This window comes from Sciurus carolinensis, chromosome 5 (assembly GCF_902686445.1).
Source record: "Sciurus carolinensis chromosome 5, mSciCar1.2, whole genome shotgun sequence".
Classification (NCBI taxonomy): Eukaryota; Metazoa; Chordata; class Mammalia; order Rodentia; family Sciuridae; genus Sciurus; species Sciurus carolinensis.
The window spans coordinates 23,812,021-23,884,109 of record NC_062217.1 but is presented as its reverse complement, the minus strand read 5'-3'; positions in this window follow the sequence as shown (position 1 = coordinate 23,884,109).

Here is a 72,089-nt window from a genome sequence, read left to right as displayed (position 1 = left end):
TACTTTCAGTGAGCAAGGCAATTATTTCATCTGAGAGTAAGGATGGGAATCTCTTTGCATCCCTTTTTGTGCTTTGGGCTAGTAGGTGCTTAATAAATACTGTTGACTCAACCTAAGCTGAAGTTGTGATAGGAGCCAAGATGTTTACTGGAAGAAATTAAGAACTGCCAGGACCCAAAGATATCAGAAATGGGCCAAAGAAGTAAGGCTCCCTGATGTCTGATGAGCAGCAGAGAAGAGCAGAGACTGTGTCAGATAGGTTAGATGTTGGTTGAAAGGTCATAAGTGGTTGGTCTTACACTGTTCCAAGTTCTTTACAAATACGAATTCATTCTTTAGTCCTCATTAAAACTCTATCATCAGCATCATCAGAATTTTTCCCATTTTACAGATGACAAAGCTGATGTTCAGAGAGGTTGAGTGACATGTCCAAATCCACACAGCAGTAAGTGGCAGAACTGGGCAGGGGAGCTCAAGGAGCTCATTCTGGCTTTGGAGTCCCTACCCATAATTGCAATACTTTCACAGAGAGACAGTCTATCTTCCGAATTTGTACTTTCCTTTTTATTGTAGCTGATAATGAAATGTGAACTCAAAGCCTTTGAGGTCTCCATAGCTCCACAGAGAGTAGTCTTTTGTGAACAAATTTCCAGGATCAGATGGCACAGGGAGAGGGGGAGATGACCCACTGGTGCCCCTGGACTCTCAGACCCTGCAGTGCATTGTGGGCACGTGTAAAGATGCTGGCTCCTGGGTCTGGTGTCATTTCTGGGCATTGGGTATCATGAGTTCTCAGAAAAGAGAGGGTGGGCTCTGTCACTGACCCTGCCAGGGACTTGCTCAGTATATTTTCTCTGAAGAGGCAAGGCGTGAAGGAAGAGAGGAAAACAGGCTGAGCCCAGACACGTAATATGAAGAGGAAAATGGGAGAGAAAAACCTGCATTTCAAAGGTCTCTTCAGAATATTTCAGTGTTGAGCTAAAGCGATCTTAAAATCTAAGCATTTCGTTTGATCAGCATTTGGTTGAATAATATCCTTTTCCCTAATCCTTTCTGGAATTCTCGAGGTCACATCAGGGCACGATGGAGCCATGGCAACAGGAAGCCACTCATCTGGGACACGCCCTATAAGATGCAGTATGTTTTCGTCAGTCAGTGCACTTGCCAAGCCACACAGGGATCTTCATCCAAAGCACAGAGAAGCTGTGATGTTGGGAGGGGCTCAGCCACCAACCATGGGGTCCCTTTGTGCTTTTGCTCCCTGCTGGGCCTCCCTGTTGCCACCACCTTTGCCACCAGATGAACTCAACAGGTCTGTGATTGTGAGCAAATTGAACTTCTTTAATCCTCATTTAAAATGGCAATAACTGTACTGCCTGCCCTCCCTGAGTTGGGAAAATTGAGAAGACACAATGTACTTCTCACAGGGCCAGCTGCTAGCCATGACCAGTACAGGTGGTGACAATAGTGACAATAAATACAATCATGAGGTCCTGGTGCTTGCTGTACCAGGAGCCTGAAAAATGGGAAAACAAAATTCAGCAGGTGTCTGAACTTCACAATGTAGTGGTTAACTGTGTATTCTTGGATTTGGGCCATGGACCTACAGGTTAGCTGCTGTCACATGTGGAACAGAACAGAAGCAGTGGAGTTTGCTGAAATCCTTTGATGTACTCAGCACAGTCCTTCGAGTAGGAGACCCGGCTGAATAAGGGTCGAATTTGGTGCTCAAGCCAATGACAGGTGAAGCATTCATAGCTAGAAGGCAGACACTGTGTATCTGGGGAACTTGAACTTTCCCAGCAGCAAGCACAGCCCTGAGTGTACAGGAGACCTTCAAGAGATACTTGCTGATGATACAGTGAGGCTGGGCATCCCTGGTTGCAAAAGGCAGTCTCCCACAATTTAATTTTCTTGGCTTTTTAAGTCTCAAAAACCCTACCTATCAAACCATATGGTTTTTCTAACTTAGCAATTTTTTTTTTTTCTGATTTCTAGTATAGTCTAGGTTTAAGAGAGGAAAAGGGAAAAGGTTGAGAAGAGAAGGTATAATTCCTACAGGACTTTAGGCCCATTAGACCGTTGGTGTACCAATGGGGATTGGCTTCTTCCACATCGGAGCCACACCTTCTCTGAGTGCCCTGAGCTTTCCTGAATTTTGGCTCAGGGAAGCTATTAATCAGCCAGGTGTGTGTAGAGGTAGGACCGGGAAGGGCGCGCATACACACACACACACACACACACACACACACACACACACACACAAACCTTGCTTCCCAGAGAATAGGTTGTCTTAACCTGCCATCTGCTGGCTAACTTGGTAGTTACATGTGTGTTATACGTTTGTATCCTAACTTGCAGATACACAGTGTCCACAATGGTTTTGAATGTCAAAATCATTTCCCACTTTCATGTCTAGTCATTCCCTTCCCTAGATCCTGAAGACTAGAAGGACTTGCCTTTTCCTTGAAGCCTGTGACAGGGAACATCTTCGCACTTTTTCCTTTTTATTTTTTTTGGCACTTCAATACTTGTTATTCAGTTTCCAACTCATTTCCTGGCCAACATTCAGCTGTGCCACTTCTCTCTACTGGTTGCCACCCTCCGGAACAGGGCACAGTATTTCAATGATCTAAGACCTAAATATAACGCTCCCTGCAGACCCTAGAGCCAACTTGGTTTCTTGCCAGTGATTAGACTCCTTCAGGGACGGCATTTACAGAAAGGCTTCCTGGAACCTCATGCTGTCTTCCACATTCTTGGAGTTGTGGCTACGTCCTTGTTTGAAACGGATCCTAGCAGAACCTTTGAAGATGGTGGAAGGGTCATATCCCGTGTGTAGGGAGGTGGGTCCATTGATTTCCTGTGTAGTCGCATGGATGCCTGAACATCCCCATCTTTACAGTCATTTAGTGGGACAAGTTCACATAATCATTTAAAAAGAGGAGGAGAGAAGTATGAGATCCATCCAAGTACTAGTCCTCATTTACTTAAATGAAAAGAATAAACCCAGCCTCTTACACTGATATGGATGAACATCATACAAATAAGATTGGGTGAAAAAGCCTCAGACCCATAAGGGCCCCTGCTGTGTGAATCCCTCTGTATAAAGTTCAAAACCAGACAACATGGATCTGCAGTTCTAGAAGGAGTTTGGACAGTACTACTTTTTCTGGTTGAGTGGTGGGGTGCAGTGGCCTGGGCCCAGGAAATAGTGTGAGGGATGGTAGGGAACTAGAAATTCTGTGTATTGTCCTCTGGATGTTGGTTACATGGATGTCTGTAAATATCAAAGTTCTCTTAACATTTATGTACACTAGTATCCAAATCACACCAAAACTTTAAAAAAGAAAGAAAGAAACAAAACAGTCATCATGATCATGAAGAAGCACCATGGATGGATGGTTTGCCAGGGACAAAGGACAGATTGACAGCAGGGTCAGTTCCATAGTCCATACTTCTATTGGGAAGGACACTGGGCAAATCCCACATGCTCAAGTGCTGGGGCTTGAGGTTGGGTGGTTGGGAGGAGGGGAGGAGGTAGGAGTTATCCAGAGATCTCATTCTAGTCTTTTAATTTTAAAATTAATTATAATTCCCCCACTGCACAGATGCAGATGACCACAATCTGCAGTGGCAGCATATGGCTGCCTTCCTGGCTCTAAGGGATTCTGTGTCCATGGTAGTCAGATTTGCTGGAGGGCTCTCACTGCCCGGAAATACCTTGATCCTCATTCTGAGTGGGGCCACTCAGATCCGGAGGTCCTCTGAGACTGACAACTTAGCTTCTGACTGATTGAATATGGATTGAGCTCAGCTTGGAGAAAACTGACTCCAGGAATTTTTGGTTCTCAGATTTCCATTTTCCAGGAAGCAGAGGACCTTGCAGCTGCTATGAAGCTGAGCTGGCTGGAGGGCCAAACAGGCCAAGTTAGGTAAGGAGGACGCTGATTACAAAGTCATTTGTCACCCGCAGATGGGTAATGTAAACGTTCGTTCATCAGCATGCTGGCCACAGAACTCTGCCGGTGCAGAAGTTATGAGCTTTTTATTGGTGCTTCAGGGTGACATTCGGAACGGCCGCGGGGCTTACTCATTTCTGGTTATCAGCAAGCTGTAATGTTTCACCTGCCAGTGGACGATCAGAGATAAACTTGGGCTAGCTTCAGACTGAGTGGCGCCTGTGACATATTTCATATGTTGTAGATTTTCTTTTCTTTCTTTCTTTCTTTTTTTTTTTCATTGTAGGATGGTACATTATTTTTTGACCTGGGAATATTCGTACAAGACTGAAAAAAGTATCCCCCAAACCTAAGGGTGTGAGAATCCTACAGACATGTTGCTCTTCTCCTCTCTGTATTTGAGGATAAGAAGTGGCAAAAATGCAAGATGGACAGTCCAGTATTTGGGGGAACATGTATCCTGGGAGAATAGAACAAGAAGGGCTTTCCTACTACCATCAGTTTCTCAGATATGTTATGGGGGCATCTCCGCAAAATCTTCTGGTCCTTAGTATGTTTGGAATGGAGGTAAAGAACCCCAAAGACTGTTCACCTGTAGAATTCTCCCATTTGATTTCAATAGTCAACTCTGTCTCTTGAACACCTACTATTAAATTTGTTGTTGTGAGGAGTGTGCCTGGGGTGACCTCAAAGGGGAGGAGTGCTGCCTTCAAGTAGGACTTTGAAGTCAGGTTACTGACAGATCTGTGGGAACCTCAACTTTCCGATGCCATTAACAATACCATTTAGAACTCTGTAGACAGTCAACATCCCTTTCTCTTTGCCCTCCCTAAAAAATTTGTCTGAAAATCTTCATTCCCTTTCCCCACCAGATGCCAGGCAGTATCTGGGTGGCCCCCATGGAGTGCAGACTTTCTCCAGGTATTGGCATGTCTGGGAGGTGTGGGGAAAAACCACCTACTCGCATTTCCTTTGTGTCAACAGCACCAGACCATTTCCTGATGGTATTTCTGCTGCTTTGGTGACTTAAAAACCAGATTCCACAGCAGTCTTTCTGCATTGTAGAAGATCTCAGTACTTGGAGAGTTTTGGGTTCCACCATTTTATTCAAGATGGCAGGAGGTACCACCATCCAAGGCTCAGATTGACATTGTATAATGGTGCTTCAGATGTGAGCAGAACCATTTAACTCTTTCAAAAAATGGATGTAGAACAAATGTGTGAACACGAAATGCCATTTGTTAGGTTGAAAGATTCAATAAAATATGTTTTGTGAAAACCAGCAGATTAAAAAGGGTAAAAAGTGCACCTTATTCTGCTGGAACATGGCTGTGCATCATTCTGCCAGTCAGGGACAAGAGCTGCTTGTGACATGACCACCTGCTAGCCCCAGAGTCCTTTTGTCACCCTTGAAGGGTTTTGACTCTCAGAAGCACAGGTAACACGGTCACGCGATGCCCAGGTAGATGTGGGAACAGATGGCCGAACTGCTTTTTACCTCTGCAGTTCTAGCTAAATCCTGGAGGCTGAGTTATGCAGAGAAACATCTTTGGGAAAAACACCCAGGAGGTGCAATAAAACACTTCTGGGTCTATGTGTATTCTGTTTATTTAGCAGTTTGCGAGGTGAAAAGCACATCAGAGTAAATCACTTTTGTTTCAGATTTTTGTCTTGCTCAATTTTATTACTATCGTTGGGCTTTAGAACACACAGATCTTATTCCTTGAACACAATTTAGGTGATAAATTGAGTGGAGATCTTGCCAGAAAACAATGATTCTTATGAATTGATTGCCGATCACCAACCACTGTTACTGGATTTGCCATTCCTATCACCAAAACCCCTTCCTAGAAAGGACTCTGTTGTATGCCACCCTGCAAAACAACGGCAGGTGTTGGCAGCAATGACCAGGGCAGCCCCACCAGATGACACCCACTGGAGGGAGAATTGCCATTGACTCAGTGGGTGACAGGCCTCACCCAGGAACCGGAACTCAGGACACTTGAGTTCTGATCCTTTCTTTCTTAGAGCCCACCTGGTCTGCCCTTCTCAGTTCACCAATTGCTCCCATTTCCAAAATCTCTACAAGAAATTATAGCTTAGGTGACTTCTAGGGAGAAGACAAGAAGACGGGTTAGGGGGCTGGAGTCGCCCACCTTTGTGTTTGTTTTGTCCTCTTCCCAAGTTCCTGGGTTGAAATGTGGGAGCAGGGACTAGGACTGGGGTGGTGAGGAGTTAACCAGGAAAGTTCTAGAAATCTGTCTTCCTAACTGGATGGTTGACTGCAGAGATGAAAAATTGACAAACCAAGTTTGGGAAATGGGCTAATGGGTCATAACTTTCTCCATGGAGTACACTCAGAGGCTGCTCCCTGCCTTGCTCATGGCTCTGCAGGGGACAGCTGGATGATTGGCTTCTGAGCACTGGCTGGGAGAGGAACCCTGAGTTTCTGAGCTCATTCATCCCAGGGTGAGCAAATGCCCACTGCTTTGGGTCAGGAAGAGATTATCTCCAAGCCTTGCTGAGCTCTGCTTCCTTACTCCCTGCCACCTCTTGGAACGAGTACTGGATCACAGTTACTGTATTCTGAAAGGGGCTTTAGGACTAGCGTGGTTTATCAGTGAGTAGTGTTTGACCATCAGTGCCAGGTCAGCAGGTGGAGCAGTGGCTGAGACTCACCCTCCCTGGAGAAGAACATGTCACTTGAGTTCTTTCGCTCAATTGTGCTTTATTACAGTCCCCACTGCTGATGTGGATATTGACCCCACCTGTAGCCAAGAGACTGGGAGGAACTTCCACTGGCAGGAGGGTGGGGCAGTCAGGCATGCCACATCATGGCCACACTGGGACATAGCCCTGGCCATTGGTAAGAACTGCAGGCTTCCTGTGCCAGGGCTGGGCCACCAAGCCCTGTGTGTAAAAGCTGGCACTTGTGCTGGGTAAAGAAAGACCTTGAAATTTCACTTCAAACAAAGGCAGATTTGAATCTGTTTTTTCAAACTCATTGAAGGAGGAGAAACACCCTGTCATAAAGCTCTGTTCCTTGCTTTCTCTGCAGATCTAGCATCAAAATCCAACCCTTTGGAAGCAGTAGAGACCCATACACAATTTTTGAATTTTAAATCTCTATTGCTAGGATATTCAAGCATGAATAAGCATATTCAAATCTGGCACTGCAGCCTCAAGGGTTTTTCACCATTGTGTACATAGAAGGCTAAAACATCTTTCCTGAGCCCTCTGAGCTCAGAAATCTTCCAGGGAGAGTAGTGACTGTCCCCACTGATTGTCACACCCTGTTTAATGAACATCCTTTTAATGTGATCATCCAGCTGCTTCCTACCCCTGGCAAGCTAAAGGTCATAAAGATGCAGGTTCTCTTTGAGTTATTCAAGTGTCAAGCATAATTTAGATGAAACATAATAACATGAAAATTAAAGTCGCCTGTTAACTCATCCTCTAGAGTTAGCCACTGCTCCCAGTTTGATCATTTATCTTCCCTCTCACTCTCTCTCTTTTTGGGGGGAGGGGATGCCAGGGATTGAACCCAGGGGTGCTTAACCACTGAGCCACACCCCCATTCTTATTTTGCACTTTATTTAGAAACAGGATCTCACTGAGTTGCTTAGCGGCTCCCTTTTTGCTGAGGCTGGCTTTGAACTCATGATCCTCCTGCCTCAGCCTCCGGAGCCGCTGAGATTAGAGGTGTGTGCCACCACAAATGGCCTCTCTCTTTTTCCTGTGCACACACTTTAATGTTTTGACAGCCAGCAAAGACCCAGAGAGAGATGACATGCCAGGCCATTCAGAAGGGCAATTTAAACAACTATGGCATGATTTGCAAACTTTAGTGCTCATAAGAATCACCTGGAGAGAGCTTGTAAAACACATTCCTAGACCTGATGCTCAGGAATTCTACATTCCACACGTGTTAAGACTGGCCTGGAAGCACAGGCTGGGCCCCAACACCCTCTCCAGCCTCCTGGACTGCAGCTTCTGGAGGAAGAGGCTTATGTGAGACTCCATGTGAACCTTCAATGACGAGTACATCTAGACAGGAGGAAGGGAAGGGGGTCCTAGCTAATCGTGTGAAGCCAGCAAACCCTCCGAGGTCATGGTCTCCCCAGGAAGGTGCAGTGAATGGGTGGCTGTGGGTGCTGGCACTGCCCTGTGCTGGCTACCTGGCCTTGATGGAGCTGCTTCCTTGAGAGCCAGGTTCCTCAGGTGAGTGGTGGGCAACATGACAGCCCCTTCTCCACAGGCTCATGGTGGGGATCATGACAAGATGAGTGCTCGCGGTAACCTGACTTGACTCGGCCCACAGTAAGTCCTCTGGGAGTCAAATGCTCAGTGAAGAGTCGTGTGTGGTGTGGACACTGAAAGCAGGCGGCCTGTGATGTTCTGTTCACCACTTGAAGAGTTCCAGAAAGTACCGAATGGTCCCTCTCTCAGGGATCTGTGGTGATAATGACATGAAGTAAGCCACATAAAATGTCTAGTACAGAATGAGTATCCATTATCCAAAATGCTCGGTACCAGAAGTATTTCCGATTTGGGATATTTTTTGAATTTGGGGATATTTGCACACACAAAACGAGATGTCTTGAGATAGAATCCAAGTCTAAATCAGACCTCCATTTATGTTTCATAGACACCTTGTTCACATAGTTGGAAGGTAATTTTATACAACATTTTAAATAGTTTTGTGCATGAAATTAAGTTTCCTGGTGTGGGATTCCTACTTGTGGTATCTTGTTGATGCTCAATATGTTTTGAATTTTGGAGTATTTCAGATTTTTGGATTACAGATACTTAACCTATGTAAATTTAGTTCAGATTGATTATGTGATCAGTAAACACAAATCACTCTTTTAACTCTTTAATGGCTTTTCTCTATTCCCCAACAGCTGCAGAATCTGATAATGATCTTTTGATTTTTTGCGTTTATTATTTTTTGTTAAAAATTCCAGCATGCACAAATGCAGGGAGAGTTGTCCAAGGAGTGCTCATACACCCATGGCCCTGATTCAGCAAGTCACAAGTCTCTGCCACCAACCACCTTTCTGTGGCTACAGCTGGGCTCAGGTCTGGCTTGGAGATGTCAGGGGAGGTGGGTAGCTCTTAGCAGTAGTTGTTAGAAAGTTGAAGCATACATAATGGAGGTAGCAGGGCCTGAGGACAGTGTGAACTATAGGGGGACTTTGGGAGGCTCCCAGGGATCAAAACATGAACCTGAGCTCAAAGCAAACCAACCCAGAAGGACTTTTCAATATACATTAGACTGAGCAATAACCACACACTGAGTGAGAAATGTTTTCTCTCCCTATCAACTTTAGTTCTCAATCAAATGATAACAGCCAGGATGATCCTTGGCCCCACCTCCTCCCTGTTTACCTTCCCCTGGGCTTGGCAGGTATCCCCAGGCCCAGGCGGAAAGGGGGCGATTTGTCATCTCTAGGTACACGATCTCTGTGAGATCCAGCCCTGCCTACTTCTGGGTCTTTTCTGCTTCCTTAGGGGCAGGACCAGTAAAGACTGCCATTGGGACCTGATTTTGCCAGTTATTGACCCAACAAAACAAGGTTTTTCAAGTGATGGCATGTCACTGGGTCTTCTTATTTGAACCATGATGTGGGTGAGGTGAGGAGTGGAGGGGCTTAGCCTGATTTCTCAAAACCAAGAAAGAAGGATGCTGCAGTTGATGGGCACATTCCTGGATTCACCATGTCCTGACAAGTTGGAGGAAGTGAGACAGTGGGTACAGCGGTGCCCAGAGCCGGGTTTGGGGGTCTCAGCCAATTTGTCATGGTGTGATTCATTTCTCCACCTACGAAAAAGGATGTACTAATCCTGCCTAGCTGGTCAGATAAGCTGAATCTATACTTTTATCCAAAGAAACCAGAAGCAGGCACCGACCTACTGAAGGAGATATTTCCCCTTTCCAGTCCCACAACCACCAGCAAAAGGAAATTCCCAGGTAATTCATAAGCTTTCACATTTTCTATGCTATACCATGACATCCAGTGAAAATGAAGTGAGTATTAAATATTATTTAGTACTTCATTTATAGATGAGAGAGAGAGAGAGAGAGAGAGAGAGAGAGAGAGAGAGAGAGAGAGAGAATATTAGAAACATAGAGAATGGTTGGCCAAAGTGACCAGTATCTGGGGCCTCCTTCTTGGAGGGCAGCAGAACTGTCAGAAAAACTCAGGGCTACTCATCTCCTCCAGGCCATCAGGGTGGGAACTGAATTCATTTCCGTCCTGCCCTCCTTGCCAGAGCCTCTAGATTCTTGTGTCACATAGCACACATTATTAGTAATGAACACTCCCCCCTCCCCAGATGTCCTTGGCAGGAGGAAGAGCTTGGGCGATATCTTTAAATAAGCATAAGAATCATGTTACCTGCAGCATCTTAGGACTTTACATAAACTCACAATATGCAGGACAACCCTGTAAAATGGGAACTATTGTCATCCCCATTTTATAGAGAAGGAAACTGAGGCCCAGCAAGTCTCATGCCTGCCTGGGATCACACATCTAGTGGCCACCTTGCCCTCACATCTGAATCCCCTTTCTCCTACCCTCCATGGCTGCTGTGGGGCTCTGTGGACTGCAGTCTACATGGAGATTTCTCACTCTTCCCGAAGCTACTGATGATAGTAATTCTAGTAGACTTGCCAGTACTCTCCCTCCTGTCCTTTCTGTCCCCTGGGTGTTGCTGTCCTAGGCTCTTATCACCCTGTGACACTTGATCCTGTCTGGCAGACAGGCTCAGGGCTCCAGGAGGAAGCAGATGCCACACCTGCCTTTGCAGGGGCCAGTGATACAGGGCTTGGAGTCCCCAAGCCCAATAAAGAGCTAAGGACCAGAAATCTGGAGTTGCTAATAAGGTTCAGGAGAGACAACCTCATCCCCTGAACTTCAGAAAGGATTTCTTGAGGGATGATAAGAAACAATCAGGGAAATGATGAGCAACAGTAGTCTAAGGAGGGTGGGGACCTTTCTAGATTTGAACAGCTGCTCCCTGGCAGCCCCAACCAAAGCAAACGGTGAGTTCCTGCTGTCCCATGGGATGATTACCTGGGTGGAAAACTGTTCTCGCACTGGGCACTGATTAGAGAGGTCTTCCTGGGAACCCAGGCTCCCCCATGTTGACCAATTGTGCAGAACATGCAGCCGAAGACGGGGCCCACATGTGGAGGCTGAGGCATGACTACACGCCCCTGCAAAGGCTGGGAGGGTCTGGTTCATTCCTCAGCTTCTGGCCTGATCCCTGACTTGCTCCTGTTATTCTGGCCCAGGCAGTAGGTGGGTTCCGAGGGACAGTTAACATGACTGGGGACTGAGAGCTTGTGGACCCCACCAAGTGAGAATAGACCGTGAAGTGTGTGGGCGCATTGATGGTTAGGGTGAGTAAGCTTAACAGGTACATACTGAGCATCTGTCGTAGCAAAGAGCAGTACTAGGCACGGGCTAGGAACCTGGACAGGAGCTTCCACAGGGAGGAGGAGGCCATTCTGCAGACTCCTTGTGTGAGGAGGCTGGAGGTGGACTGGGTGATCCGAGGGGCTGGAGCCCCTGTATACAGGGTTTTGATCATCTGTCTTCTCCAGCTCTTGCTGCCTGGGAGCCCTGGTGACACACGGAGTAGAGTGGGAAAGCCAATGGGCAGTGACATCACCCCCTAGGGCACGCAGCCTCTTCCTGTGGGACCACATCCCTGCAGTGACTCCAATTTCCTGTCATGGCTGAAGAGGGGGGCAAGGCAGTGGCCTGCCCTGTTCCTGAAAGGCATTTACAACAGGTATCACGTAGTTTGGATAGGTCAGTTCCTCTACAGAAAGAATGTTTTTGTTGTTGTTGTTTTGTTGTATTTTCAACAGCAGCAAAACCACTTGAGCTTTGAAAAACCTGTGATTTTGGTAACTGGGGAAGAGGCCTTACTATTCTTTTGTTGTTCTAAGAATTCTTTTGCAGAGCCCGTACTGAAGGGCAGACCAGAGCCCTTAGACCTTGGCTAGTGAGTGGTTGTGGGTGCACCTCCCTAGTAGATACACCCCCATATGTCACTGCCTCCTTGTCACCAGGAGGGTGAGCCAGGCCCAGGCTCCCTCCCTGGAATCACAGGCCTGTGGGGAGCAGAAGATCACAGGGTTGCAGGTGTTTCCACAAAAGCGGTGTGCAGTTTCCTGGACGAGAGTCCTGGTCACCTTCGGCCCAGAGTTTGCACAGCAGGTCAGAAGAGCCCCCAACTCCCTCTTGAGAGGAGAGTGTGCTGATGCACACAGATCCAGGGCATCTGAAGAGCCGTGAAACCTGGGCAAGGGGAAGCGTCTACTCGTCTCTACCGTAAATGGTTCATGGACAGGTTGAGTGGTCTTTTCTTTCCAGAATGTAAGTAGGATCAAGTTATTCTGCCCAATCCATCCTCTGTAATAGTTCCCCTCACCTGCCCCGGCACTGGGGATTGAACCTAGGGCTGCTTTACCACTGAGATACATGCCAAGCTCTTTGTATTTTTTGTTTTGAGACAGGGTCTCACTGAGTCGCTTAGGCCTCATGAAGTTGCTGAGACTGGCCTTGATTTGTGATCCTTCTACCTCAGCCTCCTGAGTTATCAGGATTACAGGCATGTACCACCACAGCTGGCGTCCTCTATAATAATCTTAAATAAAAACAACAACAACAAAAACCTTCTTCCCCAAAGTCTCCAAATGACTCCTTATTGTCTTCCATGTAAAGTCCCAACGCACTGTGTGGACCATTCTTGGTCCCGCAGCTTCCTGAACCATCCACCCTACATGCCTTCCTTCTTACACTCTGGGCTCCAACAAAATGCAGAACCTGCTCCACACTCAGCCCTCCCTCTGCAGGCATGCCCTCTCTTTCCATGTACAAAATGATGGGTCAGGGTCCAGTTCAAACGACATCTGCTCCAAGGAGTCTTCCCTGTCAACTAAAAGAAGGGATTCTCTTTAACTCAGACCCCGTGGTGGCACTGCCTGGTCCCACCCAGCCTTATGTAATAATATTCCCTGTGCACAGCTCATGCTCCTTGAGTGCAGGGGTACTTGTCTGCTTCATTGTTAAATCCAAGGTGGTTTGGGAAGAATGGCTCCTTTTTTACAGAGGACAACACTGGTGCAGCAGTTTGCCCAGTCACTCAGCTGGTCAGATCTAGAACTCAGGTCTGAGAACTCAGACTGGCTTCTCCCCGACACCCATTTGCAGGGTTCCCTGGAGCCATGTGACTGACACTCTTTGACTTAGAGTCAGTACAAAGATGCCATGAGCCTTTGCATGTTCTGTACTCGGCACGCTCAGAAACTCTGCTGTTCACGACCTTCAGGGAAAGGGGGCTCCAAGGGCACTTTAACTAGTTCATCTGAGTGAGCTCAGATGAGGGACATGAGGAACAAGAAAGAGCGAGATGGAGGTGTTAGTCCTTTCTCCAGATTTTTACCATCATTATCTCCCATTTCAATGGGTTATGGAGAGGTCTCGATGTTATTAGGATTTACATACATGCAATGTGCAAAACACTTGTATGCATTTTAATCCTTATTATGCTGATTTTCACAAAACAGAGGAAATAATACCATGAGTCCCATGTAACCATCACCCAGCTATGACAGGCACCAGATGACTTGTAGTTTCCCATAGTTTGGGTTCTGCTAATTGCAGCACTGGATGACATTGGATATTTTGTTCCTAGTCTTGTACATCCTATAAAGTACTAGTTATACGTAGAATCTTGATTTGAGTTGATTTTTTTTTTCTTGTCACAAGTACTTACTTTATAGGTAGTGGTGTAATTACCCTCAGGGCATGCAATACTGTGGATCTAAAGTATGACATATTTAAAAGTAGACCAGTGTCACCATCCAGTCCAGATTGTACTTATCTGTATGAATTATCCATCAACTTTGAAGTGAAAAAAAAGGTAGATCAGTTTTTAACAATCAATTGAATATTTCAATATAGCTAGTAGAGAGGATGATAAAAGTCTGAAGTGAGAGATACGCCAATCTCTTTGATCTTATCATTACATAGTGTTTACATGTATTGAAATGTCTCTCTGCACCCTACAAGTAGGTACAATTACTATGTGTCAATCTAGTACACACACACCAGTGCATCAATGTTGTCCTACACATTTGAAAAACATGAAAACCAATTTACCCCATAGACACTTACTGGAAGTGGAAGTGGTTTACTCTAAGTGTTGTCTTGATAGAATTTGGGAGATGAATTAGATAACAAAAGAATAGAAGCACATTGCCTGGTGATGGGCCTACTGGAGTAAGAAATTCTAGGACTGGGTACTTGTCTAAGCTCAACACTGCTACCTGCTCACTCAGTACAGGATGTCAATATCTGGTAACATCCTGTTTAAGTATCATGTGATGGATATGCTATAAGAATCAGGACCAGTTTTTTTTTTTTTTTTTTCTTAAGGAATCATGCTTAAATCCTCTTCTATAAGAATTTGGAAAGTGGTGGTAGCTTCCACAGTAGGTAGAAATGATACTTCAGTTGAGAGGGGGTGGCAAGGTTGAGGATATGGAATGACAGATTGAAAATGTGAGTTGGAACTTTGTTGGTGGATGAGAAGACATTGTGTAGCCAAATGGAAGGTGAAGGAAACAGGGTTGGATTAGCAGCTCATGGCACCATCTTGACTGTAGACAGCCATGTGACCATGGATGAATCACTCTTTGTTCCTTCCTATCTGTGAGTTGAGGTCATTCCTTTGGTCCCCAGCTGACATGGGACTTCCTAGAACACGGAAAGGCTTTAGAGATCCTTCATCTTGTAATCTTTATTATCATTATTATTTCCTCTATGTTGGCCTTGCCACCCTTTGAGAGAATTCTTTTAAACTCTGTGCTAAGACCACAAGAGACACAAAGCAGGGGCTTGGCAACCTCGTGTGTACAAACTGAGGCAGGAGTTCTGAGTTGGAAGTTGTTTCGAAATTTCAGAAGAAAGTTGCTGGAGAATTTCATTGCAAGAGACAAAAGTCCAAAAAGAATCAGAAAGCCGATCGTCCAGCTGGAAATCCTTTTCCTAGTTTTCCTGGAGCACAGCGGCCCTCGGTGTCTCAGGGCCTGCCAGGCGATAAAGATAAGCACTCTGCCTTGTCTTCTTGGAAAGACTTATCTCAGGTTTGGGGAAGACACCCCCTTTGTATTTTCACCTCAAGTTTTACCAGGTCTCTCTCTCTCTGGGGTTGTGATGTCAAACGGCCTGTTACCATGAGGGAGGCCCAGGCTGTTTGGTCCCTGAAAAGCGTGTACCCCACTGGGGCCAGAAGTGTTTGCCAGGAGTCGGTGCCAGGCAGGGCCCCTCCCCAGGCCCTCTGCACTTGAGATAGGTTCAGGGGAACTTTCTCATTATCACTCTGACCTCCAGGGTCCCCTCGCTGCCTGTTAATCATTACCCAGACAGGGCCCTATCCCTCAGTTCTCTGGCTTGTTTTTGCCGCTGCTGGGTTTATTACTGGCCAAGGGGCCTTGGCTGTGTTTGGATTGCTGCTGACAGGCGGCCAACTGGCTCCAGTTCAGCCCTCGCTGATGCAGGAGTCTTAGGACACCGGAGCTTCCGGCTTGTTTCTGCTCCCTTCCCCAGATTGCTGAGAAGCTCTAGCACCGAGCACCCCACGTCTCCACCAGGAGAACGTCCTGAAGGGAATCTGGGGCACAGGAGGCCCAGAGCCCAAGCAAAATAACCTCATAGTTGGAAGGACAAAAGAGGCCAGCATGAGTGATGGCCTCACTACTTGAGGACTCTTTCCCTAGACCTGACAACTGGGCTGGCTGTACATCCTGCTCTGAGGTCATCTCTGCTTCATGATTTCCTCCTCCTCCTCTCTCTAGTGCCCACATAGGAGCTGAAATAAACCAGAGATGTCCAACGCATACCTTGGAAAAGCCAGATGTCTTACCCCAGAAGCATCCCCTATCTTTTTCTTGAGGGGTGTTGACAGGGTGTACTGGGGAATTGAACTCAGGGGCACTTTACTACTGAGCTACATCCCCAGTTCTTTTTATTTTAAATTTTGAGACAGAGTTTTGCTAAGTTGCTGAGACTGGCCTCGATCTTGGGATTCTCTTGCCTTAGCCTCTCAAATTCCTGGGATTACAGGCATGTACTACCATGCCTACCTTACTTTGCTTTTTTGATAACTGTAGAAAAGTTCTTAGTAATTAAATAAGATTAAGGAAGGTTGTAGGTCATTGAACCAAATGATACCCCTTGAAGTACTCAGGTTTCTCAAGAAAGCCCTGGCCCTGACAAGTCCCTGTGCAGAATGTGCAGTGTCCACTTGCCCAGCTGCTTCTCCAGCCCTCTGAGCCTCATCTCATCTCATGTCTGTTTCCACAGGGACCCTGTCCCAGGGTCCACTTTCCCACCTTCTCCCCTGATGGACCAAGTTCTAGACCCTGCCTTTCCAGTCTTCTTATCCAGATTGCTCCTCCTCTTCCTCTGGACTGGGCTACAGAGGATCATTGTGTGCTGAGGGTCCCTTAATGCCCTGCACCCCTCCACATGAACACCCACAGCTCAGGGCTGGGGGCTGCCCTGTACCAGTCTGACATTTGTTTTGTTCTGAATTAATTCTGTGTTCTCCTTGAAGTTACCTCTTCCAGGTTGGGGCTTGGTTTCCCTTTCCTTTATGAGACTTGGGATAGTGCAGGTTCTTTTCCAAAGACAGGGATGACATTGAATTCGAAGTAGTGTCTCACCCTATTTGTGTCTCTAGGAAAGTCAGGGTTGGATAGGGGTTACTGTTTGCAGAAGATAAGAGAATAGTGATTCTCCTCTCCAGCCTGACCTGAGGAGAGGTTGGTGGGAAGGAAGGGTGGGTGGGTGAGAATGTTTAGATATAGAATACATCAAAAGAACTTTCCCCATCTCTACTCCCAAGTTCCTTTGGAGCGCAGGTCTCTGGTGTATGTAGGGAAGAGAATACCCCCGAGAGATGGATCCCCAGAACTTGTGTGTGGGCTGCTCATCTGAAGCCCTCTCCTCTGCCTTTCTTCCTGGGTTTGCTTTCTGAGCTTCTGAGACAAGGGGAATCTGTCCTCACAAATGCTGCTGCTTCCTTCCTTTTATTACATAGCAGACAGCATCAGTTTCCTCTGTGATTTCTTTTTATTACCCTCCATTTTTATTAATCCTGTAGCTATCGGTGATAACGATCTCATAAAAAAATAACTGGGTGAAATATTGCTGGGAGGCTCATCTGGTTGCATTAAATGAGGTCTCTTTGCTCCCGAGAGTAAGGGAGTGCTGGGTACAAGTGCAGGGGCTCATTAATACGTCGGCATAGCCTCAGATATTTATGGTCCATGTCCTGTGACAGTGCTTCATGGCAGTGCAAGTTCAGATAAAGTCTATCTGTGACCCATACACTTTGACAGTGGGAGGGCTCAGATTTAGCTATGGCCGATGGGGAGGAACCAGAGGAGATGCATCTGCAGAGATGCTGTGAATCCTGTTTTCAGAGAAATCCGAGCAAATTAGGCTGAGAAATTCATCAGGCCAACCACACCTGAGACAGCCTAGAAAAGGGGAAATAGCACCTCCCTAGCCACTAGGAGTCTGCCTGGGAAGCCCCAATTTTTCCTTGGAACCCGCCAGAACATACCTTTCCTTTTACAGATACTGAATGGTCTTTCTTTGTTGTCAGCTTCCCTCCCTCTGGCAACCAGTATCTCTGCTGCCTGCCTCAGCCACACTGCATAGACCTTCAAGAGAGGAGAGGGTTTCCTGACTCCAGGAGTGTGGCAGTCTTCACCACCAGTCAGAGCATAGGTCTGAAGCTTCCTTGGTCCTATGGCAGCTGAAAATGAGGGACAGTTTGGCTTTGGCTTCCTCCATGTTTGTGTCTACTGCCTGCTCCATTGACTGGTTTGAATCTGATATGGGACTCAAGAATACAAACTGTATTAAAGTGGCCTTAGTTGGGCACAGTGGCACATGCCTGTGATCCCTGTGATGTGGGAGGCAGAGACAGGAGGATTACAAGTTTGAGACCAGCCTCAACAACTTAGTGAGACTCACAGTAACTTAGTGAGACCCTGTCTTAACTAAAAAAACCAAAAGGGATGGGGATGTAGCTCAATGGTAGAGAATCTCTGGTTCAATCCCCAGTAACTGAAAAGTAAATGAATAAACAATTGAACGAATGAATAAAGTGGCCTTAACTGCTTTGACTTTGCTTGCAGGCTACTGTCACAGGGCATCAAAATGAAAGTCCACAGAATGCCACAACCTGATCGCTTGTCTTTTGAAGTTTTATTTCATTGTTTGGCGGTGCTGCAGATGGGGCCCAGAGCCTTGCGCGTGCTAGGCAAGTGCTCCTCCCCTGAACTGCATCCCTGACCTCACTTTTCTTAATGCTGAATTCTGAAGTATTAAGGGATCCCAGGTAGAAAGCTCTGTTAAATTGTTTCTTTTTCTCTTTCTTCCATTACCCCCTTTTTCTTGTCCTCAGTTTACGGTCATATATTTTTCTACAGAGGCACCCTTTCTGTTGGACATTTCCTCATTTTTCATTTAACAAGTAGGGAGGCCTTTGCAATTTCTCTTGGAGTGAGGAAGTCTTGAATTAGAACACAGTTGGACATTCACATATCATATTGGGAATTGGCTGGTCTCTTGGTCTCTGGTCTGATGGATGCTCAGTGATTGGATGTGACAGGAAGAGCCAGCCCAATATGAATGTAATGGGGAATGTGTTCTGCTTGCTGCCTGGGGAGCTGAGGAGGCTCCCTGAGACAGAGACATGGAGGTGCAGATGAATCCCCCCAGCCTCCAGTAGCACCCACTGGGGAAGAAGGAGCTGGAGCTGGAGTTGGTGATTGTTCTCATGCACTTGTTGAATGCATTACCTGGCAGTTCTTGCTCGTGGGCTTGGAAGCTGAGGACAGTGAGTGACCAGCCCCAGGCTAGTGACCCCAAACCCTCCAGCCTCCAGTCAACCCTGCCCAGGGCCAGACACTTGCCCCACACCATTGCATTCCATGTGCTTTTGCAAACAGTCCCTGCTGGCAAGCCACATCACATTTATGACCCTCTCGCTGGGAGCTGTGATATTTTTAAGAGCCATTGGCCTGCAATTTAGTAACATGTTATTGTTTTCTCTCTCCGCATTTATCTCCCCCTTTCTCAAGTAAAAGTCAATACAAACATCCCATTTTCAGACTCTTGGCTTGCCTAACTCAGAGAGAAAAAGAAATTTGCTGACCCCACCCTAGTCCAGTCCATCTCCCAACCCATTATGACCCCACAGAAATTCTTACACTGTAGCTTCTCCATGATGCTGTGCTGTGTCCTGATGGCTCTTCCTGGGCAGCCTGACTACTGAGCATCAGACCAGGGAACATGAACCACTATTCCCAATGTGAGTGTGTGAATCAGGCTGTGCTATAATTCAAGTCCTGTTCACCCCATGAAAAGTTCCATAAAGACTCTCCCACTTTTCGTTAAACAGAATCTGAGCATGTGCCGCCATTCCTCTATATCTGCAGGGGATTGGCTCTCAGGACCCACACAGAACCCACAACCAGTGAATGTTACAGTTCCCTCTGTAGGGTGGCGTAGTATTTGCCAACTCCTGAACACACTAGAATCATCTCTAGGTGACTTAGGACACCTAGCGCAATAGTCGATATACTGTGTTTTTTTTAGGGAATAATGACAAGAAAAAAGTGTACATATTCCACACAGATGCCTTTTTTTTGTGATTATTTTCAATCCTTGGCTGATTGAATCAGCCAATGAAGAACTTTGAATACAGAGGGGAAAAACCGTACTAAAACTACAGGTGCATGTATGTGACTTATAATGGCTAAAGCTGTAAACAAACTGCATGCACATTAGTAGTAGAATGGGCAAATAGATTGTAATATACAGTCACACAGGGGCACACTATTCAGCAACAGGAAGGAAAGGACTAAAACCACGTGTAACCCCATGCATTGTGTCGAAGGAGAGAAGCCACACACAGAAGAGGGCTTGCTCTATGATCCTCTTTATACGAACTTCAAAAACTGGCAAAACTCATCTGTGGCTTTTGGTGGTTACTACTTGGGCAAGAAGGGGTGTCTGGGGTGCTGGCCATGCTTTGTTTTTCATGTGGATTCAGGTTACATAGGCAGGTTCACTTGATGGGAATTTTTCAAGCTGTATGCTTGTGATTCTTGTATTTTTCTATATGTATTATATGCTCCCCTGCGCAAAAAAAAAAAAAAAAAAAAAAAAAAAGTTTTTCTGGAAATAACTATCCTTTCAGCCTCCAAGTTTGCTCTGGTTTTGATGCCATGTAGGAATTTGTCACTTCAAGCAATTATGTGTCACCTAAACAACCTATTTCTTCAACTGTTTCCTGGGACTTTTCTCTTGCCTGCCCACTGAGGACTTCCGGGACTCTGTCTTGGTTTTTCACAGCATCTTCCAAAGCACTTCGCAGCAGCAATTGGCATGATGAACCTGAAAGACAAGGTTATTTCTTTTCTTCCTTTATTGTTTGGAGCCAAGGGGCAGGAAATAGACAGCAGGGTGCTCATCCTGATGGTGTGCTGGGCTCTTTCCTACAAAGGGTGCCCTCTCACTCATCCTGCATCAGACTGGTTGTTCTGATGGTGGGGGAAATGGAGGCTTAGGAGAATCACGGCTTGTCCCACTCTCAGGAAGAGTGACCCCGAGTCTCTGTTCATGACATTACTTTGTAAAGTTGGAACTTTTCCAGGGAGACAGGAGTTGTCTATGAGGTGATGTCTGAGCACAAACATTTTAGGGATCTGGTTTTGACCTTGACAGCACAACTTTGAGGGAAGACAGGCACAAAGGGAACAAGGAAGAGAGGAAAAGGATGGAGAGGGTGGGCCATCTATGAGAAGATGTCCGGGAGGAAAGAGTACAGATGGAGTCCACCGCATGGAGCCAAGAGCACCTCCCCCGCAGTCGCCACTGCCCTCTGGGCTCTCTCCTGTGCCCTGTCTCACTCCCTAAGCTGATGCCCCAGGAGGAGTTCTCAGCCTGAGCACCCTGGCTGCATGGGGCAGCCCACTCCCCTTTCCTGCGGCTTCTCTGCCGCCACCCCTGCAGAGCACAGCATCCTCAGCATCCAGACATCTGTCTGTCACTGCTTCCTCAGGCTCCTGACTGCATAGCCCCTACTTCTAAGAAATTGTCTCTAAAAGCTGCCTTCTTATACAACCAACCCTCCCGTACACATCAGCCATGGATCCAGTTTTCACGAGTGCGAATGCATGGCTTCTCCTCTCCCCTGGGAAGTGTATTTTGGTTGTATGAGGAGGTGCTGCAAGTAGCGCTCAGACGTCACCCCTTGACCTTCAAGCTGCACTTTCATCTCAGCAACATGAGTCAACACACCTGACCCTGGTGTCCTGTCCTCCCCCAGGGTCAGGGGCCAGGTGTGGAGTCCTGCTCCATCCCTGTGACCACTCCCAGCCATGGTTAGAGGACAGAGGTCTGGCACATCAGGCCCTTGCGGGGCAGGCTCTGGTCAAGGCTGCAGTGTGGGGACCCTCCCCTGAACTTCAGCTCCCTGTCACTCACTTTGCACCAGATTTGTGCCTGGGAAGAGGATGATATGGCTTCGTCACAGGGAGTGGAAGTAAAGATCTGGGGTACAACCCACACCCGCCCCAAGATGGGTTCCCCTGGTTATGCATTAACAGGGGATCAGCCTTGTGGCAGGCCAGGGCTGCAATCGAAAACCAAACAGGCAAGTTTATAGCCAGCAGCCTCCCAATAAATTACTTCTCCTGCCAAAAATGTGCCCTCTCCCCTTTTTAATGTCACCTTGTCACAAAGCTGAAATGACAGGTGAGCAAACAGCAAGGATGACAAGTGAGAAACCCTGCTCTTTAGCAGGTCTACCAAGCTCCCCTCCACCAACCTGACCTGGGCTGCATTATCGCCTGGGAACAGTCCGTGCAGATAACCGGGAACCACCAAGGTGGACTGGTCCAGGGCCGAGGGAGACAAGAGACTCAGGACCAGGAGAGAGGAAGAGGTGTCCAGGTGGCCATGGGCAATATGGAAATATGCCTCATTGGCCTCAACCTCCATGGTGATTGGTCTTCTGAGTTTCTTGCTTTATGATGTTGAGAAGCAATGGCAGGAGTAGTTGTCTTTATGGGCTCCAGTGGACTCCGGGGGTGCCAAGGGTATTTGGACAGTTTAAGCCTCCCAAGACACATGGGCTATAGCCACGAACACTGAACACAAGGTGCGAGCTGAGTCCCAAGACCACTCACATCAGGACAGGTACCTGAGGCTATGGGCCCTCCTCTAGCTTACCACTGCTTTCAGAATTCTGGGTAGTGAGATGAGGGAAAAATATATCAAGACCTAAAATAAAACCCAGTAGGCCATGCCAATCCATTCTCAGGCAGAATGCACGCACATGGAGACCAATACCTGTCGGTACCTCTCCCCTCCCCGTCTACTGGACTCATCGCTTTGTTCTCCTCTCTCTCCCTCTCTCATTCCCTACTTTCCTTTTCTCCTTCTTTGTATGTAAGTATCTGTTAAGCACAAACCATGAGCAAGACTCTGCAGGAGCAGCAGACAATACAGAGAAAGGCAAGCATGGTCCCTGCTCCGGGCAGCTCCCAGCTGAATTGGGAAGGAAACAGGTGTAAAGGGCTGCCCCTGACCCACAGCCTCTGTGGGAACTGGGGAAGGCCACCCTCCGGGCAGACATAGCTCAAGGACCCAAGGTTGGGGAAACAAAAGTCATTTTTGCAACAAGTAGGAAGGGGTGCCCTTGCTCAGAGGAGAAGGAGCTTCTGTTCTGAGACAGAAGCTGAGTTTGAGCAGCGGCACGTGGGCAGTTGACTGGGTGTCCCCTTAGGACACAGGGAGGGGAACTGCTGCCCTTTTTCCTAGAGGGCAGATGGTGGCAGCCTAGTGTGTCTGAAGGAATCAGGATAGCACATCTAAACTTTTTTTTTTTTTTAAAGTTGTGATAAAATCCACATAAGGTAAAACTTACTATCTTAGTTCTTTTAATGTACAGTTCAAAGGCATCAAGGATGTTTCCATTGCTGTGCAACTATTACCACCATCCTTCTCTGGACCCCTCTCATCTCGTAAAACTGAAACTGTACCCTCTACACCATAATTACCCATACCTCACACCCTTCACCCCAGCTTCTGGCAAATGCCATTCTCCTTTCTGTCTCTATTGATTTAACCACTCTAGATACCTGTAGAAGAAGGACTCACGTAGTATTCGTGTTTTTGTGACTGACTTAATTCACTTAGCATAATGTTCTCAAATTTATTTCATGTTGTAGCATGTGTCAGAATTTCCTTCCTTTTTAAGGAATAATATTCCATTCCAGTGTAGGCACGTACTACATTTTGTTTATCTATTCATCCATCAGTGGATGCTCGGGTTGCTTCTACTCTTGGCTATTACGACTAATGATGCTAAGTACACGGATGTGCACGTACCCAACACCCAGAGATTTAAACTATTTGAAAGCCCACACACTATGACTGAGGATGGGCTCCTGTGTGGGCAGGAAAGGGAGACAGAGGATGCCAAGCCCTCTGGGTACCACCCTGGGACTTGGTGCTGAGCCATACACAGAAACGTGTGAGTGATGTGGGGGAGACAGCGGAGGAATGATGTGGCTTGGCCTCTCGAGTCAAATGCTGGCTGGCCCTTGCCTGTCCTCATCCCTGGTGTGAAGAAGAACAAGCCATAACTTCATGGAAATTGTGCTAGCCTTGGCCTGGGGTAGTCGGACTGAAGTCTTATTGCCCTTAACTAGGGGTTCCCTGCTGCTACAGTTTGGATCTTGAATAATCCCCAAAGGCTCATGTGTTGAAGGGTTGGTCCCAACTTGTGGTGCTATCGGAAGGTGGTGGAGACAAGTGAGAGGAAGTCAGGTCATGGAGTGCATGCCCTTGAAGTGAATATGGGGACCCAGTCCCTTCCTGTTTCTCTGTCTTACTTCCTGGCTGCAACGAGATGAGCAGCCTCCTGTGCTACATGTTCCCACCCTGATGTACTGCGTTGCCACAGGCCCAAAATGACAGGGACAAGCAACCAAAGGCTAAAACCTCTGAAACCATGAGCCAAATTAATCTTCCCTCCTAAAAAGTTGTTTATCTCGGGCATTTTGTCAAAGCAATGGAAAGCTGCTTAACATATCTATATTCTCATTTTGCTGGGACATCCTAGCACCTGCATGGGTCCAAATCAGTCAGATCCAAAGCTTGAAACTCCAGAGATGAGATTCAGGGACAGGTTCCTTGATCTCATCAACCATGCTCTGAAACCCCGGACATTGCGAGAATCAGCTGCTTTGCCTATAAAACGGGAATAATAAACCAGGCATGGTGGCACACACCTGTAATCTCAGTGATTGAAGAGGCTGAGGCAGGAGAATCACTGGTTCAAGGACCGCCTCAACAACTTAGTGCGACCCTCAGAAACTAAGCAAAACCCTGTCTCCAAATAAAAAATAAAAAGAATTGGGATTTAACTCAGTGGTAAAGCTCCCCTGGGTTCAATCCCAATGACTGAAGGAAGAAAAAAAGTGCAGGGGATAATGACCATATCCACTTCGTGTGTGTTTTATGATCACAAAATGTGCAGCCCTACAAGAACGAGAATTGTTCTTTTTAAGAGATCTAGGTTGAAATCTAAGTATGGATGAGAGGAAGCAGAAGAAGCAGGAAATGCCAAGCTTGAGGGCACAAGCTAGGTTTTACACAGAGTCTGTGGATGTGGAGAACACATGAGAGTCACTGGTTATTTATTCTGAGCATTAATAAACAAAAATGCTTGCAACATGGATTAGCAAAGACGGTATTGTTCAACACTTCTAAGGTTGCATGTGCATCAGCTCGTCTAATCCAATAGTTTTAGGATCCTCAATTTATAGATGAGAAAACTAGGGCTCAGAGTTTGATGCTCAAAGCAGTGTGAGAGTTGGCTGGCAATTCAGGGCAGAGACAGAAGTTGTGCTCTTGACCGCCATGCTTCACCTCTCTTGACTTGAAGAAAATGCTGGGTGGCCTCCTGTCACAGGTGGAACCGGAGCTGGGGTGTCTGTTGCATAGGAGTTGCTGTCCCTGAAGCTGCTACTCATTATCTCCCACATAGCCCTCCCTGAAAGGCCAGGTCTCCCCTTTCCCAAGGGATACAGTTCTTGGCACCAAAATCCAGCGGCCTAGAGACCACAGTGACAAACATAAAATAGTCCTGGAGTGGGGTTTCCTGAAGATGCTGCTTCCTTTGGCTGAAGTTTCCCTGAAATTCCAACTGTGGTCTCATTTTACAGATTCACACGGGTACACTTTTGAGATGAAACTAAATGACATGGTCTCATAACCAAGGAGGTCTCATGTCTATTGATTGAATAAATGAATTTCTGCCTTTTTTGATGATTTTTTTTCCAAACCAGTGTTGGTTGACACTATGAGCAACATTTTGGGAGGTCTTAGATGCAGCCAGCTGTACATCCTTGGTCCCCAGTGACAACTGAGCCTCATCTCTGCTTATTCTACTTGTCCAGACGCTCTTATCCCCTGTGGCTGGAGCATTGAAGCTCACTGGATCTCAGTTGTCCGTGGAGTCCACCCCACCTGCCCATGAGCTCACATGCTGGGCATTGTACTGGGCAAGTGCATGACCTAATGGTGGGGTGTGAGGGCCTCCAGGTCCCAATCCTCTGTTATACTCCCTGGACCCCCATTCTCATTAGCTCCAGGTGCCCAGTGGATACTGGGCAGGTGCCTTACAAGGTTAGTCAAATAGTGAAGGCCTCTACCCTCCAAACACAGAAAAATTACCACAGGAAAACAGAGGGCACACACACACACAGCTCAAGGGCAGATGTGCAAAGGTTTGTAACAATGTATTTAAAGCAATGAGACAGTGTGAAGAACAGGGGTAAGGGGATAGAAAGGGAGAGAGATGCGTATTCCACAGGTGGTTCCTGGAGGATTGGGGGCATTGGCTCCTTGGAGATACATGGGAGAGAGTCTTCCTACAGAGTTGTCGCTCTGCCTGGGAGCTTCACTCATTAGGCTGCCCTGAGTCCTTTTTCTTTACTTGGTTACACTTGGCTGAGTCAGGACAGATGAAAGACCTGGATGTGATCTCCCCCCAGTTATATTATTCTTTGGCTTTATTGCCTTTTGTCATCTTGAATGCAAGGTACTAAATAAAGGTGTGTCTGCCTGGTGCCTAAGTTTCCTCTGCTTTTCTCTGTCAGTTCAAGTGTGCTTTGTGCTGTTTACCTTTGCGTGAGTGCTGTGCATGCCTGTAACGTCTTCCTTCCTTCCTTCCTTCCTTCCTTCCTTCCTTCCTTCCTTCCCTCCCCTCCTTCCTTCCTTCCCTCCCCTCCTTCCTTCCTTCCCTCCCCTCCTTCCTTCCTTCCCTCCCCTCCTTCCTTCCTTCCCTCCCTTCCTTCCTTCCTTCCTTCCTTCCTTCCTTTCCTTCCTTCCTTCCTTCCTTCCTTCCTTCCTTCCTTCCTTCCTCCCTCCCTCCCTCCCTTCCTTCCTTCCTTCCTCCCTTCCTCCCTCCCTCCCTCCCTTCCTCCCTCCCTTCCTCCCTCCCTTCCTCCCTTCCTTCCTTTCTTTTTCTTTCATGTAGTCATCATTCAACAAAAATTATAGTGAGCTGCTTCCTTCTGTAGTATGTGAGCGAACAGCATTCTCTGCATGGAAGCATATTAAATATTTTCCTGAAACATTTCTGGTTATACTCTGTACTTTGCTCTCTTACTCAGGAATTTTTTTTTTGTTACTGGAGATGGAGTGCACAGGTGCTTAACCACTAAGCCTCATCCTCAGCCCCTTTAATTTATTTTTTAGATCGGAAATTCTTTTTTAATTTTAAGTTTTTAAAAAATTATTTTGGGACAGAGTTTCACTAAGTTGCTTAGGGCCTTCTTTAGTGCTGAGTCTGGCCTTGAACTTGTGATCCTCCTGCTTCAGCCTCTTGAGCTGCTGGGATTACAGGCGTGCACCATGGTGTCTGATTCTTATTCCAGGCTTTCTTGCCTTCTTCCTTTCCTTTTCTTCTAAGACCTCTGGGTTAAGCTGCTCAATTCCTCTGACACTTGCTCAGAAAGTCCAACTAAAAATATTCCCCGACTGTGGAGGAATAGGTAGGATTCTGTCTACTTCTTCTAAACTCCAAGAGCTCCAACTGATTTCCCCAGAAAATAAAACAGAAGTTAAAATCCGAGTTGTATTTTATGATGGATTACTAAAATCTTATTCCTGCTTCTCTATTTAAGTTCAATTATAGAATACGAGTTTACTTTGGGGCATCAAGTGACTCATTATTTCTCTGGGACTGTATTTTTATCCTCACCCTTGTCCCAGCTCTTTGTCCTGCCTGGGGCCCTCTGTGCCCATATCAATGCTGAGAATTTGGGGCAGGGGGAGGGGAGGTGCTTTCTGAATATGGGGTAAGAATCCAAACACATTCTGCTAATCTCAGGGTTTGGTGAAACTCTTTGCTCAGAAACTTTATGGCCAGTGGGAATTGATGGTTTGTGTTTGCTCTTCAAATAAAGCAACCTTGGAGGTAGAAAAGGGCATTTTCTGTGAGCTGCTGACTTCTGAAATCTTGAGCCCTCTTCCTTATCAGGCCCGTTTATTACAGGTTTCATAAATGTTTTATGAGGGACTGGTAAGGCACTGCTGACTAGGGGTGGTGGCAGCTGTCTCCAACTTTCCACATTGTTGACAAGATCAAAGGACAGATTTACCACCTGATAAGATAGGGTGGATAAGATAGGGCAGATCCCAAACTGACTTCTTGCCTCCATGCACTTAGGCAAACAAAATTGGTTTAATCTGTTGCTTTTTTCCTCCCTCACTGGGAATCTTTTGTCATTTGTAGAACCAACTGGACCTTCCCGGAAATTCTGGTTCCCAGAATTCTGATTAATTCTCCATGTCGACAGTTTTGGATTTTTAAAAAAATGTATATTTTAAAAATACAAAAGTTTTTATGTCTTTAATGATGTCAAAGAGATAAAGATTTTAAAGACTGAAAAATATCTGAGCACTTTGCTCCCACTCTGTGCAGACAAATGACACCAATTTTGATGTATGTGCAATGAGAAAAAGGAAAAACGAGTTCATGAAAATAATTTATGGCCAAATAAATCATCTCTAGAACGTTTATGTTTTCTGGTAGAGGAATTGTATTGACTTTTTTCCAACCATTGTTGACTTTTTACTACAATTGCTTTAACAATCTTTGACAATGTTCTTTTAATTTGTCTCATTATTATTGAACATTGAAAACTTCTCTGGCCAACAGAAAGCTCTTTAAAAATTATTATTTTTTTTCTTTTTAAAGAGACAAAGGGAAAGATTCTCTCCTGAGTTAAAAGAAGTTTCCAGAAATGCCGCACTTTGCTCGGCTCTCTCTAGAACTCACCTGATTTCCTTCTACTCCTTGCTGCCTGCTGGGATTGCACAAGTCGAAAGGACCCTGAGGCATCTGTCTATTTCAGGACTGGCTTTGAGAACATCAGGAATGTTCTCACAATAGTAAGGCAGGCGTCCAGGTAACTCATGACAGCTGTTTTGCCCTTAGCGAAACATTAAGGGTCAACTTTATGATCCACATTGTCCTAGAAAGATTGTAGGACACTGGGGAAACCTGTAAAACAGTTCTTCTTACCTTGACATTGTTTCCTCCACTCAAATCTCCCTTCTCCCCATCCTGAACACCTGCCCATTCCCTGATTTTTCTCTGCCGTAACACTCTCCTCTGTCCCCTACCCGACTCAGCAAGGCTGACTCCCTATCCCTCCACTTTAAGATGCGCTTGCTCTGTGTCCCCAGGCCTCTTGGAAAGTCAGTTGATGCACCAGTCCCCATGAAGGGGGGACTGAGAGATAACACTCATTTATTATACACTTAGTCTTTCCCTCAAATTTCCAGTTTTGCAGGGGATTGAGTGGTAGTGGTGATGTTTCAGCCATTAGTCAGGGATATGCCACGTGCTCCCCATTGGGAATAATCAGGACTCTTGCGTATGAAACCCGCTTGTCTTCCTGGCCATCTCTCTGGTCTCATGCTCTAGCACCTGGATCCAGGCACAGGTGCACAGATAGTGATGCTCTGGACTTAGAAATGGACCTCTTTCCCAGTTCTAGGCATGGGCCCAGGACCTGGGCTCCATCTTCTAACTTGCATTTAGGAGGACAGAAGCATGCCTTTTTCTGTAAACCATTCTTTCCTAGGGTTATCCTGAGGACTCGAGGATCAATCCTGGATGGGATCAGGTTTGGATACTTTCATAGAGGAAAAGACACCTGGAAAAATCTTTGAGAAAAAAGATAAAAAGGAAAAAGTGTTTTGTAAAGATTTGTGTTGAAGTTCAGAGCAAGCAATATGTGCCTGGAAGGTAGATTAAATTTCTAATCATGGGGCAACTCCTTCCTGAAGACTTCTTTTAAATTAACCCTCAAAATATTCCCACTGGGGCCCAGCCCCTCTGCTCTAGTCCTTGTAGTTAAGGGAGATCTTTAAAGACAGCTCTGGGGCACCTCATCGCCTTGGCAACATGTACAAGGTATGTAAAAGACTGTATATATCTGTTTAAAAATTCAGGTTCCAGGTCCACAATAAGTTGGAGTGTCTCGGGAGTCTGCGTTTGGTCTGAATGTCCCAGGTGGTTTAGATATACAACACTGACTGACACGGTGGGAAAGCTGAACTGGTAGAATGAACAACTGTGATCAGGTTTGGGGGGCGCCTCCTAGTCTCCTGTCTGCCTCTAGTCTGCAGCCTGACTTTGGATAGTCACCTTGCCTTCATGAGTTATACGATACACGAGGCATACATAGCCCTATTCCTCTAACCCCAACACCAACTTCAAAATGCAGGCAGTATACATACTGTTTAATTGTTTTGTTTTGTTCAGAGCTGGGGTGCACCAGAGCTCTGAGAAGGATTGTATCCACAGGGAGCCTCTGGAAACAGCACCATATTTGCTTTGGAACACACCGTGGTCTGAGTTCCAAGCAGTTGAAGTCAGGAAGCATCGAAGATTTTGATTTGTGTTCCAGATAGAGAAAACCTGAGACTGACACCACTCCGAGGGTACTGGGGAGAATTACTAGGCCTGACATCAAAATGTTAGTGGATTTGAAAGACATAGAGCTCCTTAAATGATAGCACTTGTTCCTTTCAGGCATGTTGAGCTCAGAAACAGAACATTGGGCCTGAGACACCATCAATGTGGCTGTGCAGCTGGCCAGAGATGTTCCAGGAGGCAGAGTTTCCAGGGGCAAATGTTCCAGCAGCTCCTTTCTCTTCCTCCCTGAAAAGCGTACAGCATAGTTTCCCGTGAGGACCCTTGGAATGTCGCTGACCCTGGTGGTAGGAAGTGGGTGGCACATGGTGTGGGTGGCCCAGTACCTCTTCCTATGGAAAGGCCACTGAAGGCCTCCCAGACCTGTCCTAGCCCGGCGGAAGCTGGCCCTCAGGTGGGGAGCCGTGGCTGCTGATCAGCGGAGCGTATTCCAGTTCAGTCCTCACAGGGCCAGCTGCTCATGGTTCAATCCGTGGAAGCTGGGTTTGGGATTGGGGCTGGGAGGGGAGTGTGCCCAAGAAGGCCAAGAAAGGGAATTTTATTATCTGTGGAATTGTTTCCGAACCATTATCAGCTCAGATTATTGGCCACAAATTTTCATCCGAAATCAGAGAGTAATAGGCTTTTACAGTGCAGTAAAAAGCATATTAGCTGGTCCTGCGGTTGTTCTCACCTCCAATTTACTCCACTGTTTTATCAATATTGCCATAATTTGACACTTGTGAATAGAGGAAGATTGTAAAGTGTCCGTAGATCCTGTAAACCATACTAAATAGAGATTAGTATTACTACTAAGTTTAAACCCTAGTAAAAGATAATTAAGTTGATGGATGTGGCTGTAAATCTCCCTTTTATCAAGTGCCTGCTCTCGTGCGAGCACTCTCTAGCCTTATTATTTTACAGCATCATTAATGCCCTGGCAGTATCAGCATCTTAAGTGGATGCTGCTGTTTGTCCAATGAGGAGACAATAAGATGTGCCAGTCGGTCACAAAATCTGCACAGGATCTCACTTCCCTTCCTTCTGCTTCATGGCATTACACGGCCATGATGAGTGTGCATGCTGGGATGGCCAGTGTCCAGTAGCAGGCACAGGTCACCCAAGGGAGTCCCCCAGCACATGGCCCAGTCTCGTCCTCAGCTTTCTGTAGGGGACCCCGGGAGCCTAAAGGTCGCCATTTCTGGTGATCTGGCATGCGATGCCTTTTAGACCCTATGGAGCTTTGTTTTCTTTGTTTGTTTTGCTGCCACCAATAGTGCTGCTTCTGGAAAAAATGAAACTGTTAAACCACAATTCAGAGGAGGCAGCAGAACACAGGCATGTTCTTAAGAGGTGGTTACTTCAGTGCCTCACTAAAATGGGGCATCCCAGGACTGCAGCCTGTGTCTGAATGGCCCAATCCTAGCAAAGAGATCCCCGTCACACACAGGTCAGCAGGAGCATTTTCTGCCCTTGATGAGGGTGGGCGTTGCTTGGCATGGGGAGTGGAGCCGTGGGGGCTGCCCCTCTCAGAGGATGTGTCCCTGGGGCCGTATGCTACGGAATTGCTGGTGCAGGGCTCCCATCTCCAAACCACCCTTCCCACATGTCCACCAGTCGATCCAAGTGTTGGTCGAGGGTAAAACCAAAGAAGACCAAGGAGTGCTGCCCAGGGGCTTGGGACTAACTTCCAGACGGGGGCAGAGCTTGTAAACCTTGAGTCCATGTGTCTTCCCCAAACTGGCTCATCCTCCATCTGGTCTCTTCTCTCCAAGGCCACTGGAAGAAGTGGCATCTGCTATTTGCTGCCAATCCATTTTCCTTGCATGACAGTTGGCAACCACATGCATGGCTTAAGAGCCTGCAGGTAGGTGGCAGTGGGGGGTCATTATGTCTCTGTCCTTGCCCTGGGTCTAGCTGCCCACAGTGGAGATGCATATGCCACCAAAGTCAGAAGGTGGTTTCTTTAGGTGGTTTCTTTCTCAACCTTCAAGAGGCCCAATTTAGCCTCAAGAAGGGATTTATTTAGATGACTTGAACTCCCAGTTGATCAGCACCCCATTATTTATGAAATACAAGGCCTGGAGGCTAATGTTTTTTCTCATACCTGCTCCTGACCTTGACTGAGACCTTGAATTGGGTCTCTAGGTAACTAGGCTCAGAGCCTTTGGGCTGGCCTGGTTGATGAGGCCAAGTTCTCAGGCTGCTGGGCGAGCCTTGCTCTTTGACTGGCCTTGACTGGAAACTGGAACATGGAGAACAAGGAAATAGCCCCACAGAGGAGTCATCTGGGAGAGACAGGATTTGGCTCCAGCAGATAAACAGCCCCGCTTTTATTGCCTGAAGCTGAGCGATATGTACTTGGGTTGGAATTAGCAGGCTGAAAGTTCAAGTGATAAGCAGCTTCTCAGGGCACGCAGATCAGCAGGACCAGCTCAGGGGCTTGTTGGGAGGCCCTGGTTGGGGCCTGTCACCTTTTGAACTTTCATACTGCTTGGCAGACTCAGGGCCAACTCCATGGCCCGTTTCACCATCTCCAGCAGCAGGAAAGTGAGCAGCCCTTTCCTCTGCCTCAGTGCACTAGGGTGGTGGGCTCCTGATTCCAAGCCACACTGGGCCACTAGGGAGGAGGGTCAGGTCCAGTTGTGTGCTGAACCTCAGGGCTCCAGAGTCTTTCTAGGTCCCTAGGCTTGCCTGCAGGGAGTTCAAAATTGTGAATCATGCCTCTCTTTATGGGGTCACAGGAGAAAATTAATCTCAGGAGCACTTGCAATTGCATGCTGTGCTTGTTAAAAATGTGCTTCTTGGGCTCCTTCCCAGGTCTACCAAGTGGAGGGAGTGTGCAGAGACATTTACACGCTCATGGTGGGAGCTGTGGGCCTGAGACCTGGCCCTGTTGTATAGAAATCGAGAGCTCTACTCTTGAAAGTGAAGAATCCCTCTGTCTTACATGGTGCGGAATCTATGAACTCCTTCTGTAAGTGTTTATTAAACACCTTTGTGCCAGGCACTCTCCAGGCTCCAGGGGGCAGCTGTGACTGTCTCAGGCTTTGCCCTCCTGGAGGCTCCCGGGAAGTGGAGCAGACAGACGAATGGGGCCTGGTGTGCAGAATGTAGCTGCACAGACAGCCAGGGCCCTGCCAGGGTCAGACGGGCACTCGGTGCAGCCCCGTTTCCTCTGATTCTGTGGTGAAGTGTGCACACGTGTGCATGTGTGTGAGTTGGGGGTGTCACGGACTCACAGACGCATCATTCTTGTTCCAGACCGGTCCCACTTCTGACCTTCTGGGCTTTCACCTTGGAAATTTTCTTAATTAGGAAAATTCTGCCCCGAAGGAAAAATATCTGAAAAACTGTTTTTTTTTTTTTTTTTTTTTTTTTTTTTCCCTCTCAGGGGATATTTTTAAAATTAAATGACAGTGGGCCACATTTGCCATGTTCCTTAAAGGTGTCACCTTTGATTCTATTCCAGAAACAAAGAACAAAGAAAATTGAGAAAAGGAAAATAACAGCAACCATGAACAAAACCTCTAGTGCTGTAGCCCAAGTCAGATCCTCAAAATGATGTGGGCTGAGGCCAACTGTAAAACGCTCTCAGTTGCTTAAAGCTAATAAACTCGACTATCTTGAAGAGCAAACACCGTATTGTTTTGCCAACTATTAGATTTTTACTACTCTCCAATAAAGTGAGCACTTTATTCCTTTCAAATAATATTCCGATCATTGTTTCCTGAAGATTAGCAATTGAAAGAGATGTCAACAGTTTTCACTCTTTAAATTAAGTATAATAGGCTTTTATAGCACAGTATAAAGATATCAAGGAGAAAAGCTGCAATCACAACCGCTCGATTTTTCTTTTATCTGTCACTACAGCCCCAATTTGACACTTGTGATCAGAGGAAGCTTGTAAAGGGTCAGCAGACCCCATAAAGCCGGTGACACTTAGATTAGTCTTACAGCTCATTTTAGGCACCCTAAAGTGATCATTTAATTAACTAATGGGGTTGTAAGCACAAAGGTTTATCTAATTAGCGTTCTTCTCCTTCACTCCTGGTTATTCCAGCGCAGTGTTTACATATTAGCACCAGCCTGATCCAGGACAGAGGAGGAGAGAAGCGTTTGTATGGGAGCTCCTGGCCTCTGCCTCAGCTTCTGTTCGGGGTTTTTCTGTGGAATTGTGACAGCACCATTCCTAGAGGGAAGCAGGGCAGTTTATTACAGCTCTTTTTATTATTATTATTAATTATTATTTTTTTTACAGACTGCGTTTTGATTCATTGTACACAAATGGGCTACAACTTTTCGTTTCTGTGGTCGTGCATGATGTAGATTCTGTGAACACCTCCTCTTCATGCATTTGACGTACATTGTCCAGGAACATTTTTACATTGCAGGTGGCGATGTTGCCGTGCATGGGTGCACGTGTGTGCATGAGGGGTGTGCATGCGAGTCTGATGGTGGATTCTGGAGGGAGCTATCTCTGTGTGGTGGCTTTACTTCTGTGTGGATGGACCCACTTTTCAGGTTTGGGGGGGCAACACCTGTGTGCACAGCTCACCTGCCACAGAATGGTAGCTCGAGGGATGGAGAGTCAGGAGCCTTCTCACAGCTTGGGTCCCTTGGGGCCTGCCTCCAGGGGAAAGCGAAATCCCCCCCTAGAAAGGTTACCCTGCCTCACAGGGCTCTCCTCTTTTCTTCAGGACCCAGGGGGCCAAGGAGCCTGGAGGGGTCAGTGATGGCTCTGGGGCTTAAAGACCACTTGGGGAGTCACCCCCATGCTTCCAGAGGGTGAGCTGGGTGGCAGGATCGTGTTCACTGGGGCACAGAGCTGCTCAGAGAACAGTCTGGAATGAACGAAAGCCCTCTAGCTGCTGAGTCACTCCCTAGAAGTCACTGCTGGGTTTCTGCCAGGGGACTGTGGTGGGTAGACACAACCTGAGGACAGGCTCTTCTCCAAGGTCCAGTAGCAAAGGATGCTTTCTTCACTTTTTGAGTCAAAAACCACTATCCAGATTTGAGTTTTGGTGACTCCCAGACTCACTGGAGTGGCTCTCAGCTCTGTGGATCTGGCAGCCCAGCAAGCCGGAGGCCAGAGGAGCCCAAGAGAAGCCCAGCCAGCAGAGGGCAGAGAGGAGTCGCTGCAGGCTGGGACTTTGTGCCCACCCTTCCAAAAAGCCTCTCCATTGTTTTTGCTTCAGTGTGGAAAGACCATCCCATTTGAGAGCTTTTCCATGTTCACTCAAAAAATGTTTTTGAAAACTTGTAAAACAAAGTTATATTTTAACGGATAAGATAATATAACAAAATTTACCATTTTAACTGCTTTTATGTGTGCAGTTTTGTGGCATTAAGTACATTCACATTATTGTGCAACCCTCACCAACATCAGTCTCCAGATCTCTTCATCTTGCAAAACTGAAACTGCCTGTTCTCTTTAAACATTAACTCCCCTCCCCCTCCCACTAGCTCCTGGCAACCACCACCCTCCCTACTCTCTGCTTCTATAAGTCTGACCTCATTTACGTGGAATCATACAGTAATTTCCTAGTTTTGCATCTGGCTTATTTCCACACAATGTCTTCAAGGTTCATCTGTGTTGTAGGATGGGTCAGAATTTCCTTCCCTATATGGGCTGAATTCTGGACCATGGTGCGTAGTTACCACATTTTGTTATTTGTTCATCTGTCGAAGGACATGGGTTGATTCCTTCTTTGGCTGCTCTGAATTTTGCTGTTATGAACATGAGTTTAGGACTGTAGTAATTCCTCCTTATCTGCAGGGTATACATTACAAGGCCCCCTGTGGATGTTTGAAACAGAACCCTAGGTATTACTTGAACACAAGCACTGTGATGCCTCAACATCTGATAACCAAACGGCTACTAAGTGAGTAACAGGAGTAATAGGCAGGTAGTGTATACGGAGTAGATATGCTGGACAAAGGGGTGATTTACACCCTGGACAGGAATGGAGCAGGATGGCCCACGTCATCACACTACCTAGAATGACTCACTATTAAAAACCTATGATTAATTGATTTCTGAAACTTTCCAATTCATATTTTCAGACCATAGTTAACCACACAAAGACTGTGGTAAAGTCCTTTCTTTCACTTTTTAGGGTATATATTGAGAAGTGCAATTGCTGGATCATTTCATGTTTAATGAAATGGTAATTTCATGTTTAGTTTTTTTGAGGAACTACTATATTATTTTTCCTAGTACCTGCACCATTTTACAGTATCATCAGTTATGTATGTGGATTTTAGTTTTTCCACATTTCTTATCAACATTTATTCTTTCTTTTTTCTTTAAAATAATAGCCATCCTAAAGGCTATGAACTGTGAAATGGTATCTCATTATGGTTTTGATTTGCATTGGGAAATGAGTAATTTTTTTTCATTATTTAGAGAATATTTTATTGCTTTCTGTAATGACAACCATATAGATAATAGCTTACATATTTAAGACAGTGTGTTACTTCTGGACAAATGCAAAAAAATTAACATTTTTAGACCAATATGGCTGTTAATTTCTGTACAAGGCCAACTCAAATTGGTAAACTTTTCTGAAGTTGACAGAACAGCTAAAGTTTCCAAAAATTCACATTACATATATGTAATATATGTAAATATATATATATAAATATTTATATTAAAATATTTATCAATAGCAGCAACAGCTTTTAAGGTTCTATAGTTATCTGATAGAGACATCCATCAGACTCCATTAAAAAAATGGGGGGGGAAAGGTTAAAAAAAATCCAAAAACAAACATGAGAAAATAGCAAAGTTCTATTACTTTTGTGAAATTTGGCATCATTTTTTTTTTTTATTAACTTCCAATCTTCATTTGAAAAGAAAACATTCTAGAGCACAACATCATTAAAACCAGCTCTGATAAGACATCACTATTATATATCATAAAGCAAGTACAAAAGATTTTACATTCACAATGTAAATTGTACAATACAATTAAAAAGGCATTATTAGAGACTTGATTCTACTTTTCGAGCAGAGGGACCAAAGGATGGTATGACACAGGTCTATGAAGAAATTTACCTCCTCAGGTGGGATTTCCTTTCATTAGTGGCAGAGTTCCAAGTACTCACTCTCTTCATGAACATCAGCTAAATATAAATACAGTTAAAAAAAAAAAAGCCAGGAAAAACCCCAAGCCCAAAACCAAAATAACTGTCATTCTAAGTGAGATGGAATCTCAGTGTAGTTTTGATTGACATTTCTCTAATTGCTAATGATGTTTAACATTTTTTCCTGTATTTATTAACCATTGGTCTAATTCATTTTCCCAATTATTAGTTGGGTTATTTGGTTTTTGAGTATAAGTTGTTTGAGTTCTCTATATAGCCTACATATTAATCCTCTGGCAGAAGAATAGCTAGCAAAGATTTTCTTCCATTCTATAGGCTCTCTCTTCACATTCTTAATTTTTTTTTTTTTTGCTCTGTAGAAGCTTTTTAATTTGATGCCATCGCATTTATGAACTCAACTTTAAGGATCCTATTGATAAATTCATTGTCTGTGTCTGTATGTTGGAGTGGTGACTCTTTTTTTTTTTCTAAGGGTTCCATAGTTTCTGGTCTAATTCCTGGTCTTTGATCCATTTTGAGTGGATTTGTGTAAAGAGACAAGGATCTAGTCATTCTTCTACTTATAGATAGACAATTTTCCCAGAATCATTTGTACAGAAAGCTGCCTTTTCTCTGGGATATGTTTTGGGCACCTTTGTCAAGAATCAGATGACTGTAACTCTGTGGGTTTGTCTCTGTGTCTTCCACCCTGTACCGTTGGTCTGTCTTTCAGTTCTTATGACAGTACCATGCAGATTTTGTTAGTATTGTTCTGTAGGAGAATTTGAAGTCAGGTGTTGTGATGCCTCCAGCATTGCTTTTTTGGCTTAGAATTGCTTTGGCTATTCTGGGTCTTTTATTCTTCCAAATGAATTTTTAGGACTGTTTTCTTCTAGTTCTGTTAAGTAAGCCATTGGTATTTTGATGGGAATTGTATTGAATCTGCATATTGCTTTGGGTAGTATTGCCTGGGAAATGGGTAACTTTAAAAATTCCCCAGGAGGTGCCAGAAAACACTGAAGGGAGAACCATTGGGTTAACTGAGCATGTCTCCCGTGCTGGGCACTAAGTACCTAATGTGTGTTCACTCAGTTGCTCCCAACAACAGCTCTGTGAAGTAAGAAGCATACTCTTTCCCTCAGATGAGAAAATTAAGCTCACAAGGTGAAGAGCTGTCAGCTGGTTTGTGGTGCCAAGGTTCAAGTGCAGGGGGGCCCGGAAGTCCTGCTCCCTCAGCACCTTGCTGCTCAGCCTGGGCTTGCATGTTCTCCCCTGGGGGCACTTCCACCTCAGGAGGAGAAAGTGTTTGGGGCACCAGGATAACAGCAATTCTCCTGGGATCACGTGGTCCCAAAACAGTATTAAAAAGCAATGTTTACTTTCATTCTTGAACATTTTTTTCACATCACATTTTTAGTAAGGTTTAATAAATAAGTGTTGTTTAATTCTGACTAGTCATCGGTGTTTCCATTTAACTAACAGTTTCATAGTTATTTTATAATAATTCAAAAAAACCTGGAGTCTATGTATTTTCTAGGGAAGAGAATCTAGAATTCATTTCATTTATACCTTGAGTAACAGCCTAGCACAAGGCTGTGTGTTAGAATTTGAGTGTGGCAATAGTGCCATCTTGTGGACAATTGAAGCATGGCAGCTCATACCAATGAGAATTAACCCAAAGTAAGATTAAGAATTTATCCATTTCTGGTCAAGAGCAGGTGAAATCCTGTTCCTTTTGTCACTTGCAGACTTTCCTGCTCAGAGATTGTGGCAGGAGCCATAAAATGAGAAATTACACCCCATTTACGTATGATCTATCAAAATGTATAAGTGCATTCTACTGTCATGTTCAACTAATTACAACAAGTAAAAAAATTTAAAAAAGAACATCCATTTATGATCTCACAGTTTCTGTATCAAAAGTTCATGTAGCCCATCCTCCCTCTCCTTTCCTTCCTTCTTTTTCTCCTCCTCTTTCCTTTTCTTGATAACTACTTTATTCAGATAAGGTTCCCGTGACAGAGAATTTACTTAAAGTGTGTGAGTGGAGTTCAGTTAGTATAATCACAGAGCTGTGCGCCATCATCATAATCGACTTTAGAATATTCTCACCATCCCCCAAAGAAAGCAGATACTCTTTAGCTGTCACCTCTCAACCTTTCCATCTCTCCAAGGCCCTGCAAGCCCACTATCCTACTTTTGGCCTCTATGGCTTTACCAATTGTGAACTTTTCATTTAAAGATGGGAATCCACTCATCTGTTCACTGCTGTGCTCCTGTGCCCTAAAGACGGAGAGCCACCTAGAGATGGTTGGTCTGTATCTGCTGAGTGAGCGCGTGAAAAAGTGCATTATAGGAATCAGGAGAGAGATTGCTGGGGTCATTAAGACTGGGGGAGAGGTGGGACCAAAATGCAGATAGAATCAGAGTGGAACTTGGTAGGAGGAGGGAAAGAAGTGAGGGTGGTGGCTCCTGCCACATCATCATTTGATACCTCACAGGTGGGTACTCTACCGGGCATTTCAGGATTGAGGCTTTTTCTTTTTTTCTCTCCATTGCTGGGGATGGAACCTGGAGTGTCATACATGGCAAGTGCCCTAATTCTGAGCTGCACCCCCAGCCCAGGACTGAGCTCTTGAGCGGCAACGATTTCATTGCCTCTGGAGCCAGGGCTTTCCTCTACAAGGGCAGCAACTCCCTGTTGCAGCCACATGTTATCCTTATCTATCATGGAGACTCCAGCACGTAGACTCTGTTGATGATAGAGCACAGGGTGGAGAGTGGAGGGCTCCTTGCACTCTGTCCTGTTGTGACAGAGTCCAGGCCTGCTCTGAGCCCTACTCAGGTCTTTCTGAATCATCCAATAAATTGGTCATGGCGACCCCCCAAGAGTGGTATGTGTTGTTTCTACCACCCAAGAAAGCCTGTTAACTGCTGAGCCTCTTTCCTGATGGTAGGAGGTACTTGTTGACGGTACTTGTTTCTTTTTCTTGGAGGAGGTGACCCAGTACACCCACGTCCAGCAAACCCTGAAAACATTCACCAATGTCACATTCTTCTGAGTCTTTTTAGAGTTTATCTTGTACCCTGTAGTATAGTTTTGTCTTATCAGGGATTCCAGAGTACCTGGCATTTCCTGGTCCCTAGTCTAATTACATGATGTTATAGATGTACCCGAGCAGTGTGGCGTTGTTCTGTGGATGGTCCACTTGGTCAAGTTCTCTTCAGACCATATGTTATTTCAGACAATAGAGAATTCGCCTAGCCTGGGTAGGGCTGTGTGTGGGAACTGCTGTGTATTCCACATGAATGCATCTGCTTCCTATTCTCTTCCTTCTGGGGACTGAAAAGAATGTATTCTCCAGACTGAAAGCCATGTGTCAATTTCCTGAGCTTGTGTCGATTTTTCCAGTAAACTTATCACATCTAGTATATCAGCTGCAATTGAGTCCGCATGGGGTTAAGTTTGCTACAGTCCCAATGATCCTTCTGATTTTTACAGGGACCTAGACGGCTGAATTAAATGGGGGCGCTGGCTACCAGAAGTTGGATTGCTATGCAGTCAAGTGCAGAGATGTGAATGAACACCTGCAGAGTGTGCATATTAATTTTCTATTGCATCTGTAACACTTTGCCATGAATTTAGCAGCTTAAAAGATCCTACAATTTGTACAATCAGAAAAATGAGAAATTACACTCCATGTATGCATGATCTATCAAAATGTATAAATGCATTCTACTGTCATGTTCAACTAATTAGAACAAATATAAAAAATTTAAAAAAATCCATTTATGATCTCACAGTTTCTGTAGATCAAAAGTCCAGGTACAATGTGGCTCAGCCAGGGCCTCTACTCTCATAGGCTGAAATCAAATTTTGGGAGGGCTGCATTCCTTTCTGGAGACTTTGGGAATGAATCTGCTTCCAAGCATATGTAGTCCCTGGAAACTGTGGAACTGAGGTCCCTGTTTCCTTCTTTGCTACTAGAGGCTGCTGAGATTCCTTCTAATGATTTTCATGTGACCCCCTCTGGTAACGGGGTGAGGTGGGGGTAGAGGTCAAGACCACCTCATGCTTTCAAGCTCTCTGACTTCCTTTTTCCTTTTCTGCCTCATCATTTTGATTCAAGCCAGAGACATTCTTTGCTTAATTTAAGGTCTCCTGTGCTTAGATTGTGCCCACAGAGGTAATCCAGGATCATCTTTTATTTGAGGTCTGTAACTTTAGTTACATCAAATGACAAACAAACAAACAAAAGAACCCAAAAACCAAAATACCTCACAAAACTTTAGTTACATCATGTAATGCAGTATATTCATAGGGTCCAAGTATTTGGGTGTGGGCATGTTTGGCCGTCCATTATTCTGTTTATCACAGTGCGTGATGTTTTTTCTCTGTTCATTTGCCTTAGGGCATAGAATATGTTACAGCAGAAAAAAAATGAGAGATGTTTCCCTGACCTTGAGTTGCAGGGTTCTCATCTTTGATGGAGGATTTCTGTACTTTGACAATACAATACATTTTGGAGTTTGCAAGTCTTCCCATTCCTGAGTCACTTCTGCAAGGGAAGAGACATTTCCAAATTTAGGAAGAGTCAATCTAAAAGAAAAAGTATCATGCACAGATACAGTGGGAGTCCCAAGAAAGAGACCACCTCTTTCTTGACTACCACCTCCTGGACTGATCCCTGTTTTGGGAAGGAATGTGAGAAATTCCAGGTAACTTTGGATGCCATCTGCATCCCTCCCCTGGGAGGAAACCTGAGAATAGCAAAACCTTGGAGAAGAAACAGTGACCAAGTGTCTATATTTGAGTAGACAAATCCACGTGGTTCCATGAAACATATGTCTCTGTAACAGTAGATTGAGCCTAGAAGACCAGAAAGTGATGCAAAAGTAGCCGAGAGAGCAAATGGAGGGACCAGTGACCAAGGCCACAAAGGAAAATGGACATCTTAGCACGTGGCAGAATGAGGCCTTACCCTCAGTGCCATGACTTAATACAAGGAAAGTCCTCACTCTCAAACGTAGAAGCAATCTCGTGGACAAAAGGACAGAAATCATGAGCTGAATGGGATTCTATTTCTGCTCTTCATGGACTGGCAACTTAAAATGGAATGTAAGTTAAATTTTAGAAAAATAAGTAAAGTTATAAATATTGCACACTTTTTTTTAATCTTGAGATTTGCATCTATAACATCTTTTTGGGAGAGCAAGTTTTGGGAAAGTTGGAGTTTACTGGAAAGGAACTTTGAAATCAGGTGTGACAAGGACAATTTTATCTACCTTAACAATTGGCAGGAAGATTTTTTTTATTGGTTCTTTTTAGTTCTACGTGACAATAGAATCCATTTTGATATAATTATACAGGCATGGACTCTATTTTATTATAATTAGGATACTGGTCTTGTGGATGTACATGATGGTTAAGATTAAATGTGGTATATTCATATATGCACATAGGAGAGATATATCTGGTTCATTCCACTGTCTTTCCTTTTCCAAGGAACAGGGAATGACATTTATTGTTACTTGTATTCTTGAATTCTGACTGGAATGAGGTGAAATCTCAGCGTAGTTTCAATTTGCATTTCTCTAATTGCTGGAGATAGTGAACATTTTTTCATGTATTTGTTGACCATTGTATTTCTTCTTTTGAGAAGTGTCTGCTTGGTACCTTTGCGCTTCCCTTCATTCCCTTTTGTCTAATCCATTGAACTTCTGTTCTCCCCCCACCTCACCCTTATTGTGGGTTAGTGTCCACATATCAGTGAAAACATACAACCTTTGGTTTTTTGGGATTGACTTATTTTGCTTAGCATGATACACTCCAGATCCATCTTTTTACTGGCAAATATCATAGTCATTCTTCTTCATGGCTGAGTAATACTCTATTGTGTATATGTACCAAATTTTCTTTAGTCATTCATCTGTTGAAGGGCACCTAGTTTGGCTTCATAGCTTAGCTATTGTGAATCATGTTGCTATGTACATTGATGTGGCTGCATCACTGCAATATATTGATTTTGATTTTAAATCCTTTGGATATATACTGAGGAGTGGGATAGCTGGGTCAAATGGTGGTTCCATTCCTAGTTTTTTGAGCAATCTTCATCCTGCTTTCCATAGTGGTTGCACCAATTTGCATTCCCACCTACAATGTATGAGTGTATCTTTCTCCCCACATTCTCACCAACATTTATTGTTACTTGTATTCTTGAAATCTGACTGGAATGAGGTGAAATCTCAGTGTAGTTTCAATTTGCATTTCTCTAATTGCTGGAGACTTTGAACATTTTTTCATGTATTTGTTGACCATTGTATTTCTTCTTTTGAGAAGTGTCTTCTTAGTTCCTTTGCCCATTTGTTGATTGGGTTATTTGTTTTCTTGATGTTAAGTTTTGAGTTCTTTGTATACCCTGGAAATTAACACCCTATCTGAGGTGCAGGTAAAGATTTTTCTCCCATTCTGTAGGCTCGCATTTGATTGTTTCCTTTGCTGTGAAGAAGTTTTTGGTTTGATTCCATCCCATTTATTGATTTTTGATTTTACTTTTTGCACTTCAGAAACCTTAATAGGATGTCAGTTCCTGAGCTGACGTGTTGGAGAGTTGGGCCAACATTTTCTTCTAATAGATGCGGGGTTTCTGGTCTAATTCTTAGGTCTTTGATCACTTTAAATTGAGTTTTGTGTAGGGTGAAAGATAGGGGTTGAATCTCATTCTATTACCCGTGGGTTTCCAGTTTTCCCAGCACCATTTGTTGCTCTTTCCTCTAGTGTATGTTTATGGTGTTTTTGTCTAGTATGAAAAAACTGTATTTATGTGGGTTTGTTTCTGTGTCTTCTATTCCATTGGTCCAACAGGAAGATTCTTTTTTTAATTAATTTAAAACATTTGTTCTAATTAGTTACACATGACAGAATGCATTTATGTATTTTGATAAATCGCACATAAATGGAGTATACTTTCTCATTTTTCTGATTGTGTATGTTGTAGGATCACATCAGTCATGCAGTCATACACGTACATGAGGTAATAATGTCTGTTTCACTCTACTGTCCTTCCTACTCCCATACCCCTTCCCCTCCCTTCACTTCCCTGTATCTAATATAAAGTAACTCTATTCTTCCCTATTTCCCCACTTATTGTGAATTAGCATTCGCATAGCAAAGAAAACATTTGACCTTTGGTTTTTTGGGTTTGGCTTATTCCTCTTACAGGAAGATTCTTGAAGTAATTATCTTTGTTCAAAAAATTGATGACTTTCTAGGGATTAAAACAGTCTAAATAACAAAGACAGAACCAGTTCTAAATAAGAAAGTAAGAGGAATTTTAGCTTTAATCCTAAAGTGATAAGGTAGCAAGAAGAGAGGACATGGTGAGGAAATGGAGGGACAGAGGTCAGGGTCCCATGTGGTAAGCAGTGGCTGGTGGGAATTCCCCAGGGACAGTGGCAGCCAAAGGACATCTCTGAATAGGTATTTAGTGGAACATTTCCCATTTCTGTGATATAATTCTTTCTGCAAACTTATTCACCTCGAACACAAGTGAAGTCAATTTCTGGACAGTGCTTTGCAGGAAGCATTTTTTTGGGAATAGAGGGAAGATCTTGGTTCTCATCTAGGTTAACATGGTGTGTGACAGTCAATGGAAGCTGGACCCCTGGGTGACAGGGCAGCCAGAACGAGAGCCACCAGAAGCTCACAGAAATGCTAAGGAGGACTCTGGGCAACCGCAGAACACGGAGTTGGGGTTTGTGTCCATCTTATCTAGGTCTCAAGTGTCAAGAAGTCTCCACCTGCCATTTGGGTCACATGGGTTAGACAGCACCATGTTGGAGGTTTTGGAAACTAAGGTTCAGAATCTTAAAGTGTGTTCCATATACTGCAGAAGGCTCTGGAAGTTCTGCAGAAAAATGACCAGATGAAATCGGCATTTCTGGGGGACAGAAGTGGAGTGGTAGGACGTTGACCAGAAGAATAACAAAGCACGGTTCTATGACCATGTTCTGTGAGGGACTGCCAACCCTGGGGGCTGTGATTTCCAGTGAGAGGGACCCTGTCTGGACAAGGCAGAGAACACATTAGGACTAGTAGATGTTGGCCAGTGGGTCTTTTGAGGACAGGGTTACTTCTAATCTCTAGTGCTCACTGCAGGCCCTGGCACACAGTAATGATTCAGCAAAGGGGCTAAATAATTAATGAATAATCGCTGAATTATTATTTAGAATGTGTGCTACCTAGAGCGATACCAATTGCTGTTACGAATAACCCCCAACTGTCATGGCTCAGAAATGGTGGAAGCTTATTTCTGATTCATGAATTTCAAAATTGGTGCAGGGCTGCCCTGTGAGTGACTTTGGTTTCCCATAGTTCCCTCTCCTTTCCTGCTTGAATCTCTCAAGAACTGTAGAATGTGCTTGGAACATGGTATACTGAGAAGGGTAGTGACTGCTTGAAACAGCCTGGACTTTGTTGCCTCTCTCCTCTGGAAACAGGATGTCCCTCAAGCCTTTTAGCTCAGTGAGTCCTGTTGCCCCTTAGGTATATAACCCGGGTGAGCTGCCTTTTCGGGGTCCCTGGGCTGTGGTGCGTGAGTGAGGCATGGACATTTGAAACTGTCTGTTCCAACCGGCTTTCTTGAGCAGTGGGGGCCTGGATCAGAATGATCCGAGATTTCTTTTGTCCCTTGAAGCCTATCTGTACATAATAAATCCATCTCATGCAATGTGTGTGGGGGGCCTTCTGTCTCAGAAGTGTTGTGACCCTGTGCAATGAAGCTGCTCCACAGTCGCTGTTCCACATCAGAGCAAGGTCTCCTCTAGGCAGTGATGGAGGGCCTAGCGTCCTTCCATCTGGGGGCTCCCCTCTCTTCCACATGTGGTTTTAATGCTTTTCTGTATTAGCTGGTGGAAGGAGAAAGAGCAAAGGGACCCAAACACAGGAAGGTTTTATGGGCTGGGTGGGCTCACCACTTCTGCTCACATTTCATTGGCTGGGACTTGGTCACGTGACCATAGCTAGCCAGAAGGGAGGCTGGGAGACATAATCTAGTATGCGTCCATGGGAAAGAAAAGGGTTTGGTGGACAAGGGGGCAGTTCCTGTTTCGGAATGACGTGGGACCTCTGACTGAACAGGCTCCATCAGATCTGTGACTGATGTTGCTCACAGAGCAAGTGGCTTTTGTTAGCTAAGGGTTGTACTTGCCTGAGTCCCGGGGCCCATTCCTGAGGTGCACATTCCTGGAAAGGTATGTCCTGAGTGCCTCTTCTTCCTTCCTTCCTTCCTTCCTTCCTTCCTGCCCTCGTCCCTCCCTCCCTCCCTCCCTTCCTTCCTTCCCTCCTCTCTCCCTCCCTCCCTTCCTTCCTTCCCTCCCTCCATCCCTCCCTTTCTTCCTTCCTTCCCACATCTGCATTGCTAAACCTCGTTGGTTACCTATGCAAAGGATTTTTCTCCTTGTTAGAATGAACGTCATGCATTGCAAGTGTGATTTGTTAATGAAAATGTGACAAATCTTCATCACAGAGTTTTTTTTTCTTTTTGATGTTGCTGCTATTTATGTCACCCACAATTTATGATCCCCAAATTTATCATGGTCCTTCTTTCCTACCCACATCTGCCAAGCGATCCCCTCAATCCCTCTCCAAACTTTTCCACTCAGTCCTGTGTAGGGCTCCCCATCGAAAAGGCCCCTCTCCCCACAAATCCGGCAACCCCCCCATCAAGCATTCCCAGACGTGGGGCAAAACACAGGCCCACTCCTTCAAGGGCCAGGCCCCGCAGAGTGCTGTCTGGGATAATCTCCGGGAGCTAAGCCTCCGGGAGCTCCAATAACCTTTAGCACTTGCTGTCTTTTTTTTGAGTACATTTCAATGTTATGGGTCCCTTTAGGCAGAACTGTTGGAGAAAGAATTCCTTCCTCCAGATCAGATGTAAATTCCTGCCTGAAGGAATGTGACTTAGAAGGCGAGGAATGTGCTACATGTCAACCCCGTGTCTCCCATTAGCTGGATGTCTTTGTGCAGTGCACAGACTGCACAACTACATCAGTCTTGCAAGCCACTGCAGCCCCAGGCCCCTGATCTGGAAAAATATTGACATTTCCTACCTCCCAACAGTCTATGCATGACTTGAAGACCACCCCCTCCCCACAACCAGGACCCATGATGGAGGCTACCTCATGGTAGAGTCTGATTTGCACTTGTGTTAGTTACCATGGGGCCTCTCTGCAGCTGGCCACTGACCTCTCTCCAAGCCTTATCCCTCTTGTCTGCCTAACACTGGGCCACTGCAACTCTGTAGCTCCCTTCTGGGCTGGAATCTGTCTCTAAGGACAGAGGAGGCTTGCTCTGCAAATGCATTTTGGAGTTCCAGGCTTAGCTTGGCCTTGACTTATCTTTTGTGCAACACCAGATATAGTTGCTGGAGTAGGTAGCTGGACTTGAGGGAGTTGGATTAGGAAAAAAACAGGGCTCCCTCCATTCTGAGTGACAAAAGATCACTCCACCTCAGGTGACAGAGACAAAAAACCAAACAAACAAATGAAAACAAAATAAATCACCTCTTACAAACACGCCTCCTTCTAGGCAGATACTACCTTCTTAAATTAGAAGAACCAGCATAACCCACTTAAGGGACTTGCCAATTTCAAAACTCGTGTAGGGCCCTGGAATATGGTCATTTGGGGCACCCCAGTTTATTGTAATTTACATGATAGCTTTAGATCCCCATGGGTTTTGCTTGGATTTATTGCAAACTTTCCAACAAGGCAAGTCAGTGAGGGAGCACTGAGTCATGGTGGGAAGCCCACAATAACCACCAAATACATAATGCATGAGGAGAGAGGTTCCCAACCAAATATACAAACTCTCACATGCGGAAACCCAGAACTTTCCTCTCTTGGAGGCCATCAGCTTCTCAACTCTGAGCGTTACTTCCATTTCCTGGAATAAACCCCTATGCTTGTCTCACTGTTTCTGGACCAAAATCTGTCTTTTGGGCAGACAAGAACCCAGGAAACCTCCACCTGGTAACCACAGGGCCTTGTCTATAACACGGCTACTCTTCTTTTTTTATTATTTTTTATTTTTTTTATTGTAAACAAATGGGATACATGTTGTTTCTCTGTTTGTACATGGCGTAAAGGCATACCATTTGTGTAATCATAAATTTACATAGGGTAATGTTTGATTCATTCTGTTATTTTTTCCCTTCCCCCCACCCCTCCCACCCCTCTTTTCCCTCTATACAGTCCTTCCTTCCTCCATTCTTGCCCCCCTCCCTAAACCTAACTCTAACCCTAACACTAACCCCTCCCACCCCCCATTATGTGTCATCATCCACTTATTAGCGAGATCATTCTTCCTTTGGTTTTTTGAGATTCGCTTATCTCACCTAGCATGATATTCTCCAATTTCATCCATTTGCCTGCAAATGCCATAATTTTATCATTCTTTATGGCTGAGTAATATTCCATTGTATATATATACCACAGTTTCTTTATCCATTCATCAATTGAAGGACATCTAGGTTGGTTCCACAATCTGGCTATTGTGAATAACACTGCTACTCTTAATGCCTGCCAGCCAGTGTTTTCTTTGAGCCTCACCTGTAATGCATTGCACCCCGACAGCAAGGTTCTGAGGGAGGTATAGGCAGATCAACGTTCACAAAAATCACAGTAACACGTCCCAGAATCCAGTCTCAGAAATCCTGGTGTCAAAGATCAGTTCCTAACTGCTCTCCACGACCACAGAATTGTGGTCTGTTGATACTGAGCCTTGCAAGATGAGTATTTTCTTTTCTTTTCTTTCTTTCTTTCTTTTTTTTAAGATGAGTATTTTCTTTCTTTAGGAGTTGAGTGGGGAATCTGAAATGGAAGAGAAGAAATGTCAGTCATAACTGTTCCCTTAATCCAGGAAGAACTGGAATCAGGTGTTTGCCCTGTTACTTTTTAAAAACGTGATTTTGGGCAAGTTATTTAACTTCTCCCTGTCCCAGCCATGCCTGTCTGTAAAATGGGAATACTAATGTAGCTGTCTGATATGGTGGTTGTGAGGAATCAGTCGAAAATCCATGTCAACTACACAGCGTAAGTCACGGCACAGAGTAGAGAGTCGGTAATTGCTGCTTCTGCTGATGTTGCGTTACTGTATTGTATAACCACCTGCCACTGGAGTCACCTCCTCATCCCTCTGCTCTGAGCCTACTGGTGTTTTGGGGATGATGGATGACTTGCCCGTCTATGGAGGGTGGATTCATTGACCCAAGCTAATGGAAAGATTCCAGAAAGAGACAAGCAGTTCCTATCACTACTACATTTTCAAAGAACACAATTTTACTAGAAATTCCTGTAAGCTTCCAAAATGTCTCTTGCCCACTCGGCTGTGCTGACCTTTCTCCTCAAGGTTGTGTTACTCTGAATTCTTCTTTATAATGGTGGTGAGCACGAGACTGAATGGATGCCCACAGATTTTGGTGAAGAAGCTCATTAAAGCACAAACTCCATCACCATCTCTGAAAAGTGATATTCATGGACATTCCCTAAATCCATTTTCAACTCAGGCTCAGATGCTGAGCAGAGAACAGTTACCACACATCACCACTAGAGGGTGCAAGAACCCACCTCTTAATGCCTTGGATACCCAGCTGATGGAGTGCCAGGTTTTAAGATCTTTCTGAGAAAAGCAGGTATCATGATCCCTGGAGAGCCACAGGGGATTGTTTCCAGGATCCACCCACCAACCATGGAGTCCCAAGTCGGAAGATGCTCCAGTCCCTGATATATACAATGGCATAGTATTTTCATATAACCTATGTATGTTCCCCCTGACCCACACTTTAAATTCTCTCTAGATTACTTGTGATATCTAATACAGTGCAAATGCCATGTAAATAATTGTTTCACTGTATTGTTTAGGGAATAATGACAAGGCAGTTCTGTACAGATGTGTCTTTCTCCTCGAATATTTTGAGTTTGTTTGAATCTGTGAATGCAGACCCTGAAGATACAAGAGCAGACTGTAAACACCAGGATAGAGCCTTTCACTTTAACCCAGTATAATTTAAAAGCTTGTAACTTGGTGATCTTCTTATCATCCTTCAATTGTTAACATTACTGTACTCTGCCCTTCATGGAAAGGATTGGGGAATAGATTGAGAAACAATTATTAGTGACCAATAATTAATGACTGCCTGTGGAGCAATGAGATGAGCAGCTTTTATTAATTACTTCTGATGTACAACAACCCTGTAAGGGATGTGGCTTCAATTCTTTTCTTTTTTCTTTGTTACTCTTAACTAAATTTCTTTTACAATATAAAAGGGTTAATATAGAGTGAGGGAAAGAACAGTGAGAGTAGAATGGATATACCCTCACAGTTATCACCAGGTTTAACCATCACTAGCCATATTTGCTTCATCTACTTGTTTTTGCCTGAAGAATTTTAAGGTATGGTTGTCACTCAGTAGGTATCTTAGGAAATGACTTTTCCCACTTAATTATGATTCCATATTATAACAAGGGAAATTAACCATGATTCTCTAATATCATCCAATACCCAAACCATAATTCCTTCAAGTAGTTATGTAATGACATTTCCCACATAATTACAAAACCGTTATCATAATGAGTTAAATTAACCATGATTCCCTAAAATCATCCAATATCCAATCCATATTCATATTTCTTAGCTGTCCCCAAAATATCTTTCACAGATGGTTTATTACAACCAGAATCCAAGCAAGAATTCCTCTTAGCTATATCTCTTAGGTCTCTTTCAATTTAGGACAGTTCTCCTTGCACCCACCCTGACCCCTCTTTTTAAAAAAATGACATTGATTTTGGGTGTGTGTGTGCTGGGGATGGAACCCAGAGTCTTGGGTTGCTAGGCAAGCTCTACCATTGAGCTGACCCCTGTTCAACACTGACTTTGAACAGATGCAGTCATTCAGTCAGTAAAAGGTTGCACATTAGGTTGACTGACTTTTTTCTTGTTTTGTATGTTCCTCCATACTTCATATTCCTGTAACCTGTATGTTAGATCTGTGAGCCTTTTTGGACTCAGGTTAATTATGTATCTATTTTGTCAACACTTCATGGGTGGCTCTGTGTCTGCCATATTGTGTCATATCAAGCAGCTATGATCACTGGGTTAAGAGGAGGACCACCAAGCCTCTCTTGCATAAAGTTACACTTTCTCCTTTGTGATGAGCGAGTGAACTGCAGGCTGGTGCTTTGGTACCTTGTGAATATCCAGTTTCCCACCAACTGTTCATTGTATAGTGTTACCAGTCATAATAATCATTGCTGCAATGAACCATTTCATTAGAAATTGTCAAATTTTTAAACTGTCAGTCCTTCTATATTTATTCAGTGATATTCTTCCCTAACATAGAGCTTTCCTTCATCAATTGGGCTCTGTAGTTACTACTCTGAAGTACAATTCCTGCTAAAAAGGTCACAATAACTTTTTAATTTCCTTTTAATTGCCAATGCTCAGGAGAAGGAGAAGCCTTTAACAGAGGCAAATACTTTTTTTTGTTGTTGTTTTCACTTATTTTTAGTCTCCTTCCCTCCCTCATTGTAATGGACTCATGAATTTTTTGTGGTCAGTGCATTTCAATCAATAGTAATCACTATTCCTTTTGATAGTCAGATTATGTCAATTGTGGCCAATAAAGGCCTCTTCAGAACTAGCTGTTGTAAAACATGATTGTTTCATGAGTTGAACTTGATTGCTCAAGGAGTTGAACCAGTTGGTATCATACTAGGGGCCAGGAGGAGAAAGAAAATACCTAGAGAGTTTGGAATGTGCTACTAGAGGAGAAATCAGAACTCAACTAACTCAGGGTCCTTGGGTGAAGCCAAAGAACAGGATTGTGAAGTGGCCAAAAGCAGAGGCCAGAGAATGGTGGGTGAGAAGGTGTGGAATGGGAGGGGACCTGCCCCTTCCCATTATGTGTGGCAACCAATCTTGGACTGGAAATGAGGGATGGACCAAGGGATTCAGAAAAGGATACGTCTTGCACAATGAGGATAGCTGATAGTTTGGGGATCAGAACACTTAGAAAATGCAAAAACCAAGGCTAGGCGAGAGTGATAGACAGGGCAGAGTGCTACCATCAAGCCTGGAAGTCGGACTTTTCAATGTTATATTTTCTCAATGAAAATATTTAGGGGGTGATGCAAACAGGCGTGTGATAAATAACTAACCGATATCTGATAATGAGTAACTAACTTTTATTTAAAGGTCAGTCCTACCAGTGTTCTTTCCAGATGTATTATAAAAATGTGGGAATGACAGGAGGGTTGTCCTGAGGTGGCCTCTTCCATCTCCCTGTTTTTGGAAGGCTAATGAGAATCTTCTTTTATTTTTAAATATTCACAAGAAAATTTCCACAATAGCTTGTTCCATTGTCCTTCTTTAACACTAGGAATGTCTCCCTGATATCTAATTTTGGACTCTTAGTGTTCAGTTTATAGTTCACATTTTGTTCCATCCTTCTACTTTCAAATTTTCTTCATCCTTATGTTTAAGGAGTATCTCTTACAAACAGCATACGTTATTTCTTTTTAAATCCATTCTGAGAACATTGATCTTGACTTGAATATCTTTAATCCATTTACATTTATTATTTTGCCAGCATATTTTTTGTTTAAATCTACCATGTTACTATTTGTTATCAATTGGTTATTTCTATTCTTTGCTCCTTTTCTTTCTTTCTTGTTTTCTAACTTCTTGGTTTTGCTCCTCTGTTAACTTGTTCGATATATGCCCTCTTACTACTTTTTCTTTTATTCTAGAGATTACATTATATGACCTTGACTAACTACAGGCCAAGTATAATCAGTCCTTTTACCACTTCCTGGGGAATTTAAGGATATTAGGACATTTCAAGTCATTTTCTCTTGCTGTAGTATGGTGCTATGTAGCTTCTCTTAATATATTTAAAACTATGATATTTTAGCATGATTATTGCCTACTCATCAGTATTAATTTATGTACTATTAATTTATGTACAGTGTCCATTAGTTCTTCCTGTACTTCATGCTGAGATCATTTTTTTTTTCTTTCTAAAGAACATTCATTGGTATGTGTATGTGTGCTGACAGCGAATTTTCCCAGGTTTTGTTGACTGGATATGTTTTTAGTTCACTTTAATTTCTGAACAATATTTTTGGTAGGCATGGGCTGTTGTCATTTGTTTTCATTCTCTACTTTGAAGATTTGATTTCATGTCTTTTGGCTTCTGGGTTTCTGATGGAAGTTAGTGATCAGACTTATTAGTGCTCCTTTGGTGGGAACATATGCTTCTCCCACAGGTTTCTTTCAAGATTTTCTCTATTTTCTGTTTTTAACACTTTTACTCTAATATGCCTAGTTTTGGTTTTCATTATATCTCACCTGCATGGGGTTCCTTTTTTGAATTTGTGTTTTGATGCCTTTAATCTGTTTTAAACATCTCTTGAGGTATTACTTCTTCATTAATTTCCCCCTCTTCTTCTGGGATACCACTTGACATACTTGACACTTAATTTTTTCTTTGTTCAGTGTTTCTCTTAGGTTTTCTTCTGTGTTCTCTGTTTTTTTTTTTTTCCTCTCCATGCTTCCATTTGAATATTTCACTTGGTATTTTGACAGATTTTCTCTTCATGACTAATCACTTCTGAATCCATTTATTGAACTCTAATTATAGTTATTGTTTTCATCCATTTGGTTTCTTAAAAAAATACTTTTCAGTTTGTCATTGCCATTTTCCATGTTATAATTAAACTCCTTGAATAGTTTATTCTCAGTTACTAAAGACCTATATCTGATAACCCTGAAGTCGGTTTCCATGGTCTCATTGTGTGGAATGTGGCATCTGTGACTCTGTCCCCCTGGGGTTTAGGCCATCTTTCAGACAACTGCACCCACAGGCCTTTCTGCTTATGCCATTTCAAGTGATTTAGGCCTCCACTGATTCCTTTGGATGCCATCGTCAGATGTTTTTCTAGTAGTTTTATTTTAAATGCTGGTTGTCATTTTGATTTAATGAATCTTTGCTGAGGACAGACTTGAAGGACAGAGCAGTTCAAACTTTGCCCAATAGCAAAGTGACTATGGTGGACATTTGTTATTTTTGTTCTGCAGCAGAAATTCTCAAAGCCCTACTTCGTCTGGGGAAATAGTCATGAAGGCTTAGGATACACTTAGCACAAATGGGACCCAAGTCAATGCTTCCTCCCAACACTTTGCTTCTGGAATAATTGAGGTAGAGACAGGGGGACCCATGGGTCCTTCTGCTCATGGGTTTCATGCAAGTCGCAGTGGTGGTGGAAGGGGCTGCGCTGCATCTGGCAGGTCCAGCAGGATAACTGCTGTGCCATAGTGTGAACTTGGCTGTCGTGGTAGCTACTTGGCTTCCCATGGTTTTGGCCACACTCAGCCTTCTCTTTGATTTTGTAGTTGCCCAATTCCCTTCCAACAAACTCCTGTTCTATATAAGATTATGAGAGTGGGATTTTTTTTTTTTTGACAACCACAAATCCTGACTAACATATTGCACCATGCAGTTGAGAACTCAAGGTACCAGGTGGCTCCTCCACTCTGCTGAAAGTTCCACTGAGAGATGACCTGTGTTTCAGACCCAGGAACTCAGAGTGGTCAGCCTCCTCACTTGGGGGTGTTACACTAGAATGCTGAAAATGCCTCGGCGTACTCATTAATTTATGTAAAATTTTCCTGGAAAAGTAAAATAATAATTTAGACTCCTTATCATGCTTAAAGGATTCATTAGGGAAAGAAAAATGATGAACAAATTAAAGAGAGAACAGTGTGTAGATGTGGTTGACACGGATGAGACTGGGCCTTGACTGGCAATGCCTAGCCTGGTGGGCTGGGGACTGTGGCCTGAGTGGCCATGGAGGAAACAGTGCTGGACTTCTCTCCCAAACACTCCCTTGGGAGTGTTCCATGGGTCTTTTCTAATGTCTTTGTGGAGATCACCGGGTGGGGCAACCAGGCTGTGGCTCAGTTCCCGACTGATCCTGGTCCTTAGCTGCTCCAACTGCACCTGCATGATTACCCAAAAAGAGTGGGGACTATTGGACCCTGTGATGTCATCTCAGGGTGCTTCTGTCCTTCTTCTTTGTACAGACTTCATATTCTAGGAGGGCAAAGGTGAGTCCTTTCATCTCTCATCCTGTGCACACAGTAGGTTTCAATAAATGTTCCTTAACAGTGATGTGCTTGGCTGATTTCTTCTGCTTTCTGCCAACTCTTACTCCCAATCTGCTATGTGAGAAGATGGATTTGAGTAGAAAGGTACCTCCAGAGTCCAAGTGTTGCTTCCAACCGAAGTGCTGGGTTGGGGTAGGAGGGAGAGAGGACTTGGCAGGAAGACAGGTAAGCCTGGCCTTTTTTCTTTTTAAAAGGCCAATTCCTGACTTGAGGATTCTACACACATACCAGTTGCAGCCCCTTGCTGATCCGTAGGCTAAGGATGTACTTTCAGGATGCCGGTGAATGTTTTCATCAGTGCCTAAGATCTTTGCCCCATGCCTTCCACATGCACACTGGGGGTGTTTTCCAACCTGGACCCCAGGACTGAATAGGCTTCTTATTCAACTTTGCCATTCAGGTACCATTAATACTATAGAAGATTGCACCTAAACAAACATTGGCCTATCTGGTCCTCTTACCCACGCTCTTACCCAGGATGTTATTTAAAGTGTTAAGTTGGAGCAAATAATGTCACCATTCAAAGTTCTTCCATGATTTCCAGTCACCCTTGGGGTTTCCTCCCAGGTTGCACCAGCTGGCTTGTACATCTCTGCATTTCTTGCCTTTAGTCTTCTTGCTCGGAGCACTCTAAGGGCCTCCTTCCTGCTTTTAGAACACTCCAAACTTCAGAACCTTTACATTGCCTTTCTCTTTACCTGGAACTCTTCTCCAGGCCATTTCATATTTTGTTCCTTCTTGTTACTCAGGTCTCAACTCAAATGTCACCTTCTCCCTGACCACCCCATCTAATTTGGCTATCCCTCCCTCCAATTGTTGTTTATTCCTTTGCCCATTTTTTTCTTTACAGCATACATCCTTTCTTAAAATTATCTTATTTTTTTTATGCCTAGAACCATGGATTGTGCATAAGAGTTTCTTGGTAAAGTTTTGCTGAATAAATAAATGAAGGAATGGATGGGTAGACAGTATTTATTAGCTATAAGTGCATTTTAAAAAACATGAATGTAAATTTTGCACCTTATGTTTGTATACTATAACACTAGTTTAAATAATTTAAAGTACTTTAACATATAATGAACTGAATTAATTATTAAATACATGAATAAATTGATTATTGAATAAATGAATGAGTGAACGAATAAAGAGTTGAAGCTTCAGGGAAATGTATCATTTTTATCCTGTGGCATCTTGCACCTCCTGGCAAAATGTTGGGTACACAGACCTCAGAAAATCACAGTCTTGTGAATTTGAAGAGAACGTGATGCTCTTTACTCCTTATGGAAAGACAGAAATTCCTCAGAGTCACAGCATGTTCTCAAAGACAAAAGAAGCAAGACTTTCCTATTTTTCTTCTTGGGAATTTCATGCCTCTCTGTTGGTTCAAATGACTGACATCTGACTAGGGTCATGGTCATTGACATCATAAACCAGGTTTCCCACAGAACAGAAGGAACAGAGATTCTGTCCCTATAAGAGCATATCTGGTTCAATTTCTCCCTCTCTTCCTACCTAAGCAAGTCTGAAGGAGGCCCTTTAATGGTCTCTGCCACAGTGCATCTTTCTGGCCAGGTCTCCATTCCCTGAACTGAACTATCCACCTTTGACTCACTTTCAAGAAAATTACACTTCCCAGGATGATTCCCTCTTTTACCCAATAGCCTTTGGGTAGTACCTCTTCCCCTCAGTGTGTGTTCAAGAAATTCTACATAGGTTACTGACTTAGTTAAATAGCATCAAACAGGGAAAATGCTGGGAAAAAAGTCACAACTTGTGTCTTTAATCAACTGGAAATGTCCCCTCTCCTTTCAGTTAGATGAAATCTTTCTCAATTTATGACCTCTTATTTATAGATTTTTATATCTCCTTGGGAACTGATTCTGCAATTCTCCAATCTGTAGTCTCAATTTTCCAGTTCTTCATAGGTGTTTTGTGAGCAGGGGTACTGATAGTCTGTGTTCTGGATGACTTTTGGATGTTTGTATAGAGAATAAACTTAAAAGACAGAATAAATGTCTCTCTCCAGGACACAAGGCATATTTGTTTCCTGAGCAGTGTAATACAGATAATGTTTCCTCCCAGAGCAAACAGCAGGTTTGTTAGTAGCTTCCTGATAACAATGGGGGTTTCCTAAGCACAGGGTATCTGGGCTTCAGTGAAGATCCACAGTGTGCTCACCATTGTCTGCACTCTCCCTATGAACTTGAGGGAGAAGGAGGTATGTTAAATGCATGCTCTTGCTGTGCATTGTATTCCATTGCCTCTGACCCAACAGTCTTGTGTCTTCTGCCAGCATCCATGAAACCATGAGGTGCACTTGTTAACTGGACAGCAGGATAAAAATCTCAGGCCCTTTACAGTTCTTGACACTCATCTGATGGTCTATACTGCCATGGTTTGAGTGTGTCCCTGTGAAGTTAAGTCCTCAGTGCATCAGCACTGGGAGATGGGACATAGTGGGAGGTGTTTGGGTTGTCAGATGAAGTCCTCATGTGAATTAATACCTTTCTCCCATGAAGGTCCTTGCTCTTAAGAGACTTGATTAATTACCATGAGGAACATTGCTATAAAGTAAATCTGTCCCTCATGTTTTGTCTCTTTTGCACCTACCTACTTCTTTGCCATGAGTCAAAGCAACCTGAGGCCCTCACCACTTATGTCTACCTGATCTTGGAATTCCCAGCCTCCAGAACCATGAGCTAAGATAAACTTTTTAAAAAATAAATCATCTAATCTCTGGTATTCTGTTATAGCAATAGAAAACAGACTAAGACAATACCCTATAAGTTAACTTTAAATACATATTACTGGTACACTTTGTTCATTAAACTGTACTGAATTTCAAGTGTCTGGTCCTCAAAGATAGGCAGGTTTGCATTCTCCAAGTTTTCTGATAAATATGGGGCACCTGGTGAGTGCCCCCAACTTCTTGTTGGTAGGTCATTATTTGGGTGCTCTGTAGTTGGGAATGTGTCTCTATTACTTTTTTTCTGGACCACCAGTGAATATGGGCTCCACAGTGGTGGTGGGTCTCCCAGTTCACGGGGGTCTCCACCATTCCCCTCATACCCACCGCTGGGTGAGACAGAAACTGTGAGGCAGGAGGGTAGGAGGGTTCAGGAGCAGATCCAAATGAATTGACCAGGAGCCCTAGAGTAAGAGACAATGAGGCCAGTGCTTAAGCATCCCAACCCCAAACAAAGGCTGAGTTTAGATTCTGGAAAGCCTCTTTGCTTGGGAAACAGAGCCCGCTGCTCTGGGTATCAAGAAAGGAGACATGATATCTAGGCCATGTCTGGCTCAATTCCAAGCTTATCCCTTGGCAGGATACACAGAGAAGCAGTGACCCAGAAATGAACCCACACAAGGAAACCACCAACCCATCTCTGAATCAGAATTTGGCAGCTTTTCATTATATTATGCTCTGTGGTGCTATAGACAAAAGAGACACTAACCATGATTTTGTCTAAAAAACAAAACAAAGCAACACAATTGGTACTAAATATAACTCCTGCAAACTGAGAGAGCCTGGCTAGTGAGGCGGATGGGGCTGGTGTCTGGAAGCAAGCAGTTCCAAAGTGTGGGTCTTGGCTCTGCCGCCTGTGAGCAGAGAAGGCCCCCCACGTCCTTACCTGTAAAAAGGGGGATCAGAACAATGACACTGGTCCTGGGGTCCACTGTCGTCAGGGCCATGAGGGAGGAGTGTGTGACACAGTTGGTTGTGCCCTGCAGGAGGCTTAGGTGAATGGGTGTGTGTGTGTGTGGGTCATTCCTCAGGAGCCTCCAGGGGACACAGAAAAGGTCCCTTCCCTAAATATCTTTTCCTTTAAAGGAGAGCCCTTTTATACCTGCCAGAGCAGGATCCGTGCTTCTCGGCTCTGAGTCATGATAATATTATTAATAGTGAAAGCAGTGCTTTAGCAGGGGTACATGATGATCCAGATGTTTCACACGTACAGAATGCTATTTCTAATCCCGAATCAGTATGACAGTGATAATATTTATAACAACTCTGGGCTATTCTAACATTTTAAATAAGGTAACTGGTTCTCAAGAAACTAGCAATGCATTTCTGAGTTCACGTGGTGAGCTTAGAGTGAGGAGGCCCACCCAGGTATGTCTGTCTGTACCTGTAGCAGACAAGGAACCCAGGGTCCTGGGATAGTTCTGCAGCAGCACAGAGTGATGCACCATGAAGAGACATGTGGCCTTTCTTTGGCAGCACACCTAGCCTGTATACCTAAATGTGTTATGGTGGGAAGCCTTTTCACTCATGTTGTCTGTTTAATCCTCATTTTCACATTATATGAAAAAGATGGTGTGGCAGCATTAAGCCTGCTGGGAGATGCAGGGGCTGGCTGAGCATATCTTCCTGGGTGGGGTCCCTGATGTGGCAAGGTGCTTGGTAGCATTTCTGGTCCACGTGGATGGGAGGATAGATGTGATTGTGGACATGGGGGAGTGGGGTGACCAGAGTCCAGAGGAGGATGGTCTGGACCATGTGGCCATAGTGAACACTTTATTTTGCCAGAGTTGTACTGTGGGCCAGAACAGTCCTGCCTCTCTCCCTCCAGCTTGGCCCTGGACTGGTGGCATCATTGCATAATGGGCTCTATAACAGAGCAGGTCTAGAGTCCAGGCTCAGAGAAGATAGGTCAGAAGCCTGAGGGCCCGGGGTCATTCTGGAACAGGACCCCAGAAGCAGAAACCTCTGATGCAATCATTTCCATTCCTTAGAGGTTGTAGAATTGCACGTGGCTCACAGAAAAACCTAAAAAATGTCTGAGGGTCACCACGGTCAATCGCCCATTCCTTAGGCTCTCAGAGTCCACAGCAACCAGACTGGGTGGTCTGATGCATTTGGATGGCAGCTTGGGCAGTAGTGATCCTGAGTTGGTATAGACCCCGGTAGGATGCCCCTCTGCCACAGCAGATGGCTCTCTTACCTCCTGTAAGCTTCTTCTAAAAATGAAGGTAGTACCATCCACCTCATAGGGTTATTGGAGACAAAACCCCTAACACTGATATTGAGTCCTCTCTGCACATTAGAACTGAGATAAATGTGTTTTATGCACGCTACCATTTAATTCAAATGCTTTTTTCTCCTTTTACAGATGGAGAGCCCCAGCCTTCTAGAGGTTACCTTGCCATTCTTAACTTGCCACTCTTTTGAGTTGCCCAGCTGGGAAGGGGAGAAGCTGAGACTCCTTGTCAGCCTGGGCCTAGAGCTGTGCTGTCAATCATGGCACCCACCTCCCCTTGGCATCCATTTGGTTCCGAGGGATTGTTGTATTCATTCATTCCAGGGCTAACCCAGAGGTGGGGAGCTCATTTGGCCTCCAGGCAATGAAGACAACCCAGATGGTACTGCTCTGGGACTTAGATGGATGCAGGTTTCTCTGCTGGGTACCTGGCTTGCTCATGTCTCCTTTCTTCAAGAACTCCTGCTGGGAGCCATTGAGGGCACAGGGTTTAGGAGATATATCCTTGAGTCAGGCGGCACCCTCATTTTGCTGTAAAAGTTTGAACAGCAGACCCACAAAAATAATACAGATTGTGAATTGTAAAATCCTCCCCTGATCCATGGCTGGGTGTCCTCTGCAAACCAGGCTCACTTCCTTGGCACCGAAGGGACTTACTCTATCCCCTTCCTCCCCTGCACAGGTTACTTCACAGGTCACAAGGACCGTGCCTGGAGTTGGACTGGAAAGACACATCCCCTTCGCAGAGAACAGGCCTCTTGCTCAGGCGGGCATGACTCCGCCTCCAGGCAGCAATGCACTGGATTCATTTCATGGGGCACCTCTGAACAGCAGTGGCTGGTGGAGCACCAAGTTCATGAGGTCCCTCCTGCTGAGATAGATTAGTCTTGTCTGCAGTGGATAGAAAAAGCAGGCTACGTGAATTGGGGAAGATGCAGGTTTGGCCTTTTGTGACTGAGACTCAGAATAACAGTGGCCAAAACAATGAAGAAGTATATGCTTTCTCTCAGAAAAGCTCCAGCTGGTCTGGTGACTGCTCTGCGGAGCTCTCAGAACCAAGATGTCTCAATCTTGCTGCCTGGAGTTCCCTGGGCATTGTTCTTGAGTACATGATCTGATGCATTGCCAGGGATGCTTGCAAAAAGCTATGATGCCTTTGAAAGAAAACAGGGTTTGGTGGCTACTTTGGTTTGAATGGGTCCCTCAGAGTTCATGTGTGGAAAACTGAACCTCCATTGTGACGGTGTTGGAAGGTGGAACTTTAAGACAGTTGCAGAACACATTCTTGACATTCATATCTAAGGAAAGATGATAAACAGATATAGTTCCAGAACAGTTTGTTTAATTGCAACCCTGTGCGCATGAAAGTTTTGATAATAGGAATTAGAATCTTTTCTGGATCTTAGGCAGCAAAGTGGTAAAAGGTGAAAACAGAAGTTATGGATAAGATGCATTTAAATTTATTTTATGTTCACCCAGTTGGGACAGGAGGGTGAGAAGAGGAGAACACTTCTATTTCAGGGATTTGAATATATAGCTCCAAAGTTCAGTCTTTTTTTCCCCCCATCGTGCACTATCTTTTTTATTTTTATTTTTATTTTTATAGACGGCATTTGGATTCATTTTACACAAATGGGGTACCCTTTTCATTTCTATGGTTGTATACAACGTAGATTCACACCATTCACGTAATCATACATGTACACAGGGTAATGATGTCTGTCTCATTCCACCATCTTTCTTACCCCTGCCCCTTTCCCCCCTCATTTCCCTCTATGTAATCTAAAGTTTCTCTATTCTTCTCTTACCCCTCTACCCCCGTACCCCCATTATGTATCATCATTCACTTAACAGAAAAATCATCTGGCCTTTGGTTTTTTGGGATTGACTTATTTCACTTAGCATGATATTCTCCAATTCCATCCATTTACCTGCAAATTCTGTAATTTTATTCTTCTTTATGGCTGAATACTATTTCATTGTTTATATATACCACAGTTTCTTTACCCATTATCTACTGAAGGACATCTAAGATGGTTCCACAATCTAGCTATTGTGAATTGAGCTGCTATAAACATTGATGTGGCTGCATTACTATAGTATGCTAATTTTAAGTCCTTTGGGTATAAACTGAGGAGAAGGATAACTGGGTCGAAAGGTGGGTCCATTCCAAGTTTTCTGAGGCATGTCCATACTGCCTTCCAGAGTGGCTGCACCAATTTGCAACTCCACCAGCAAGGTACAAGTGTGCCTTTTTCTCCATATCCTCGCCAACACCTATTATTGCTTGTGTTCTTGATAATAGCTATTCTAATTGGAGTAAGATGAAATCTTAGGGTGGTTTTAATTTGCATCTAATTACTAGATATGTTGAACACTTTTTCATATATTTGTTAATTGCCTATATATCTTCTCCTGTGAAGTGTCTGCCCAGTTCCTTAGCCTATTTATTGATTGGGTTCTTTGAATTTTTGGGTAAAGTTTTTTAAGTTCTTTATAAATTTTGGAGATTAGTGCTCTATCTGAAGTGCATGTGGAAAAGATTTTCTCCCACTCTGTAGGCTCACATTATTGATTGTATTCTTTACTGAGAAAAGGCTTTTTAGTTTGAATCCATCCCATTTATTGATCCTTGCTTTCATTTCTTGTGCTTTAGGAGTCTTGTTAAGGAAGTCTGGTCCTAAGCCAATGTGATGAAGATTTGGGCATACTTTTTCTTGTATTTTTTGCAGGGTCTCTGGTCTAATTCCCATGTCCTTGATCCATTTTGAGTTGAGATTTTACAGGGTGAGAGATAGAGGTTACATGCATGTGGATTTCCAGTTTTCCCAGCACCCTTTGTTGAAGAGGCTATCTTTTCTCCATTGTATGTTTTTGGCACCTTTGTCTAAGTATGAGAAAACTGTATTTATGTGGATTTGTCTCCGTGTCTTCTATTCTGTACCATTGGTCTACCTGTCTATTTTGGTGCCAATACCATGCCATTTTTGTTACTATTGCTCTGTAGTATAGTTTAAGGTCTGGTATTGTGATACCCCTTGCTTCACTTTCCTGCTAAGGATTGCTTTGACTATTCTGGATCTCTTATTCTTCCAGATGAATTTCATGATTGCTTTCTCTATTTCTACAAGGAACATCATTGGAATTTTAATTGGAATTGCATTGAATCTGTATAGCACTTTTGGTAGTATGGCCATTTTGACAATATTAATTCTGCCTATCCAAGAACATGGGAGATCTTTCCATTTTCTAAGGTTTTCTTTAATTTCTTTCTTTAGAGTTCTGTAGTTCTCATTGTAGAGGTCTTTCACCTCTTTTGTTAGATTGATTCCCAAGTATTTTTTCTTTTTGCAACTATTGTGAATGGAGTGGTCTTCTTAATTTCTCTTTCAGAGGATTAATCATTTATGAACAGAAATGCAACAGATTTATGCATATTGATTTTATATCCTGCTACTTTACTAAACTTATTTATCAGTTCTAGAAGTTTTCTGGTGGAGCTTTTTGGATACTCTAAATATAGAATCATGTCATCAGCAAATAGTGATAGCTTGAGTTCTTCTTTTCCTATTTGTATCCCTTTAATTTCTTTGGTCTGTCTGATTGCTCTGGCTAGTGTTTCAAGGATGATGTTGAATAGAAGTGGTGAAAGAGGGCATCCCTGTCTCATTCCAGTTTTTAGAGGGAATGCTTTCAGTTTTTCTCCATTTAGAATGATGTTAGCTGTAGGCTTAGCATATATAGCCTTTAGAGTGTTGAGGTATGTTCCTACTATCCCTATTTTTCCTAGTGTTTTGAGCATGAAGAGGTGCTGTATTTTATCAAATGCTTTTTCAGCATCTATTGAAATAATCATATGATTCTTGACTTTAAGTCTATTGATGTGGTGAATTACATTTATTGATTTCTGGATGTTGAACCAATCTTGCATCCCTGGGATAAACCTCACTTGATCATGGTGCACTATCTTTTTAACATGTTTTTGTATGAGATTTGCCAGAACTTTTAAAAAGATTTTTGTGTCTGTGTTCATCAGGGATATTGGTCTAAAGTTTTCTTTCTTCGATGTGTCTTTGTCTGGTTTTGGTATCAGAGTGATACTAGCTTCATAGAATGATTTTAGAAGGGTTCCCTCCTTTTCTACTTCGTGGAATACTTTGAGGAGTATTGGTATTAGTTCTTTGAAGGTCTTGTAGAACTTGGCTGAGAATCCATCTGGTCCTGGGCTTTTCTTGGTTGGTAGGCTTTTGATGGCTTCTTCTATTTCATTGTTTGAAATTGATCTGTTTAAATTGTGTATATCCTCCTGATTCAGTTTGGGAGATCATATGTCTCTAAAAATTTGTCAATGTTTGAGATTTTCTATTTTTTTAGAGTACAGATTTTCAAAGTGGCTTTTAATTATGTTATGTATTTCAATGGTATCTGTTGTGATCTTACCTTTTTCATCATGAATTCTAGTAATTTGAGTTTTCTCTCTCCTTCTCTTCATTAGTGTGGTTAAGTGTTGATCAATATTGTTTAGTTTTTCAAAGAATAAACTTTTTATTTTGTCAATTTTTTGAATTATTTCTTTTGTTTCAATTTCTTTGATTTCAGCTCTGATTTTAATTATTTCCTGTCTTTTACTACTTCTGGTGTTGATCTGTTCTTTTTGTAGGACTTTGAGATGTAATGTTGGGTCATTTAGTTGTTGACTTTTTATTCTTTTAATATATAGCTCAATGCAATGAATTTTCCTCTTAGTACTGCTTTTATAGTGTCCCAGAGATTTTGATAAATTGTATCATTTTTTTCATTTACCTCTGAGAAATTTTTTGTCTCCTCCCTCATATCTTCTCCTTTGATTGGTTTTTCCTTTAAGGTAGTTCCTCCCTTTGCTGACCTACATTGTTGTTTTTCATTTCCTCCTCATGGAATATTTTGCTGAGAATGTTCTGTAGTGCAGGATTTCTATTTGTAAATTCTTTTAACTCTTGTTTATCATGGAAGATATCTTCTGTTATCATTACATCATTCAATAACATATTATTTAGTCTCTAGGTGTTGGAGTAATTTCTATTTTTTATTTTATCATTGATTTCTAATTTCATTCCATTATGATCAGATAGAATATAAGGTAGTATCTCTATTTTTTGGTATTTACTAAGAGCAGCTTTGTGGCATAACATATGGTCTGTTTTAGAGAAGGATCTATGAGCTGCCAAGAAGAGTGTATTTGCTCGATGATGGATGAAATACTCTATATATGTCTATTAAGTCTAACTCATTGATTGTATCATTTAATTCTATAATTTCTTAGTTCACTTTTTGTTTGGTAGATCTATCCATGATGAGAGCAGTGTGTTAAAGTCACCCAGTATTATTGAGTTGTGGTCTATTTGTTCCCTGGAATTTAGAAGGATTTGTTTGATATACACAGATGCGCCATTGTTTGGGGCATAAATATTTATGATCATTATGTCTTGCTGATTTATGTTTCCCTTAAACAGTATGAAATGTCCTTCTTTATCCCTTCTAACTAACTTAAGCTTGAAGTTCACTTTGTCTGAGATGAGGAAGGAGATCCTTGCTTTTTTACTGAGTTCATGTGCATAGTATGTTTTTGCCCATCCTTTCTCCTTTAGTCTGTTGATGTCTTTTTGTATGAAATGAGTCTCTTGAAGGCAGCATATTGTTGGGTCTTTATTTTTAATCCAATCTGACAGTCTATGTCTTTTGATTAATGAGTTTAGGTCATTAACATTCAGAGTTATTATGAGATAAGATTTGTATTCCAGGTCATTTTGACTTTTTTTTTTTTTTTTTTTGTGGTTCTGGGGATTGAACCCAGGGCCTTTTATTTTTTGTTTTTAACTTAACTTGGTTTCTCCTTTGATTGGTTTTTCCTTAGGTAGTTCCTCCCTTTGCTGATCTACATTGTTGTTTTTCATTTCCTCCTCATGGAATATTTTGCTGAGAATGTTCTGTAGTGCAGAATTTCTATTTGTAAATTCTTTTAATTCTTGTTTATCATGGAAGTATTTTGTCATCAAATCTGAAGGTTAGTTTTGCTGGGTATAGGGTTCTTGGTTGGCATCCATGTTCTTTCAGAGCTTGAAATATGTTGTTCCAAGCCCTTCTAGCTTTTAGGGTCTGGGCTGAGAAATCTGCTAATATATTTATTTCCCCCTATATGTAATCTGACACTTTTCTCTTGCAACCTTTAAAATCTTATCTTTATTTTTCATTTTAGGCATTTTCATTATAATGTGCCTTGGTGTGAATCTGTTGTACTTTTGTGAATTTTGTGTTCTGTAAGCCTCTTGTATTTTATTTTTCATTTTATTCTTCAGGTTTGGGAAATTTTGATATTAATTCATTGAATAGTTTCTTCATTCCTTTGGTTTGTATCTCTGTGCCTTCCTCAATCTGAGTAATTCTTAAATTTGGTCTTTTCATGATCTTCCATAGTTCTTAGAGAGTTCATTCATGATTTCTTACCATCTTCTCAGTTTGGCTAACTTTATTTTTAAGATTAACTATTTTGTCTTCACTGTCTGAGATTCTGTCTTCCAAGTGATCTATTCTGTTTGTGATGCTTTCTACTGAGTTTTTAATTTGGTTTCTTTTTTCTTCATTTCAAGGATTTCTGTTCTTTTTTTTCCAGAATTTATATTCTTTATTGAAATAAACTTTTGCTTCCTTCATTAGCTCTTTTAACTGTTTATTGGAGTAATTATTCATTGCCTGCATTTGCTTTCTCATCTCATCCTTTGCTTCATGGATCATTTTAATTATGTACGTTCTGAATTCCTTTTCTGACATTTCTACTGCCATGCTGTCATTGAATTCTATTAATATAGCATCTTGGTTTGTTTGGAACACTCTCTTCCCTTGTTTTTCATGTTGTTTCCTGTATCTTCCCCTCTAGTAGTGAGGATCTGAGGTATTGCAGTTTACCCACCTACCCCCATAGGCTTATTGTGACCCTGCACGTTTCCAATACCTCTCCTGAAAAAAAATTTTCCAGTCTCCAGCACGCATCTCAGGATGGGAATTGCCCCACCTAAAGATGGTGGTTTCCCCTTTAGGGATAATCCAAAATGGCTGCACCGCTTCTGAACAGTTCATAGATGGAGAGCCACAGCACGGGAGCTGGGTCCACTCGGGGCAAGGGCAGGCTGAATTCCTGAAGTGGCACATATCCTTCTGTGTTCTGACCCTGAACTTCTTCAGGAAAGGTTACAATGGAGACTGCAAGTACTTTGGGGTCTTATAGGCCTAATTATAAATTCTAATTATGCAACTTGCTACCTACTTGAGCAAATGGCAATGGGTTGCTCTCTTTTATCTTATGGTCCCTGTTGATCTGTGGGAGGATTCAATGAAATTTAAGGGCTTGGTCTCACTTTGTATAAAGTAAGTGTTCAGCTAACAACTACTGCTATTTCCACAGAAAAAATTCCTGAACTCAATTTTTTATGTCCTCTGCATGTTCAGGAACCTGCAGTAGGATTCTGGGTTCCTAAGAAGAAAAACAAAGAGTTCATGGTAAATCCCTCTGGTTCTGAGAAAAATTGACTCATGCTTATTAATTGGTAGTATATATTTGTTGTTCTGAACATTTAAAAAATTAAGATTCATAAATAAGAACATGAAAAGATGTTCAACATCATTAATCATTAGAAAAAATGAAATTAAACCACATCGAGATCTCACTGCAATTTACTGGAATGGCAAAAATAAAAAACAATGACATCAAATGCTGGTGAAGATATAGAAAAACTGAATCTCTTAGACATTGCTGATGAGAATGTAAAATAGTATAATTACTCAGAGAAAGTTTGTCAGCATCTTTTAAAACTAAAAATGAACTTAAAATGTGACCCAGAAATTATAGTCTTCATTTCAGAGAAATGAAAACTTATGTAATGAATAGCATGTACACGGACATTTATAGCAGCTTCTCTTGTTTTTAATGACCCTGAGAGTTTTGAGGAGTCCTGGTCAGTGTTTTCTAAGATGCCCCTCTAATAGAATTTGTTCTTATTTTTCCTTGTGATTAGGTCGGAGTTATGGGTTTGGGAGATGAAAATCACAGCGATAAAATACCATTATTATCACATCATAGCAAGGGTAGACACATGATTCATCAGGTTCATGTTGACCTTGATCACCTGGCTAAGATAACGTCTCAGTCCTTTTGTGTTGGTATAACAAAATATCTTAGGCTGGGTTATTTATAAGAACAAAATACATTCCTTACAGTTCTGGAGACTGAGAAGTCCAAGATCAAGGAGCCAGCGGATGCAGTATCTGGTGAGAGTGGCTATCTGCTTCCAAGATGGCACTGTTGCTAGGCAGTGCCACAAGGCAGTGCTAGGCACTCACAAGGCAGAAGGGCAAAGGCAAAAGGCAGGGGGCACTCCTTTCCACCTCCTTCATAGGAGAACGAATCTCTTTTGGAGAGAGAGCCATCAAAGACCTATCTCCTAATACCATCACCTTGGGGTTAAGTTCCACACTGGAGATTGAATTCAGGGTTTCATGCATACTAGGCAAACATTCTACCGCTGAGCTACATCCCTGCTAGGGATGGACAAACTGAGACTCAGAAAGATAGAGTAACCTGCGCAAGGTCACTCAGGTAGCGATGGGTCAGGAAACACTACAGAGCTTATGTTCTTCCCACAGTGTCCCACTGCTCCTTAAATGATCAGCATGGCCCCATTGAAGAATTTCATGAAATCCCAGACATAGTCATTACATTGTTCATTTTCTGTTGCCAATAATATCATAGACCAAGTGAGGTATAAAGAAAAGAGGTTATTTTGGCTCATGATTCTGAAGGTAAGTGATTGAGGGGCTGCATCTAGTGATGACCTTCATGTTGGCAGGGTATCACACAGTAAGACACAGGGAATGCATACTGTGTGTATCTTCTGGTCTTCCTTTTTCTTTCTTTCTTCTTAAAAAAATTTTTATTGGCTCTTTTTAGTTTTAAATGAAGTAGAATTCATTTTGATATAATTGTACAAGCATGGGATATATCTTTTTCTAGTTAGGACCTCATTTTTATGTATGTACATGGTGATGGATTCATTGATGGGGGATCTACCTTCGTGAATTTATCTAATCTGTTTTTATCACAAAGTTCCCACCTCTAAACCTCATACTCTAATTAAGTTTTCATCTCCCTAATACCTCACAATGGGGATTAAATTTTAACACAAAAAACTTGAGGGATACACAACGTATCCAAACAATAGCAACCATAATTCCTTGTTTTTTCTCTGAACACTCTTTGCTTTGTGGAGTGATTAATGAATAAAGATTCAGTTTATTTAGTGAGGAAAATCTCTGGAACATTTTCAAGTAGGAGATGGAAAAAGGGATGGTTGCCATTACAGGCTACCTAGTAGAATTTGCACAACAAACCAAGTTGGCAAAATAAATTGCATATTGACCCTGATGACCCATTCTTGCTCTGAAGGCAGACATGACTAATTGATACCAAATCTTGCCTGCTAACCTCTTGGTGAGCATTATGGTTCACCATCACTACTAAATCTCAGCACTGACCTGGAGGTGGAAACCCCCTTTGCCTTCCCAGCTATGGGCACTGTACGCTTCACTTATGTTTTCAACATTTGAAACACAAGATGGGAGCTCATGTGGGCTGGTGATTGCATTTATAGTTGATGCTATGGTCACAATACAATATTATCTCTCTAGATTTTAATTAGGATGTGTATTAACAATCATATTCCTTTTTTAAACATTTTATTTATTTATTTATTTATATATTTTTAGATGTTGATAGACCTTTATTTTTTTTTCATTCATTTATATGCGGTGCTGAGAATCAAACCCAGTGCCTCACACATGCTAGGCAAGCACTGTACCACTGAGCCACAATCCCAGCCCCAACAATCATATTCTTGAAGTGATATGCTCATTCTAGGAGAACCGGCAAGCATGGTGGAGCTGTGGAATGTCTGGGGTCACAGTGTCCTCCATGTCTTTGTGCTATTTCTGGGCAAAACTCCATGGCAGCATGCCAGAGGGTTTGAGGCCAGCCACCCATGGGAGGTGACATTACAGCTCATCCTTGGTAGAAGCCGTGCAGTTGCAAAAGTCGTGTCTGAAGATAAAGTTTTGTGTTACCCCAGATTGTGATTCAGGACTTGCCACAACACAAGCAAAAAGCTTAGGAAAAATCCAGAAAATTAGACTGTGATCCCTGGTATACCTACTGACCTCTACCAGGCACAGGGGATTCCTGAAATTAAGAAATCTGGGGCATAAATCATAGTTAGTACACATTCTTCTGAAATAGAAAGTTGAGTTACTAGAGACTAGTATTTATGGGAATTTGTCAACCTTGATAAAAGTTTTAAAAAAATCATTACACCATAGCACTCCTTAGGGGCTCACAAATTGTATATTAGCTTAACTTACACATACACGGATGTTTTCATTTGTTTTTATGTTCCTCCAGTGGGTTCCCACATCTGAAGACTGAGAGGCCACCTGGCCCTATGTGAACGTAAACTCAGAGACCATCCACTTTGCCGTGTGAATGGGTGTGAGAATGTTTCCACACAGGTAAGGACAGAGTGATGTCTGGGACCTTACCGTGTCCCTTTCTTTTCTTTCATTCCTTAGGATGTCATCACTTCTGTACCACTTTCCTCTGATTCCTTAGGAGGTAAAGAAGGGGTAGCCATCCCTGTCCACCACACACAGAAGGCTTCTGGGGCAGAAGAGGCCTCCACTTATTCTCTTGATCAACTGTAGCAAAGATGCAGGTAAATGGAACATGGCCCTGTTTCTCTCCACTCTCTCTTTGGGAAAGTTTGGTCCACCTGTATCTTAGTCCATTTACTTGCTAGAAAAAAATAGCTTAGACCAGGTGACTTAAGCAAATGGAAATGTATTGTTCACAGTCTCAGAGGTCAGGAGGCCCAAGATCAAGGTGCTGGTGGATTTAGTACCCAGTGAGGGTCTGCTTTCTGGTTTGTAGATAGCACCTGCTGGCTGTGTGCTTACGTGGTGGAAGGGACGAGGAAGCTCTCTTTGATAAGCGCTCCAGTCCTATTCATGAGAACTTCACCTTCATGACTAATGACCTCCAAAGCTCCATCTTTTAACACTGTCACTTTGTATATTTGGATTTCAAGATATGAAGTTTGAGAGGACACAGGTATTCAGACCATAGAAACCTAGGACTGAAAAAATTTCCCTGACATATTAAGTAAATTTTGAGGATACTAAGTTAGGCTTGTTAACATTGTATGAAAAGAAAAGCCCGGTTCACCTTTGATGCTGAAGATTTAGTGGAAGATTCCGAGAACCCGAGTGGTACAGGAAGTCAGTCCTGAGCTGTTCTATGCTGCTGGGTTTACCCATTTTCCAGACTTGTTTGATCCTTAATATCCACCCTAAAGGTCATGCTCATGAAAGTGGGGGAGGGCGAGTGGAAGTGCCGGGGAGTGGTAATGGCTAAACTGTATCGTTATAGTGTGTGCATGTACAGATAGCTAATGACAAATCCCAACATTGTGTACAACTGTAATGCACCAATTAAAAAATGTGGAGAAAAAGTCGCCACTTTCTTCAAAGGAGACCCTGGGCCAGGCAGGTATTTTTGGCTTCGTGAGCTTCTCACCTGTAGGCCAGCATGAGTACTCCAAAAAGTGCAGTGGTAACGCAGGAGGCTTTGGAGTCAGACAATTTTGG